Below are 60,921 nucleotides of genomic sequence, written 5' to 3' on the forward strand. Positions count from 1 at the left end.
ATTATAAGTTGAATTAAACTTCATTATGATGTCTATTCCTTTGTTTGACCCTAAGCTTAGATTTTTTTATTTTGTGTTATAATTTATGAATTTAAAAAGTACATACAATATAAGATTACCTATATCACATTATGGATATAATTTAGTGGTTCATCATGATAAACAAAAATTAACACTTTTTGAAAACATCTTATTAGCTAATTCTCAGCACTAATTTGTGAGATATAAGAGCAAAGAGAGCAGATTCTCCATTGAAATATTAGAAATAGAGCCAGCAGTATTATATTCATCATGTAATATAATATGGATTAAAAATGATTTTACTTTTAATATCATTTTTTCTTATTTCCTGTTTAGCTGGCATCTTCTGTGTGGCATAATCTTATTTAACTTTAATATTCAATGACTACTGAAAAATATATATTACTAAATCTATACATTGATTTATTTTAACTAGGAATTTTTCCTTTTTCAAGACTAAGCTGAAACAACAAAAACTTCATTTTTCCATATTTATAAACTATAATTTCCAATGCGATGTTTGAATAGCATTTGAAGATGTTGTTTTTAGTACTATGTGCTTTATTCTTTTGAGTTGGAAAAGAAGCAGGAGTTTGTGTAGAGGGAATGGGTTATGAAGAGACTTAAGCTTGCTGTTTATTTCTATTATTTGATGATCTCTTGTATCTTGTGGTCTGACAAAATATGAAATCTATGTGACTGAATTTTAAGGTATTAAGTGGGGATTCTGAATCCATGAGTAAAAGTTCTCTTAAGGGCCTCTTTTACTTCTTTGTTTCTGAGACTATAGATCAATGGATTGAGCATAGGAATGACTAGCGTGTAAAACACAGAGGCCATTTTATCAATATCAAAAGTATGGCTGGATTTGGGTTGCAGGTAAATAAACAGCAGGGTTCCATAGAATACTACTACGACTGTCAGATGAGAGCTGCATGTGGAGAAGGCCTTGGACCTCCCCTCCTTGGAGTTCATCCTGAGAATTGCCACAAAAATGAACACGTAAGATATGAGAACGATCAAGAGGGAGGAGAGTAAATTACAGCCTGAGAAAATTAAGATGATAAGTTCTAATTCATGTGTGTCAGAACAGAGCAGAGATATCAGAGGGACACAGTCACAGTAAAAATAACTGATTACGTTAGAGCCACAAAAGGACAGTGTAAATAACTTAACTGTAAGAAGTAGCGACACAAAGATGCTGTAGAGATAGGGTACCAGTACCAGTGCCCAGCGCACTTTCCCTGCCATGATGATCACGTAGAGGAGAGGTTTGCAGATGGCTACATAGCGATCATAGGCCATGGCTGAGAGGATAAATAGTTCAGTGATGATGAAAATCTCAAAGAATGTCAGCTGTACAGCACACCCAGTGTATGAAATAGTATTTTGCTGCATAACAAAGTTTACCATCATTTTTGGACCAATAACTGTGGAGTAACCAAGATCAGTGATTGATAAATGTCTCAGGAAAAAGTACATAGGGGTATGTAGTTTAGAGTCCAAATGAGTCAGAATAACCATGCCCAAATTGCCCATCAGTGTGACCAAATATATGATTAAAAATATTCCAAAGAGTGGTGCTTTGAGGCCAGGACTGGTGGTGAGTCCCAAGAGAATAAACTCAGTAACCTGGATCTTTGCAGTGTGGTTGAGTTTCTCCATTGGCCTTAATAGTGGCAACCTGTGTAGGAAGTAAGTTTAACATAAGTTATTTTTGCAATGATGTATATCAGAGAAATTATAGCATGACATATAAGATACGGTTTCTTCAATTGGAATTGCCAGTTCTGCTCCATCTCTGAAGTATAGAAGACAATATGTATATTCCCCACAACTATGACACAGTGAGCTTTAAAAGGGTAGAATACGAGAAGTATTAGAATGGTCTTGATTTTATTCCCTTGTTTTGGTGTCTGTTCTGAGACTGGGTCTTGCTATGCAGCCCAGGGCCACCTAAAACTTGTGTTCATATTGTCTCTGCATCAACAGAATCTTCTGCAGCTCTGTCTAGCTTCAAATTCATTGCATAGCTGAAGATGACCTAGAACTTCTGATCTTGCTCCTTCTACCCTCTGAGAGCTTGGATTACAGGCATATGCCATCACACCCAGCAATAAAGTAGTCATTTTGATGAAAGAATTAATTGCTCCTTCATTTGTTGCTAAGTTTTTTTTTAATTATGCAAAGACTTTCTTATTTATTTCTTCATTTAAAATTTTCAAGTTTTAAAGTACACACACTCACACATAAGTGTGTGTATGTGTGTGTGAGAGAGAGAAAGAAAGAGAGAGAGAGAGAGAGAGAGAGAGAGAGAGAGAGAGAGAGAGAGAGAGAGAGAGAGATTTGGAAATTTTCCTTTGTTTCTTATCAAGTAAAGCATATGCTTAAAGAAGCAATAAGAACTACTTACACACTACATTTTACACACTATTACATACATCTTTGACTAAGGATGAATGTTTCAGTACATCTCAGCTTGTTTACTAATGTTCAAAACCTAATTCTAGAGACTCTTCAGAATCTAACATCTCATTCTGATTTCCTGTCACTCGTTTAGTCTTCTTGATGAATCACTGTTTCTAACAATCTCTGAACCTTGCATCTCTCCTCTGTGAAAACAAGGTCCTGACTGAATATCCTGACTGTCCTTAAATTGTGGAGAATTGTGGATAGAGGCCCAGTGGAAAGAAGATCGATGCCAAGAGAAGGAGGGAAAGTGCTGTGTGCTGCATATACTTCTAAGCTCTTTATCAACCTGAACTCATGTGATCCTCACAGTACACAGAAGTAGGTAGTTATGTCTTCTCTACTACTATAGGATGCAAATAAACTGAGGCTCAGAGGGCTGTAATACTTAATAAAGGTTTACTCAAATATAAGTGGTAAAATCAGGATTCAAATGCTTCATCTAACATATGAATATAGTCTCATAAACACTACATTCTGTCTCTCCTGGAAAGACATCCTGAGTAAACATGAGATATAATACAGAGATGATACCAGATGGGCAATGATAGAAAAAGTTCTGGTTAAAACAGATGGCTGAGCAGCAAGACAGTAGGTTTAAAGTGAGCATTGTGAATAATGTACACAGACTATTAGTGACTGCAAAAAAGTTCTGCTCTAGTTATTAATACTAGTAATATTTATATTTGGGGTAATAGTTGAGTTTAAGTATGTCTCTTAAAACCTATCAAAGCCCACTGTTCCTTCTTACCTGTGTGGAGACCCTGCTTAGGAATCCAACTGTTTTGATCTTCTTAGTTTGTAACTGAATGGATTTAATGTATTTTCCTTTATATAACTTTTCATTTCTAGTCTCATGAGACTCACTGTATTGAAGCTTAAATGCAAATAGGTAAACAAATTGTACATGATTTCCTGGGGGATTTAGAGTGTCTTGTACATCTATTAGTTGTTCTTTGAATATTTTATTAGCAAAGTAAAATACTTCTTGCCTTAGTCTAATGGAATATATGAACCATACAATATCATTAAACATTAAAAATCACAAACAGAACTTTATCAGCATCTTAGACCCCTAGCATGATAGAATTAACACTACCCTTTCACAACCTACAAATAAAAGGAACAATGCATTCATATATTATAGATACATAAATATGACAAGATATGGAAAAATGTCTTATGAGATATATTGTTTCTAATAAGAAATACATAGTGAATAATACTGAATCATGACATAGGTTTATAAAATACTTAATATGTGTTTGATTACCAGAAAAACTGGCTTGGATGGACCTCTATGTATTTTCATTCATAAAACATTTATTGAAGTTATTTTAGTTTTGTTGGTCCATAGGATTATATTTCTTTTAAAAAAATACGTTGGAAAAAAGAGAACTCTAGCCAACATTTCTTCTCACATTTTCCTATCTGATATGATATCTTCTTTTCACTAGGATGGATCTATAAATTAACCCGTGTTAGGGAGATTGCTTTGTTCTTCAGATTACTAGGAATATTTCCATGGCTTTAACTACTGAATTTCACCAAATTTTTAATGAAGAAGTCACAATAATTCTCCTCTATTTTTTCAAAATGGAGATGGAGGACATTCTTTCAGCATTAGTATAACTGTCAATGTTACTTTTATAATGCAATCAGTCAGGGATATAACAATGATAACACATCTATAGACTCATATCCCTTTAACACAGATATAAAACTTGACAACAAAATTCTAATAAGGCCTGGGAAACAGTTCAGTGGGTGAAGGTGATTGCTGTGCAAGTGCAGCAACCTGAATTTAAGGTCAAGAAACCAAGTTAAAGTAAGTACTGCTCTGAATTAAATTTCCAGAACCCACACAGTCAGAGCCTGAGATTCTGTAATGTCTATGCTGCTTCTGAACGGCAGAGAAAGAACACCCAGACATTCCCAGGCTAGCTAACTTGGCATATGCAGCAGCAACCATCAAAGAGACCCTTTATCAAACAAAGTGGAAGGCAAGGAGAGACACAGAGGTTGTTTTGTGACCTTCCATGTACTTTGTGATAATCACATGCATGCTATGTTTCATTTACACCTGCATTTATGCAGACACACACACACACACACACACACACACACACACACACACACACACACACACACTCACACACACATACAGTGCTAACAAATTAATCCAAAATGTTATCCATTAATTGAAAAATTTTTATTACTATATACCTAGTATATAGTGTGACATTTCAATTAATGGTCATCAAATCCACAGACTTTTTATTCAAAAGATATGTTAACTTTAATATCATACACAGTGTAGAATCATGGGCAGTAATTTGTAATTTGGAAAGTCATTGTTTTGTATTTTATTTTCTTTGTTTCATTTTACTGATGAAAAAGCAACTTTTGTATTGGGCTTATTACAAGAATTCACTTTGAATTACAATAATAAATTATTTTAAAAACATTACTGATTAGTTTCTCAGTGTCTGCTATTGAAGATAAGAACAACTCACTTGATTTTTAACAGTACATATCACACATATAGTCATAACAGATTCTGTTATATTTCATTTTGTATTAGTCAACAATTTCAAAACTTAATAATATTTTGTTATGAATGCAATTTTGCAGTTAAGGCTAATTAGACAGTGATTTTGATCAAGCATGGAATATTCTCATGATCTGATAATCCAGTCCTCAAGAAGTGAAAGAATGTTTTATAGCAAATAGACACCAGAATTGTGACAGTATTGGCCAATAGGTAGGGTGTTTTTTATTTTCTTATATTTGAAGAGAGATATCTATCACATTTCACATTTATGTTAGTTGATTTTTTTTTGTTCCTATCACATTTCACATTTATGTTAGTTGATTTTTTTTGTTCCAGCAAATAATTTTAATGAATAGAACGTGAGAAAAGATTAAGTGGCTCAAGTGGAGTCAATCAACTGAAAACACAACAGTTTAAATTGAAATTCAGTATGTATGTGGCAATTCTGAATTTGATTTCTGTTCCTAAGGCAGTTGATTTATGAAAAAAATGAGTGTTTTAGCTTTGTAAGGTTTGGAGAGAAATGGGTATATTGGATAATGCTGGACACTGATTTATATTTGGTATTCCCAGATGACTGGCAAAGCAACTATATTTTCCAGTATTACATTATTAAGCACCTTGATATTACATTTAAAATACACTTTCAAGGAATCAGCAGGTTGAAAAAGAAGGCAGATCAGCCAAAGATCGTAAGACTCAAAAAAAAAAAAAAAAGTGGAATGATTCTCTTTTGTTGTGTATATTTCCTGTTTCTTGAAGTTAAATAAGTCAGAACACTGATGACTACTGTAACAGACAGAAACAGTGAAAATGAGTATACACAAAACCAGATCTCAACATACAGAAAAGAGCTACTTAGCTGTGATGGAAAGCAGTTCTTCCATAACAGACAAAGACCATAGAAAAGACTTTGGATCCTTCCTAACCATAAGGGCCACAGAGAACAGGTAAGTCAGTGAGCTTGAATTTTGTGTTGTAAGATATCAAAACCAACCTAAGTTGGAATGGTAACTACTCACTAAGTACTGAGTCACTGACCATGTACACATTTCATGTATTATAGCATGTGCCATTTGGTGTTTCAGAGAATAATATGCAAAGTGTTTTATTCCTTATTAACAAGGTCTTTAGAGACACCAGGCTGGTTATAAGGTGAATGGTATTCTAAGATAGTATGGTACAGAGGTGGGTTCAACATCTCTGTAAGTACTCGACTTTTGTTTTCTCTATGTGTGCCACTTGCAGATCCTCGAAATTAAACTTCAGGTAGTTCTTTTTCCTAACTGCTACCACCTTTCTACATCAGCACCCTGGATCACTTCCCTTGGGCTTTACTAAATTGACATCACCCCCATTCCTTACTTCCCAAGTGGCCCCTTTCTTCAATTAAGAAAATATGTGCAGATGGATTTTGGCCACTGGGAATATTAAAATTATGAATAATATAATATTTTAAATCACAAAAGATATCTTATTGTGAAATGCAAACATTGTGTATGTTTCATGGAAGTGCTTTTTCTCATCTTATTCTGCTTATTCTAGAATAGCAGCATGATGCTAATCAGTCTTAATTTTCCTGTCACACCAATTAGAAATGTTTTTATTATGTATGGACTTCCTTGTACAACACATGGGGGGTCAATGAAGAAATCTTAATTTAAAAAAAGTCTAAACATGGAACCAGATGGCTGTCCATTCTTTCAGCTCCATAGTTTTACAATATCAGGAACCATTATGCTTTCATTTTGCTGTGATTACTTTGTTCTTGAATTTATTTTAAAATCTTAAAATGAACTTGTTCTTTGACGATTTCATACATTTATAAAATCTATGACTCCTGGCCCCCTTTAATCTCCTTCCCACTCCTATTACCATCTCTTTCTACAAGTCCCTTCCATATATCCATTTGTATTTTCTTATTTATTAAATGTTTATTTTTTTTAAAAAAAGAGGTTTTAAATTAATAGTTTTTAAGATTGTAATTGCATCATTTACCTCTTTCTTTGCTTACTCAAAATCTTTGATTGCTGTCTTTCAAATTCATTGTCTCTTATTCCCTTAATTGTTACATTCATACCTGTATGTGTACTCCTAAATACATAAATAGAAACTTCTCAGTTTGTATGATATTCCATGTACATATTATAATATTATCTACATCCTTTCATGGCTGACCATATCAAAAGCTACACCCAAAAGTCTTACCAACATGGCTGCCTAAATATTTCCTGAGCAAGAATGACAATAATAGATAACTAACATGGAAGGGGGAAGCTCACAAGGCCTAAACTTCACACAAATGCTGGAAACAAGAGAAATGATCTTTTCTAGAGAAAAGGACACTATTTTTTTTTTTTAAATCAAGGTCTACTGCGTTTTAACCAGGGTCATGAATGTGATCATGGGTTTGAAAGCATTGATTGACAGCTAGTAGATTATTCAAAGGTACACAAATGAAGAGAGGATGTAAGAGCCAGAAGAAAGGAAAAAGGGCTGTGAAATTCAGACTTATGGACCAATGAAATTGTGACCTTACAGCAACTGTGACTACTTGCAAGGGGCCTACACAGAACTGGGCTTGACAACAGTAGATCATTAGTTTGGGAGCTCATGAGTTCCTAAACCTCTCTACAGAACTATTGGCAACAGATGAATATTTTAAAGGCAGTGCTTCCCTATGTAGATCAGGCTTATGTCACCCACATTGGTCTTTAGTATGTGGCAAGTACACCCTGTAGAATCTGGTGAATGCTGTGAATGCTGTGACATTAGGTATGAGCTAGCCCTCCCAGAAATGTGTCATTGTGAATCTCACTGTTAATTTCCTGGGTGGCTTAAACTTATATAAAACTACTCAGTCCAAGCCTTAAAATATTATGAAGAAAACTTACTCTCTTATTGAGCTTTTTCTGTGTAGAGGAAATTTATCTCTTATTTTCTCCTTGTGAATTATGTATTCAAATAAATCATTAGCCACAGCTTTTATGAAAAAAATATCTTTTCATTCTTCTTTTGTACAAAGTGGCTAACCCTGAAAATACAGAAATCAATAATCAAAAAATTCTACCATTTTTCTTCTTTTCTTCTTCTATTTCTTCTTCTTCTTCTTCTTCTTCTTCTTCTTCTTCTTCTTCTTCTTCTTCTTCTTCTTCTTCTTCTTCTTCTTCTTCTTCTTCCTCTTCTCCTCCTCCTCCTCCTCCTTCTCCTCTTCTTCTTCCTCTTCTCTTCCTCCTTCTTCTTTCTTCTTCTTTTTCCCCTCCTCCTCCTTGGTACATTTTAAACTACTTAATGCTAATTTCTGCTAACACTTTCCCAGGTCCATCTGATATATGCTACTCAATAATGTTACCTGGAAGTCCTAGGTAGTTTGACTACCTTAAAGACAATGTTTAATTGCACCAATTCAACTATATGGGGTGATGCACTTTGAGTATTTTTCATTTTTTTGCAATGAAATGACTCTCAAATATTTTGCATTTTTTCAGTGCAATGACTCTTTAAACTTTTATTGAATGTATATAGAATTTTAAAATAATTATTTATTTTTTATGTGTATGTGTGTGTGACTACATGAGTTTCTGTGCACTAGATGTATTCAGCTTCTCATAGTGGACAGAAGCCCTGGAATTGCAGTTACAGACAGCTGTGATTCTTTGATGTAAATGCTGGAAACTGAACTTAGGTCCTATGCACAAGCAGTAAGTGCTCTTAACTGCTGTGCTATGTCTTCAGATCCTAAAATTATTTCTAATGAAGGCAAATGAAGAAACAATGCTCGGACGGCTTTATAAGAAATCATACCTGGTGTGACAGCTAAGGTATTTAATGAGAGTACTTGAAACATGAAAGGAGGAGAATTGCTACCCATTCTATACCAATTGGCATTACATTGAGTTTTATGCTTATCTGAGTTATAGCATGGAGTATTGTCTCAGAAATAGTTTTTAAGGTCACTGAAATAATGAATTATCAAATTTTCCAGGCCCTATAGTACCCCTTTTATTATTTCTGCTATTGCTGCTGTTCTTTGTGTCATTACACAGTTTTGAAATAATTTATTGGGTCACTTCTTTTTAGCTTGAAGAACTAACATAACTTGATATTTCTAAAAAAAAAAACTTGGTAGCAAGTTCTCAAAAATAAAACACAATGTTTTTTTATGAAAAAAAGTAGCCATACTTCCACTTGATAATGTGGAGAATGGCACTGAACATGAATGGGTAAAACACAAGCAAATCCTTATATACCAGACTCACTGTAACTTTGATGGTCTAACCCCATTGAAGAGTATTTGTATAGACCAAAAGAAAAATAAACAAAATATATACTATCATTTGACTTGCTTCTCATGAAATGAACAATACATTGATATGATCAACCAATGAGAATTTATGACAATGTATTTCCATATTGGCTAATAATGAGGCAATAACCATACTGAAAAGATACAAAAATATTTCAATGCAGTATTCATACAGAAAGATATAAACATGTATTCTTTGCCTAGGGGTTATCATATCTCTGTAGATAATTTTAAAAATCTATAATACTGGGCAGACAGTTAATAAGCAAGGACAGCAGCAGGAAGTACACTCTTCAGCACATTCATGAAGGGCTTAAGAGTACTAATCTTAAATGATAGGTCAATGATTGTCAAGAAAATTGATTAAGTAAGACAAGATCATGGTACAGTAGGGATATTTACATTACTGAGTTATAGGTAGCAGAATTATATGTTGAAATGAAAATATTGACAAAGAATGAATGTAATAACAGTGTTTGGGATAGTCATTTTTCAGGAAAGTAATGAGAATTCTACTTCATGTGAACAAACAATATGTGGTATAAATGAATAACACTATATTGAAAAAAGTGTTAAGTCTGAGAGAAAGCAATTACTAGACAAAGTGAACATGCCAGGGACAGATACTTTGGGCTCTCTCCCAGGAAGTGATAAACATACAAGAAACTTAGTAATTTTCTTTTTGAAATTCTCATTATTTCTGATGTTGCCTCTTCATGTCACTCTCCTTATTGCTCATGAGTGTGTTTGTTTGTTTGTGTGTGTGTGTGTGTGTGTGTGTGTGTGTGTGTGTGTGTGCATGTGATTAGGTGAGTGGTGTCTAGAGTGTATTCTCTCTATTTTTGTATAAAATAAACTTATTGCCAAAAAGATTTATTTACTTTTTCAAATTTTGTTTTTATTATTAATCTATTCATTGTAACACAAATTCTGAAAGGTCTTTTAATAAAAAAAAATCGTGATGCCAAATATTGGTGTAAATGCTGAAAGATCATAGAGACAAAGGAACAAGTCACACATAGCCACCACCTTTTACCTCATCAACTCCTCAGCCTGAAAAAGCCTCAGCTGAGAGGTCTCTAGCTGAAAGGGATACTTCTGCTGAAAAGTCTTTAGTTCCTGTCTCCTCCCGCCTTACATATCTTTCTCTGCCCAGTTATCACTTCCTGGGATTAAAAGCTTGTGTACTTCTCAGTACTGGAATTAAAGGTGTGTGCCACCACTGCCTGGCTCTGTTTTCTCTCCTAGACTAAGTCAATCTCATGTAGTTCAGGGTGGTTTTGAACTCACAGAGATCCAGATGGATCTCTGCCTCCAAGTGCTAGGATTAAAGGAGTGTGCCACAACTGTCTGGCCTCTATGTTTAATCTAGTGGCTTGTTCTGTTCTCTGATGTTCAGGCAAAGTTTATTAAGGCATACAATATATCATTACAATTCATAATAGTTAAAGTAATATAAAAATAATACATTGTACAAATTCATATTGAAACAATTACGTTTTTAATGTTTTCTGAATATATTTAATTGGGAAAATTTATATTTTATGAAAACCTAAAGAAAATAATTTGCACAAATTATTCAATGTTCTTTGCAGGGCATATTTTACATCTTTGTTCCTCAAGCTATAGATCAAGGGATTCAACATAGGGATAACCAGGGTATAGAATATGGATGCCACTTTATCTGTGTCAAAGGAGTGGCTAGAATTGGGCTGCACATACATAAATATCAAAGTCCCATAGAAGACAATGACCACTGTCAGGTGTGACCCACAGGTGGAGAAAGCCTTCCGCCTGCCCTCAGCAGAGTTCATCCTCAGAATAGCTATGAGGATTAGCAGGTAAGAAACAAGGACGATCATAAGAGAGGAAATCAAATCAAAGGCTGCTAAAATTAGAATTATCAGTTCAACTTCATGTGTATCTGAGCACAGCAGAGATAACAAGGGGAGACTGTCACAATAGAAATGTCTGATGACATTGTAACCACAGAAAGACAAAGTGAAAATCTTAATTGTGACCAGAAGAGAAACAAATGTGCAATAGAGATAAGGAATCGCCACTAGTACCCAACATACCCTTTGTGACATGATGACAGTATAAAGCAGAGGCTTACAGATGGCCACATAGCGGTCATAGGACATTGCAGACAAAATGAAAAGCTCACTAACAATGAACACAAGAAAGAAAGCAAGCTGTGTAGCACAAAGGTTAAATGATATTGTATTTTCATCCACAACAAAATTCACTAACATTTTGGGTCCCACAGATGTAGAATAACCAAGATCTGTGATAGCCAGATGTTTGAGAAAGAAGTACATGGGTGTTTGCAGCCTGGCGTCCACTGTGGTGAGGATGATCATGCCCAAGTTGCCCATCAGTGAGATTAGATAGATGATGAGGAAGAGTCCAAACAATGGGGCCTGAAGCTCAGTGTGGTCTGTGACGCCCATCAGAATGAATTCAGTCACCACAGTAAGGTTGTCTTTCCCCATCCTGCCTTATCGTAAACCTGTTCAGAGTAGAGACAGCAACATCAACAATAGCTATCCTGTAATACCAACTGGCAGATATTTAGTATGCAACATTAGTATAATTAACATAATTTTAACATTTTAAATAATATATAATTTATAATTATATGTTAATTATATACTAGTATAATTAACATAGAATTCACATTTTAAAAATTTGTGACATGTGAGTATAAACTCATTGTTCTTAAATAACGATATGTACCATAGAGTTAGACATGCAAAAATAGACTGGCTACTTTATTTGAGCTTAATTTCATTCAACAAACATTTTTACATTGCATATATATTTCTTATTTGTAATTTGAAGATAAGCTTCTTTTGCTACTATAGGACTGATGACAATTAAGTTGAGGACAATACATCTCACATATCAAATATCCTTTTCTCAATAATAACACATAAGAATATTTCCTTAATGCTATGAAACATGATAAATTCTATATACATATAGAGATAAATCCTTGTTAGATAGTAGATAGAAGATTTATATAGATAGAGTATATAGATAGATTTATGATAGCTGTGTGGCAGATATGACAGCTATTGAAATATAAGGCAAATATTTATAAAAGTCATAATAACACTCAACATTCAGCTGGAGAGGACACCCACTCCTGTAACTTCAGGACATGAAAAGGTGACTAAAAGTGATTGTTTATTTGAGATCAGTGTGGGCCACATTGCTGTGGAATATCTTTCTGTATATTGTGAATATGTGCTGCTTCCATTGTCTAATAAATAATGCTATTTTGGCCTATGACAAGGCAGCTTAGAGGCAGGTGGGAAATCCAAGCAGGGATACCAAGAGAAGAAAGGAGAGGTAATTTTCCTATGCTAAATTAAAACTTTCCTTTTTGATTAGATAGAAAAGGAGAAGTGCTATGGGATGTCTTTCTGCATGCTGTGAACATGTGTTGCTCATATTGGCTAATAAATAAAGCTGTTTTGGCCTATGGCAAGGTAGCTTAGAGGTAGGTGGGAAATCCAAGCAGAGATACTGAGAGAAGAAAGGAGAAGAGGGAAAGATGCCTAGCTGCCAACCAAGGAGCAGCAAGATGCTAGCAGACCAGTAACACCATGCCCACTTGGCAAAACATAGATTAATAGAAATGAGTTAATTTAAGATTAAAAAGCTATCTGGTAAACTGCTTGCCAAGGCCATACAGTTTATAAATAATATTAAGTCTCTGAGTGATTATTTTATAAGCAGCTGCAGGACTGTAGGGCCAAGCAGGACCAGAGAAACTTACCATTACACCACATAGTGTGATTTTGTCTAAGAAACTCAGAAATAAACCAAAAGAATATGAAACAAAAAATGTTCATTTTCAATATATAAAGAATAATGATCCTCCTTCAATATTTGATGAGTAATTGTAGTCTTATAGAAAATCTAATCTGGATAGAGATCATATTTAATAATAAATATTGTATTCACTGAAAAACATTACTATTTCAGTCATGCAAAAATTTATAGCTGTGTATTTTAGAAATGAGTAAAACCACCTATTTCAGTATAATCAATTAAAAAAATTATACCTCTTGTTCATACATGTCAAACTTCAACACACTGGACAGATGTTGAATATATTTATAAATAGGAGCAATAAACAATTGCTAATCATTTAATGTAGCGAAGAAAATATCAGAGGATTTTTTATGGAGATATCCTCTATATTATTCTCTCTCCCCTCTTTTATGAGACAGGATCTCATTATATACCCCAGTTGCACTCAGACTTTTAATACCTCTTACCTCAACCTCCTGAGTGCTTTGTTTGAAGACATGTGTTGTCAACACCTGACCTTATGCTGTACTTAGTGTAATGGTATATTCAAATACTATTTTTGGAAAATACCACAATGACTAAATAAAATATACTATACAAGAGACACACAAAATTCCTGAAAATGATTGAAATCCTTTCGTTACCATAGGCAATAAGAATTTCTTCACATTATGATATAGTGTGTGACAAGACAGAAAAGCCTATAGCTAATCAAATGGAACTTAGCTGAATGCCATAAAGATAAAAAGTTGGAGTTTGAAGTAGAACACATGTTGATGTTTGAGAGTTACTATCAAATTAGTAAAATGATGAGATCTGGTGCTTTAAAAGGAGAAATAAAAATGATGTCTATGATGAAAATTATAGTAAAAGTCATGTCTAAATGAGACATGAGTAAAAATTAAAATGAATAAATGAACATAAAATAATAATATGATTTGCACTTAAACTTTTTAAAATATTCCTTCTCAGTTTATATTGCTCCCCATTTTCTTACCATGCCTCTAGTATGACCCATCTATTGTGTAGACATATGCCAGGAAGCAGTATGAAATCAATATGCTCAAGGATTGCAATAAGAGCAATATGACACTTTATTTTGTTAACTTGTATCTTTTGTAGTTACTTGTGGCAAATATTTAAAAATTCACCTTTGTTAAGTCCCTGATTATTTGCAAATTCATCTTCACTAAGATTTTTAAATTAGTACATAAATTAATGTGTTTCATTAGGGAATACTCGTGCATATAAGTAACTATTCTTTGTTCCCATTTGTCATCCTTTCTAGTTATCCTTTCTTCATCTCCATTCTTCATCTCCAGCTCTGGAGGATCTCATTTTTTTCTTCAACTAGTTCTCCCTCATGATCTGAGAGCAGAGAAGGGTAATGGTTTTCTTGGTAAGTGTGAAAATAGCATTGGCTTTCCTTTCACCAGCTTTGGAGTTCTATGGGAAGAACCAGATTGCTTTTTCAGGTTTCACTATCAGTTGGGTCTCTGTCATGTTTTAGTTCTGTACCAATGTTTTATCCTGTAAGAAACTGTATCTAAGTTTGTCAGACCTCATTGAAAATCAAATGAACTTTGGATATTCTATTTTACCATGAGACTGTCTTCTTAACTATCTACTACAAATTTAAATAATGAATGAGAATTATATGATCCTTGCTTTCTAATTAAAAGCCCACATTTTTTAGTGTCACCAGAGCCTAGACACTAAGTAGCTATTTGTAGGGAAACCAACATGAGTTATCATTGCTGCCAAAAACTTCATCATGCCATTTTAACATCCATACCATTTTGCTTATCTGTTATTTACTCTCAATTTATATTTCAGTTTGAGATAAACATGTAAATTCTCATATATTTACATAAACAACAGAATGATGATATTTTAAGAATGTATTTTATTCCATAAAAGTATATAAGATATAAGAAAATGTTCATACGAATTCAGAGAAATCATATAGTATCTCAGTTACATTTGGTGGCAGGAAGCGTTGAACACTGAATAACAAATGGTGACAATTTTTTTGTCTTCACTATTTAAGTGGAACTATACATATGTCAACAAAACATTATGGATATCTATGACACATAATACTACATGAGAGTATTGTTTTTTCTTTTTCTTTTTCTTTTTTTCTTTACCTGTGATGAAGCCTCTATGTTCCCTTTCGTGTGTTTCTCACATGGAAAAAAAATGAGCGTAGCTTATATGTTTTCTCACCTTTTGAGGATGTCTCTCGGGAGATGCCAATCAATACTTTGAATAATCCCAGAGCATTTCAGGGTAAAACTAAATGTCTAGAGGATGCTAATTAACAAAGCAAACTTATGTGAACTAGTTGTAATGATTCATTACAATATATATATATATGTATATATACTTACATAATATATGTAATATATTTATATATAACATATAACTATATATGTATATATATATATATATAACAATTAAATAATTTGAAACTTCGTTTTCAGATAGTTATAGAGAATATAGCCCAGTAATCATTCTAATACTTTGGGTAAATAAAACTGCAAATGTAAAGCACTTCCATACCAGAAGCATGAGGATATCCGTGAATTCATCTTCCTATAAAGTAAACAGAAAATTATGTTAAACACTTTATTATTTATTTTAATAAAACTTATGAGGAGCCCCCAACTTGATCAGGCCCTCTGGATAAGTGAGACAGTTGATTAGCTTGAACTGCTTGGGAGGCATCCAGGCAGTAGGACCAGGACCTGTCCTTAGTGCATGAGCTGGCTGTTTGGAACCTGGGGCCTATGCAGAGATACTTTGCTCAGCCTGGGAGGAGGGGACTGGACCTGCCTGGACTGAATCTATGAGGCTGAGCTGAATTCCCAGGGGAGTCCTTGCCCTGGAGGAGATGGGAATGGGGGGTGGGCTGGGGGGAGGGCAGGGGTGGGGTGGGGTGGGAGGAAGGAGGACAGGGGAATCCGTGGCTGATATGTAAAATTAAATCAAATCATAAAATAAAAAAAAAAAACCTAAAAAAAAAAAAACTTACGAAATTACCACAGTTTAGCAACAGTCTGGAGTGCTTGTTAAAAAACCTGCAAAATCTTGTAAGAATAGTAAAATTTGTAGTAATGTTTATTTAAATTAGTCATATTTAACGACAAGATACAGTGGATTAAAGACAGATACTAGGCAGTAGCAGTGACAAAGTAGTGAACTTCGAGCAGCTGTCTGAGATAGAAGATCAACTGCTGTCAGTTTGAAGAAGTCATGTTTATGGTCCTTATCTTCACCTTACTTGACTAATTCAATGAAATAGTCTTATACCTGAAATAAAGGAAAAGAACACTATGCAAATCTTATTTAGGTTGTGTATACACACATACACACACATATGTATAGCAATAACAATTAAAGAAGAAGTCATGAATTTGAAAGAATGTCAGAGTGGCATCAGGAATTGCAGGAGAGGGAGGGTCGTGAAAATAATATAATGCCAGTGCATTCATGTGAAATTCTCAAAATATAAAAGAAAACATCATTGACAATGCTTTTAATCATAAACACTCTTTAGGACAAAAGTCTGGGTCAATAACTAAAGATGAATCTTATGAAGTTATTCAAAAGGGGATTTAAGAATTTTCTCATATTGAGGAAGGATAGTAGGCACACTTACCTTTAGGTATTAGGTTAAGATTTAGAATGTAGTGAGAGGTTAAGCTGCTGTAGGAAAGTAGCATAGACGGTTGCTTTCTAAGATTCATGACATCACTAGCCCTGAGAAGCTATGTTTCCAGTACAAGACTAGTTTACTTCTTGCTGAATGTGCCTTAAATCCAATTCGACAGCTATTGGTTGCCACCAACATGTGGGTGGCATCAATGTTAAATTTTAAAACTAAGCACATGATTTTTTTGTGCTAGAGAGTTGGGTCCATTCTCTTACTGAGGCTGGCTGGAATAGCCAGAAAACTAGAAAGTGGAGGTTTAAACAGAAATGTCAGCCCCTAAGCATTTGTCTATGTTTCTCAGCTATAAAGAAATACCTGCCACAGGACCACTTATAAGGAACAGAAATGAAGTTCCTTATATTTGGGAGCTTTTAAACTCATGATCAAGATGTCTACATGTATGATGTCTATCCAAAGTCTACCTCTCATAGACAACTGGCTAATTGTTTTCATATTGCCTAATGTTTCCTCATGTATTATGTTAATGACCCTACTTTCACTTATATTGTGTAAATGCTCTTCCTACAGGACTTAATTAGGTCATTAAGGACCAACCTCTATATTATCACTTTGTCTATTGTCTTAGTCACTTTTATACTGCTGTAAAAAGTACCACAACAAACACCACTTATACAAAAAAGAGTTTATTGGGGGATTGCAGTTCATGACCATGATGGTAGGGAGGATGACAGCAGGCAGGCAGGAATGGTGCTAGAGCAGTAGCAGAGAGCTTACATTTTGATCCACAAGAGGTAAGGAAAGCTAACTGTGAGTCACACGAGGTTTTGCAACCTCCACGCTGACTCCTAGTCACACACCTACTTTAATAAAGTCACACCTCCTTATTCTTCCCAAATAGTTCTACCAACTGGGGACCAAGAATTCAAATATATTAGCTGATAAGGACCATTCTCATTAAAACCACTACAGTTATTAATTGGAAACACATGAATTTGGGGGACACATCAGACCACAACAGTGTTGATTGTGTGACCTATGAACAGATACCAACATAGGACAGAATACTGAATTCATGGATGGAGGAACTTGGAAAATTTCTGACTGATTACCAGCTTATGTCCAAACCAAATGCACAAATATTACTATCAAGCACATACAAGACAAAATGTAGACTTTGTGTCATAAAATTCACTAAGCAAACGAAAAAATAGCAATGGAAATAATACTAAAAGCACCAACTCTAGTGGTGGTGTTGGTGGGGATTCAACAGTGTGTGTGTGAGTATTATTTCTGTAAATTATTAAAGCTATAATCTCCTGGTAATTCTCCTAAAGATCTTAAGAATATTCAATATAGACAAACAAAACTCAGAATGCAACTACAGACTTCTGGAGATCTTTTCAAGAAAATAGGACCAGAAATTGCTGAAAATGCATGACATTCAGAAAATAAAGGGCAAAATATAATAAATGTCATCCATCATCTAGAATTACTTTAAAATAAATAAATAATATTGAAATTAAATATAAAAGTTCTGTAGGATAGAAAATAAGAAAAATTAAAATTATACAATGTTCAAAGACACAATCTCTACATGGCATTGACTTTGTTTGCAGTAATTTTAGGTTTAAAACATAAAATGAAAACAAAATTAAGCAAACAAATGTTCAAACACATAAAACAAAAGGAAACAAAAATCCCTGCAAATCTAACAACCAAACACATGTTACAGAAATATAATTAAGCATGTGTCACCACTTGTATAAGATTAGTTCAGTGGAAATGCTAAAGATATATTGAATCAAAAACTATAAATGTTGGAAGGAAAGTGACATTAATGGAGTTCTGTAACTACTTAAGAACTATTTTATTTGACTACAAGGGATACATTACAATGTTCTATATATTATCATGAGTTTTTCTTTTTTGTGAATCAAAAGGAATATACTGCTATAGATACTGGTATTGACTTATGCTTTCTTTACCACATTTTATTAAAACACTCCATGTTATATATTAAGTACAAAGTTTACTTAGGTCCTTAAAGACTCTTAGAAAGGCATTTTTCACTTCTTTGTTTCTAAAGCTGTAGATCAAGGGATTAAGCATGGGGATCACTAAAGTATAAAACACGGATGCTATTTTATCAGTTTCAAATGAGTGAGTGGATTTGGGCTGTAAGTACATGAAGAGTAGAGTCCCGTAAAATACTACCACCACTGTCAGATGAGAACCACAAGTTGAGAAGGCCTTTTTCCTACCCTCTGCAGAATGCATTCCATATATGGCTAGTAGAATCAGAAAGTAAGATACTAAGACTACAGAGAGAGAGGAGATCAAATTAAGTGCTGAAAATAATATGATCAATAATTCTATATCCCGTGGATTTGAACACAGTAAAAGTAACATGGGGACGTTGTCACAGTAGAAGTGGCTGATGACATTAGAGCCACAGAAAGTCAATGTAAAAATCTTACTAGTTATCAGCACAGCCTGGAAGATACTGTAGAGGTATGGAATGACCACCAGCACATGGCAACGTCTCTGAGACATGATCGCACTGTAGAGCAAAGGGTTGCAGATAGCCACATAGCGATCATAGGCCATGGCAGACAAGATGAAAAGTTCACTGATAATGAAAGTGATGTAGAATGCCATCTGTATGGCACAAGCATAGTAAGAAATGACATTTTGATCCACCACAAAATTCACCATCATCTTTGGGTAAATGACAGTACAATTGCCGAGATCAATGAAAGCCAGATGTCTGATAAAATAATACATAGGTGTGTGAAGGTGAGAATCCAACTCTGTCAAAATGATCATGCTCAGGTTGCCTATCACGGCGATTCCATAGGTGACTAGGAAGATCCCCAAAAGAGGAAGCTGCAGCTCAGGCCTGTGTGTGATTTGTGTCAGAATGAATTCAGCTGGCACTGTTGAGTTCCTGTGGCTCATTTCAACCTTCTGAAAAGATACACAAGTGCCATCAACTTTTGCATAGAATCATTCAAGCAAATTCAAAGACAAGATAAAAAGCTGCAGTTAATGGCTCAGAGAAAAATGATTTTAGTATCTGATTCTAAATGTTAAATAAAGTTTGGAAGGTCTACTTCCTAAAAGGGGAGGTCCTTGTGAGATACACTCAGAGTTATCATTTATATTCTTACTAGAATCAGTAAAATAAAATTTGCATTCTAATGACTGTGAGAAAAATGATTTTATTATTTGCTCAGATACTGGGAATGCAATCATTAGATTCTTGTGTAGAAATATTGAATATATTTTATTCATCTAGAAGACTACAATTTTTCTAAATAAACTTTCTCTTATGTATGATAATTCTCATGGACTTTAAATAAGCTTAAATATAATGGTGGATACAACATGAAACTAATGACATTTCAATTTAGTTTTGTGTTTGGACATTTAAGGTGCTATGTAGGGCTTGTAATAATTGGCATAAAAAAGGTATCACTATGTCAAACTTCTAAAGCAAGCTATGTTTTTCTAATATCAAATGGTTGGTCCTGAAAACGTACATAAAATTTATATGGAACAAACAGGATATATCTAAGAATACATATACACATATATTATTGTCATAGACATAGTTATTGCATATATATGCATCATATACATATATGTATATGCATATATTCATTTAATAAATATTACTGAAAAGGAAACCATGAATTTGAAGGAGAGTGGGGAGGTTTATATGGGAGGATTTGGAGGGAGGAAAGGAAAAGGATAAATGTAATTATATTATAGTCTAAAAAATAAGAGTCAATTAAAATCACTTCCTCTTTCCATTCTGAATTTTGTCCATTGTATTTTTGCTAAAATCATGAACCATCTCTACAAACATTTGTGGGGTCAAATTAAATGGTCAATAGTTGATGAGGCTGTTTTGTGATAACTACTGGGAACATTTAAAAGCTTGAAAATTACTAGATATACCATGAAACAAAGTCATATTCCAATGGAGAACTGATGTTAAAAATACTTGTTTTTCGGTATGTGAATGTGAATCTGAAATTTCATTAATAAAATTAGTATAATATAATGTGTTGTTTGTACTAGTCACTTACTAAAACTGAATTACAAATTTTCTACTCTGAATAAATATTCTTTATTTCTTCAGTGGTATGTATAACTTCTGTGTTTATTCCATTCATGATATATATATATACATATATATATGTATATATATATACACACACACATATATATATATCAACAAAATTTAAAAAAAGGAAAAGAAACAAAAACACAATAAGACAAAAAGTACTAATTTAAAAAGAAAGTAGTAGAGGATTTAAGACACACAAAAGGGGAATATTTTCTTTATAGTATATGTGGTTTATGTTGTTATACATGGATCATTAATATTTAATTGTATATACTTTATTAATACATAACACTATTAAGACAGACATCATGATGAACCACTTTAACACAGTTTTAAGCATTCATTAAGCTTCATATTAATAATTAATTTATTTTTAGAATTTTACAACAGAGTATTTAGAATATATGATTCCTAATATTTCCATATCAAGTACCATTAACATGGAAAACTGGTAAAAAAAATCAAATGCTCTAATTAGTGACAGGAAAACTAATTCAGTCTAATGTTTTGAATGTACCTTCTGTCAAACTCCGAGTTGCCACCAGGAGATATAGACACAGGCAGCTGCAATTTTCAAAGAAAGAGGAAACTGGGTATTAAAAGTCTCATATAAAATACACAATAGAGTAGTAGAAATATATTGCCTAGGTATCAGGTAGAAACTTCAGGAAGGCTACATTAAGACCTCAAATTACAATTTGGAACAGTAGCAATGTAGTATAATCTATGGTGGTTAGGAGCAATCACAGGAATCAACTTAATCGGTGTTGGGTTTGGCTTTCTGATAAAGAGGTCTGGGGAAGAGGGTGACTATCTATTGCTGGGATACCTTCCTAGCTGAAGTTGTCTGCTGCTGTTGAGTGCTACTCTTATTTAAAGACCCTTCTTTGCTCATAAATAACAACAAAAAAACCCCTACTTCTAATTGAAAATTTTGATTTTAATTATCAGGACACAGAGACTGCTATATTATTGTGGTATGAGATGAGTTGGACTGAGTAAAATAATTCAGAACTGGGACAGCAATTTTCTTTCTCTTTGATGTGTCTAACTTGTTCCAGCAATTCCTCAAGCTCATTCCTTAAGACTGCTTTCATTTTCAGTTTCAGCAATTATATCCTGAAGATGTCTAGGTTTCATTACTGGTCTAGTCTTTCTCCTTGACAAAGAGAATCCCTGGTTTCCTTTGAGTATCTTAAGATACACAAGCAAAACAGCCTCACACAGCGTTAACCTTAAGGCTCATAGAACACAAAAGCTATGAAGAGGAGGCACTGAGTTTTCAATCGTATGTGTGCTGATAACAATTAAGAATTAATTAGTGCTCACAGTTTTCTCAGAAGCTTCACAACTATTTAAAATCACTATATTTTTCTTCATTTGTTCAGTGTTTACAATGTCTGATACTAGAAAAAAATCAGATGTTAAGCAGTTTTGTGGGACATTAAAACAAATGCTAAAAGCCTGTGAATGTTTGTGCAGGTGATATACAAAATTAAAATGATTTTCACTTTATGAAATTGCATGAAATACCTTAAATACTTCATTTTAAAGTGGTGGTTTATATAGTAACACTGAAATTACATGTTATTTATAAAAACTGGGTAAAACATACTGATTATCCCTTTTCATTTATTTGAAAATCAAATGAAACCACACATCTTATTTTTTACTTGGAAACATGTTATTAATGATTTTAACTGGTGAGATCAATGATATTCTTATTTTTTAATTGTATTTTCCACTTGCAATATCTAAATCTCATATTCACCTCTCAAAGAGCATGCAGCAGCTGTTCAATTCATAGAATTTCATATATTCTCCAAAGAAATACTAATGTGGGTGATAACAACTATCAAAGCAGATATTTACCTTCTGTAATATACCTGAGAGGCACAGCTCTTGCAGACAGTGAAAGAATCAGTAGGCTCTAAGAGTCAATGAAGACTATGAGGCTCCAGTTGCCCTAAGACCTGTGACACTTCCTACTCACAAAGATCCTGATTTCCTTCTCCAAAATTATTCTTCCTTTTGCTCCAGAGAAGGAAATTTAAGGTTCTCCTCATTATTTGTGATGTTCCCAGAGGTGATAGCATATAATTTGTTCAGTTTATTATGCTTAAATTATCTAAGAGATTTTTAAACAAAATTGCATTGATGTCATTCAAGCTTTTCCCTAGTGAAAAATCATAGTCAGCTCATAAAAAGAATCAAAGCAACAAACTGATCTGAAGATTTCCAGGGAGACCTGAAGGATTTATGGGCACTGACTGACTAGGTTACAAAGTCAAGTATTGAGGCGTTAATGGAAAACACTGTAGCACCAGTTTATTTGTATTAAATGGAGAAGTATCATGCTGGTCATGGCTTTTTAAGTGAGGTTGTTATCACACAAAAGATTTTGAATGTGTTTTTCTTTTTTTTTTCCTTTTTTAAATTTTTTATTTTATTTTATAATTTAATTTAATTTTACATATCAGCCACGGATTCCCCTGTCCTCCCTCCTTCCACTCTCCCTGCCCCCGCCCTACCCCCAGCCCACCCCCCATTCCCATCTCCTCCAGGGCAAAGACTCCCCTGGGGATTCAGCTCAGCCTCATAGATTCAGTCCAGGCAGGTCCAGTCCCCTCCTCCCTTCACCCAGGCTGAGCAAAGTGTCCCTGCATAGGCCCCAGGTTCCAAACAGCCAGCTCATGCACTAAGGACAGGTCCTGGTCCCACTGCCTGAGTGCCTCCCAAACAGTTCAAGCTAATCAACTGTCTCACTTATCCAGAGGCCCTGATCCAGTTGGGGGCTCCTCAGCTATTGGTTCATAGTTCATGTGTTTCTACTAGTTTGGCTATTTGTCCCTCTGCTTTTTCTAATCGTGGACTCAACAATTCTTGCTCATATAATCCCTCCTCTTTCTCGCCTATTGGACTCCCGGGGCTCCACCTGGGGCCTGGCTGTGGGTCTCTGCATCTGTTCCAACAGTCATTGGATGAGAGTTCTAGCACGACAGTTAGGGTGTTTGGCCATCCGATCACCAGAGTAGGTCATGCATAGTAAGTTGTCACTGGTTTTGGAAGGAGACAAGAGAAATGGATGCTCTCACAGCAGAGCTGAAATACATTATATGCATGTGATTCATCCTAAGCTTCTTTATACTTATAGACTTTTTCTTCTCATGAGTAACTAAACCAAAATTGATAACTGTCAGCATGGCACAGCTTTGTGTTTCCAGGTGCTCACCGACACAGAAGGATTATTGCTGTTAATGATGACCAGTGTTGCTCACTGTTAACTCTTAATTTCATAATATGGTCATGAGAAAATGTAAAGTTCTGATCATTGTGTTGTGTGTAGGGAAATGACCATCTCACTGAAACACACTATTGTATATTCAGCATATTCAAGAAGAGTTGCTCACAATGTAGGAGATAGATCTACATGAACATATTCATAACTGATTGCTTCACATCAGCAAAGTACTTCACAAGCAGGAAGCACAAAGTATGCCTGTGAAATATATCAGCCTAATGTGTAAAAGCTGACATAGCCACAAATGTGCTCAGATGCAAGACAGTCCCAATTGCTGCAAATTTAATTCAGTCTTTGATCCCTACACCAGATCCCTTAACTCATCCCTTTGTAACTTGTACTGTCCCTTACTCTTACTTAGCATATTCATTTTCCATACTCATCGTTTATTCATCAATACAAATAAAATACATTCTGCAAAACTGAATCATGTCAATTTTGCAAGTAAAATATGGATTTCTCTGAAGGAAGACTGATATTAACTCATTCATTCATTGACGTGTTTAATCTCAAGTAGAAAATGGGCATGTTTAAGACTGAATGTAAGTATATGTAGAACTCCTTCATGGTTAGTACTTATCCAAGAGACATTCAGAATACAGTTGATGCTGCCAATCACATTAAATATAACTTTACCAAATTATACTTTACCATAATATTTAACACCTCAGGAACATATGTCATATCATTTTCTGAAGTTGTAGATAAAAATGACAATATAAAATAATAAGGATATAAAACATAGAAGCCAATTTTTCAGTGTCAAAAGAATTACTGGACATGAGATGCAAAACCTCAATACCAAGAAATTTTGCAGTGTAATATAGGAGTAGAGTTTATTTTGATAAGCACCTACACTTATTGACATTTTGAATCACGGAGTTAGGTCATAACTTCAATCAGTGAATGATATTGGTCTGCAATAAACAATAAATGGGTGTTTGCCCTGGAGAAGATGAAAAATCATATTCATGCTGATCAGAATTGAAACTACAAAGATGGTGAGAAAAAAAGATAACAAAGCCAGCAAATGTGACTGATGTAAATGCTCATTCGAATAAGGTTGTTCACCGCAAGCACATTGTCTTATTAAATACTGGCTTAGAAAAACTCTGTGACTCAAAATTCTGGTTTGCTGAAACCAAACTCACAGAGATCCTCCTGCCTCTGCCTCCCGAGTGCTGGGATTAAAGGTGTGTGCCACCACTGCTGACTGTACAGTTACTTTTAAGGGTTTCTCTGCCAATAGAGCCAGTAGGTTACAGCTCTCAATGTAACTGTCGCTACAGAGTTGTGCAGGGCTGAGAAACAGAGTGCATTATTTATTTCAGAATTGTTGTTGCTAAATAACTACTCTCTATTTATTTAACACAACAGTTGAATGCCTGAAGAAGTTTCAGTGGCTTTATTATATGTGAATGCATCTGTTTCTCCTCACAAATTGCTTTACTGCTGCATTTTTTTTTGTTCGTTTGCTTTAAAAATTAAACTGCAGTGTTTCCTGGAATGGATATTCAGCTTTGCTTAGCAGTAAAAATGTGAGACATCTTGAACACTCTAATTTCGTGCTACATATAATTTCATAGGAACATTGGCTAATATAGTAGTTGAGAGATTGGCAGCACAGTGTGTGTAAAAAGCTTGCAATGTGAGAATAGATTCAAACAAGTGAATATCAGACATTTTTGGATTCTTACATTAGACACCAATAAATTAAAAACCAAGTTATTTATTTTTACCTATTCCTCATTTTAGAAATGTCTACTGCATATTCGTATACTACTTCCCTTGGTTAACTCTTTTAACCATAGAAGTCATTCAAACAGGAAATGCCTTGCTGCTGTTTGTTTTAAGCACATTTCTTTTTATTAGATGATAATTCATTTTGAGGAACAGTTTCCTTCATTTGGAAGCTGTGTCTGTCAATAACATTCACTTGGAATCAGCTGAAAGCTGTACTATGTATTTTAAATGAGCCATGATAAATTAGAAATGAGAAATAAGAACCCAGAGGACTGCTTTAAAGCATTGTGGGTATTGTCAGCTCATCAGACACTAACTAGAGTAACTTGAATTATGCATCTCTTTGAACATCACAGACACTTTGGTGTGGGTAACAGTGTTTTAGGCATTTGTGCTCATTTTTAATGACTGTTACTTAGTGTATCCTACAACTATAAATCTTAATTGAGATATTTTGAAACGGTCGTGTGCATGTTTGCCTTATATCATAAAAATAGTTATAACTTGATTTTTGTCCTGCCATTCACTGTAAACTTTCAGGGTCCTTTCATTTCTGTTCAGGAAATCCTGTAGTTTATTGTTGTTATTTAACAGTATTAAGTGAGTTTTTGTATATTTCATTTTAACTTTATTTGTGAATAGTGATTGTGGCATGTTTGGGATGTTATTTTAATATTTCATAATACAGAAATTTTAATTTTTAAAAAAAAGTTCTGGAAGAAACAGATTCACATATAATGGTGAATATCAGATCACTAGTGCTTTTCACATTTGTCAACTGGTTTTATGTTAAACTTTGTAGCCTAACTGCTGTTACTTATAACTGACAGACATATGTATTAACATTGTACTTTGAAGGTTATAAATATTATGTGAAATTTCCTTCATTCTGGTTTGAAATTTATAATAACTAAATCTCTGGGTTATATAAAATGTGTAAAAAAAAAAGAAAAACTCTGTTGATCGAAATACCACTGGGTGAAATGGATTTCATGTGCTATCATCTGGGGAATATTAAATAAAGAAAAATAAGATGGATGTAACATTTTTGACATTTGATTTTTGAAAATACCACTGTTATTTACAAAATATATTAAATACTGTCAAAGATAGAGGTAAAAATTGAACATAGGTTACAAAGAAGATTGACTTTATTAGGACTTAAGGTGTTACTAAAAACAGAAAAATAAAAAGGATTTGAAATTTGGAGGGCATGTTAGGGAAAAGTTGGTGGAAATGGGGTGAACCATTTGATCACATTTCATTGTATACATGAATAACAATTTCAAAGAATAATCTAAACATCAATAAATAAGTTATTAAGCTAAGAAAGCAAAATTTTCAAATATTTTAAGAAGCTAAATTCCTCGTATGTAACTGGGAAGACCACATGTAAAATCATGTGTCCTGCTACTTTCAACATTCAGAGGAAGATATCTATCCAAAAAAAAAATCAATAACACTAAAATTAGGTAACCTTGAAGAAGTTAGTGATAGACAGATGAGTACTTTTAAATACATAATGCCAAAATAAGAAAATACTTGTAACAATACTGGATTTATAGTTAAAACAGAAAAAGTTAAGTATAAAACCTTAACATTTGCTTTTTTCATATATAAAATAAACTATACACTGGCACTTCAATATCAGCTGTTTTCTTTTTTGTTTGTTTTTGTAACGGCTTGAGAAATATTATGGTGATGCAATCACACTTCAGCATTAATAATGTGTTGTATTTGAGTGAAAGAAGAAGAGACAAACCTGCTGTCACATACAAAAAAGAGTGAGTAGGGCCTCAGAGACAGCTCAGCGGGAAGAGGCTCGCTGCTTCAATATCTCTATTGATTAGTTCATAATTTGCCATAGCTCCAACAACTGTGGGATCCAACATCTCTTGCCTTCATGAGGGAATCTACACTTATGTACACACACACAAACACACACAATTGATCACATACACAAAATTAAAATGTTATAAAATACATCTTTGAAAAAGTAACAGCAGCATAGATGGATATTTATAATAAAATAACCAGAAAAACACTTTTACTAAAAGTGAATGTTTTCAGAATGAGTCTTTAACATTTATTAGTTTATATCTGTGTGGCAGACATGTTCTCTGAAAGTGTCAAAGACACCATTTTTTATCATATTGCTTTATTTATTAATACTACAAAACAGTGAAGATAGATGTGCCCCTCCCCCCAAAAAACACTAGCAAAAGAAAATATAAGATGTTGATATAGAGTTTACCATTTATCACCTTTGGTAACATATAAGCTTGTATCACTAAATGAAATATTTATTCTGAAGCAAAAAATAATAGTAAGGATTCAATATTAAATTGTGATTTAAACTATTACAGGGAGCTTGAGTACATATAAGTGAAGAAATATCTGTCAACATGAACTATAATACATTTTACGTGGGGTTAAATTATGCAACTATTTTAGAAATGTTATCACAGGACAGTCACAGTTATCAAAGATTACTATAGGATTATTTAATACTGGACAATACCAAGTCTTTATAGATTCTTAAAGACTCTATGAAAAGCATTTTTTACCTCTTTGTTCCTTAAACTGTAAATCAAGGGGTTAAGCATGGGGATCACTAAAGTATAGAACACAGAAGCCATTTTGTCAGTTTCAAATGAGTGAGTTGATTTAGGCTGCACATACATGAAGATTAGAGACCCATAGAACACCACCACCACTGTCAGATGGGAACCACATGTGGAGAAAGCCTTTTTTCTACCTTCTGCAGAACGCATTCGGAATATTGTTAACAAAATCAGTATGTAGGACAAAAGAACGACAAAAAGAGAAGAGATTAAATTAAAGGCTGAAAACAATATAGTCAACAATTCTGTCTCTTGGACTTGTGAACAGATCAAAGGTAGCAAGGGGACAACATCACAATAGAAATGGCTGATGACATTAGTGCCACAGAAAGTCAAAGTGAAATACTTAATAGGGAACAGCAGAGCCTGGAAGGTGCTGTAGAGGTATGGAATGGCAACAAGTGTGTGGCAGCGTCTCTGAGACATGATTGCACTGTAGAGCAGAGGGTTGCAGATGGCCACATAGCGGTCATAGGCCATGGAAGACAAGATTGAAAGTTCGCTGACAATGAACATAATGAAGCATGCCATCTGTGTGGCACAAGCATAATAGGTGATGGTATTTTGATCCACAACAAAATTCACCAGCATCTTGGGGCAGATGGCAGTGGAATTTCCAAGATCAATGAAAGCCAGGTGTCTGATAAAAAAGTACATCGGGGTGTGTAGGTGAGAGTCGACCTTGGTCAAAATGATCATGCCCAGGTTTCCCACCACGGTGATTGCGTAGATGGTGAGGAAGACTGCAAACAGAGGGAGTTTCAACTCAGCACTCTGTGTGACTCCCATTAAGATGAACTCAGTAGGCATTGTTGCATTTTGTTGGCCCATTTTGTTGATCCAGAATTAACTCTTCTTGAAGAAACTATGCAAAGATTTATTAGATCTTTTTCATTGTCATATAAACACTGTAGTAGTTATAATTAGAACAGACAATTTATTCACAAAATAGAAAACACATGTAATTTTTACATATTTTTGAATAAAATAAAATTTTGCTTTCCTGAAATAGAGAAAATGTATGAAGTACATAAAGGAATAGGAATGGTTAAACTCAAGACTCAGCAAGAGTTGATATAAATACATAGAAAACAAAGCCATGTAAGTAATAAAAATCCATTGTTGTAAGAGGCACATGGTCTGTCGTAGCAGATTTCCATTCATTCTGAAAATTCATACACAATCTTTATTTTCTCTGGGCTATGGAACTGTCCAATGCAATCACACAATCATGTAATCATTTAACTACTGTATAATAAGGATTTAGCAGTTTGTCTTTTAACTATAACTGTCATATGGAAGCATTAGCCCATCCCACTAAAGTGATTATTGTGTATTTGGTATTTAGTGAGTACATTAGGGTGGTCTGAGTCAATGACTTTTACTAATTAACAAAAATGGCTTCAAAGAACATTCCTACTACCAGTGTCTGAAATGTGTCTGCTATTTTGTTAATAAAATAATCATATTTATATATTGGGTTATATTTTGGTAATAGTATTTTTATAATAGGACACATATGTTCTATAATCTAGACAGTCACATTTATGTCTTAACTTACTCATCTATTTCATTTTTAACAAAGAAAACCTCAAAATTAGCATGAGTCACATGATTAGAATCTATTCCTGAAAATATGTATGATTTAAGTCAACATCCAAAGAGGTCAAATGCTTAATTCAATATTCTTTATTTCCTTCCTCACTGTTGAAATAAATTCTATAAAGTAGTTAATCAATTATTTGAAATTTTATTTAGTTAATAATTTCTATTAAATTTTGAAGTTTTATATCACATTTATGATGTGTAATGTTATTTTAAAAGGTTTCAATGATAATAACTTCATTTGTATAATAAATTTAAATAATTAGAAAAGCTGTCATGAATAAAGAGTATAGTTGATTTACCCTAATACATTTGGTAATGATACATTACCATTATATTCTGTTTGATCTCAACAGAAACCAGTGACTTTGTAAGCATGATTTTAATAAGAGTAATAACTGAGTATCAAAATATTCTATGATGATGGGTGACATAATGTAAAGCCAGTTGTAACTGGAAAATCTAGGGTTTCACTACAAGAAGCAAGCTTCAGTTTGAAGCAGGAACAGACTGCAGCTACCTTCTTGAAGTTTTGGAATCAATCTAAAAATCTGTAATTGGTATTTATTTTACCTTTCTGATTCTTGAGATAGGATCTGAGGAAAGGTGGTACATAAAACTGCTGGCTATTTCTCTACACTCTTCTGAGATTTGAAGTTATACTTAGCTTCTTTACTTGTGTGTGGAGGTCATGTAAATATCATGGATGAAGTCAGTGTGTAGGGCAGAGACAATTCGCAGGATTCTGATCTATCTTTCCACCATATGTATTTAGGGAGTAAACTCGGGTTGTCCCCACGGATATCTAGTTTCATTACTTTGAAACATCTTGTCAGCACTATTTCCTCTTCTGAACTGAGATTTTCTGCTGTTTATTCTCTGATTTCAAATATTGTTTCAGATCCCCCTTTCCCACAAATAAAAATCACAGTCTCTTGTCTTTTGAAAATGATCTTGTGAAGTATTGTTATCATAGTGTTTTATGATGGAAAGATGAGGAGTACCAGGTGAAGAAAGGGACTTAGAATTTTCAAATTTTTAATGGTTTCTACCACAGACTCTCTAGTTTGTTGACTGTCTCTCTTGTATCCATCTTAGTAGTTAACTTTCTTGAATATAAGTGAATTTTCTAACTCTCACCATTCTTCTTGTGTGGAAAGTAATTGATGTTTCAATTTTTTTAAATTGACCTAATAGGTATTTTAAGAGGTAAATGTAGAAGTCTATTTATATTACACAACTTTTAACATTTTTCTATACTTGTCATTATTTACTGACTATTCATTATAAATTATCCCATTAGTGAGCAACCTGCTCAGAAAGTTAACTAGGCAAGAAAATATTCTACAAATACATGCAATGTCATTATATAAAAACCACTGAACTTTTTAAATATTGCATGAGAAAAACCCCAAATATTTAATCTTCAAACACTGCACAGCAAGCATTTATTCTAAAACAATATATTAGAGATTGCATAGGATATATGCTACAATTTACTGATGTTTATCTGAGAATCTAGTATGATTGAGCACCCCATATATTATCTGGAAATCTAATTAATGATAAAATTTTTAAAAGTAAGGTTTTGGTAAAAACATTTAGCTATTCCTAACTTCAGCTTTACTGAAAAATTTTAAAGATCGCCATCATTTCTCACAAATAAAAGTGAAGCAGCAATCTGTCTATTTTATGACTTTGAACCGCAAAATACCATACTGCTCTAGGGAACCTTAATTAACAATGGAGAAGCTGTGTGGCCCATTTGAGGAATTCATCTCTTTACTTGTTTGTGTAATGTTTATGTTCAGACATAATAGTAAGTTTCCCACACCTAGTAATCAAATCTGAAATAGTACATATCTACTTACCTTTAATAAACAATCAGATTTTCCTTTATAACATTATACATATTATCTTTGTGGAAGGAGATTTTATAGCTTTCTTCTCTCTTGGTAAATCTCCCTAAGGAAATTTCATCTAATTCATTTACCTCATTGCAACTAAATCATTTGAGCAACTTAAAAACAATGCTTGATATTTGGTGCTAATTACCTAGGATATCCTACATGTTCCCCTGTGAGAAAATGTAAGGAACAATTCAAAGAGAGAAACAAAATATTGTAAATGATTAGTGCAGTCCCAAAGAGATCTAGAATGTAAAGGCACTCTCACATTCACTTCTATGGAAATTATGATTAAAGTACAATTGTCTAGCACAGAGACTATTACAACTGGAGAGAAATTTCAATGTACTAAAAGTAGACTCATTATTATGTATATGTAATATAATTCTTACACTGTTAGGTACTATTCACTATGACTTATCAGAAACAAAATCTACTGTTAGGTGTAATAACTCAAGTCCCATAACATTGCATATATTTTCTCTTTGTGACTTCAAAGTGGAGAAAAATTGAGAAAGAAATTGGAGTGTAACATAAATATATCCTTAAAATAAGTATTTAATTTTGATCTATTTACCAATCTTTAAAATAAGACAAAGGACATATTAACAAAAAAATCTGCAACCATGCTTTAAATTGTCCTACCAAACATCCAAGAGAATTAGGAATTTTTTTATTTTATTTTATTTTATTTTTTTTACAATACAATTCAGTTCTACATATCAGTCACAGATTCCCTTGTTCTCCCCCCTCCCGCCCCCTCACCTTCCCCCCAGCCCATCCCCCATTCCCACCTCCTCCAGGGCAAACCCTCCCCCAAGGACTGAGATCAACCTGGTAGACTCAGTCCAGGCAGGTCCAGTCCCCTCCTCCCAGGCCGAGGCAAGCGACCCTGCATAAGCCCCAGGTTTCAAACAGCCAACTCATGCAATGAGTACAGGACCCAGTCCCACTGCCTGGATGCCTCCAAAACAGATCAAACCAATCAACTGTCTCACCCATTCAGAGGGCCTGATCCAGTTGGGGGCCCGTCAGTCATTGGTTCATAGATCATGTGTTTCCATTCGTTTGGGTATTTGTCCCTGTGCTTTATCCAACCTTGGTCTCAACAATTCTCGCTCATATAAACCCTCCTCTTTCTTGCTAATTGGACTCCTGGAGCTCCACCCGGGGCCTGGCCATGGGTCTCTGCATCCAGATTCCCTGAGTCATTGGATGGGGTTTCTAGCACAACAATTAGGGTGTTTGGCCATCCCATTACCAGAGTAGGTCAGTTCGGGCTGTCTCTCCATCATTGCCAGCAGTCTATTGTGGGGGTATCTTTGTGGATTTCTGTGGGCCTCTCTAGCACTTTGCTTCTTCCTATTCTCATGTGGTCTTCCTTTACCATGGTCTCCTATTCCTTGTTCTCCCTCTCTGTTGTTGATCCAGCTGGGATCTCCTGCTCCCCCAAGCTCTCTTTCCCTCAACCCTTGCCCTTCATTTCCCCCACTCATGTTCAGGCTGTTCATGAAGATTTCATCCATTTCTCTGTCATTGGGCGATCCCCGTGTCTTTCTTGGGGTCCTGTTTTCCAGGTAGCCTCCCTGGTGAAGTGAGTAGCAGTCCAGTCATCCTTGTTCCACATCTAGTATCCTCCTATGAGTGAGTACATACCATGTTTGCTTGCGGAGCTAGTCATAGGACTATGTGGCTGCAGTGCCAACAGTAATCTACACAGTGAGTTCCCAGTCATCCTGAGATGTACAAGATTGTCTAAGAAAAAGAGACGACAGAAGTAGAAATACACAAGGAAATTATTTCCTGCTTTTAGCCCTGAACAACAGTTTCCCAGTGTAAGAAAAGAGATAATAGAAGTAGAAATACACAAAGAAATTATTTCCTGCTTTTATCCCTGAACAATAGTTTCCCAGTGCCAAGCATCTGAATGTCATTCATAGATTTTTTTTTCTGTTACTAAGTTTCACATTAATGGAAACACCAAATACATACTCCTTATTTTCTTTTATCAATGTTCAGATTACTAGTGAAAATCACCCAGGCCTTGATTGTTTTGTTGTATCAAGATCTGTGGTATAAAGTCTCCTACTGATGGAGATTGTAGTACTAGATTCTTTTGGAAACCTGATACAAATGTTCCTGTATATTTGTTGATGTCTGATTCAAACTTTCTTAGCTATAATTCTTAGAGCAGAATCCTGGATAATGAGATCTTCAATGGAAATTTTTTTAGACTTATATCACTTTCTATTACTGATTCAAAGTATAGCGGTCTCATTTCCCTATTATTTTTTTTTCACACCCAGGCAACTTTATTTATTAACATACAGTTAAAACCACATTTCAGTACAAATAAAATACCACCATATTTCCCCTTTTCTATTTTAATAAAAAGAAAAAGGTTATAACTAACAAAAGAAAAACTATATACAAAAGTACATTAACTATATACAATATATACAAGTAATAAATACCTAAACAATGTCTAGTCCATTTGTATTTGACAAATTCAGAGAAAATAATTTCATTATCTATCCTATTTTGGTAAGTCCAAAATGTATCTAATTCACTTTCTATCCTAATTAATCTTCAACTATAACTAACTAACCTTCAACTATAACTAACTAATCTTCAACTCCCTCAGAGACCCAAGAAGGAAATAATATTAGCTAACAAAAATAAAAACAGGAAGTGCATGCAAGCAATTTCCAAAAAATTTGTGAGTTGACAGAAACAGCCAACTGCCTGGACAGTCACCTGAGGTTTCTCTGCAGTGCTGGGGCATCATCTTCAGTCTATGGGCTTAGCATATCTGACAGACTCATTTGTAAAGTAGGATGTACACAAGGTCTACAGTTCAACCTCACATTGGGTGAGAGCAGTCCATGTACCAGAAACACCTGAATTCCACTAGTGTCATGTCATGATTCAGGATTTTAAATTCTGGAAATTGTTGATGGTTATTTAATTCAGCTGTCAATTCTTCTTGGCTGTGTATATATGACTTCATCTCAGCATCCCGTTCTTCTCCACATCCCTCTATCAAATGCCAGTCTACTATTGAGAGGCGTGAGCTTAGTTACTCTTCAAGAATAACTGTTTCAGCTGCTGTTCCATTGCACATCAGAAGCCATCGGCCCACTGCCTAGTCAGCTGCCTTCAAAGAAAAGAACACTGTACTCTTTCCGAATTGCAAAGGCCACTTCAGGGATGATACCATATTGTCCTGGCCTCAGAAGATGCCTTTTGATAAAGCCATACTAAATGTGCATTTGATTTAATTTATTATTTTAACACAGAAATTAGAAGCATAAAATATTTTCTTACTTTTTAAATGTTCACTTACATGTAATGGTAAAAGCTTTTTAATGTAGAGTTTTTCATTTTCATAAAGTGTCTAAAATTTTGCCAATTTTTGGTGAAAATTTATTTCTGTTTTTTTCATGGTATTATAAATTGACTCTTTTTCTTGCATACTATATCCTGATTCTGGTTTCGATCCCTCTGCTCTTCCCATTTACTCCCCACTTGCCTTTCCATCCAGACCCACCAGTTTTCTGTCTCTCATCAGAAAAGAACTGGCTCCTAAGGAATAATAATAAAATATAACAAAATAAAATAGAAGATAAAACAAAAACATCACATCAGCGTTGGACAAAGCAAACAAAAAGAAGAAAAAGAGCCCCCCAAAAGGGACAAGAATCAGAGACCCAATCATTTGTATGCTCAGGAATCCCATAAAAATACTTAACTATGTTGTGGAGATCCTGTAGCTTTGAGTCTGTGGGTCAGGTCCCTTCACATGCTCCAGCAGATCATAGATTGGGTGATTGTTGGGGTGAGCCAAGTCATAACCTGGGATCTGGGCCTGGGCAGCTGAAGGGTTGGTCTGCCACACAGTCCTCTCCTGGTGGTGAGCACTCTAGCATTGCTCCAGCTAATTTCCCTCTTTACAGCAGTGAGCAAGGGGTGGTAACAGTTCATAGGGCCACAACAGGATATCCAGGAAGAGTCCTAGTGAGGACCAGCATCAATAGTGTGGTAGAAAACAGAGGCATCCAACCAGATCAATGATTCTTTGCAATGAACACTTAAAAGTAAAGATACATGGACAAAGTATTTACTGTGTGATTCACTGTGGCACACTACAGCTTCCATGATGAGATTTTACATTTTTCCCCTTTTAAATTTTTTTCTTTTTTATCTTAAATTTTGTTTTATTGGGGGTGGGGATGCAGGGGCAGAGGGCAGATGTGAAGGAACAGGGAAATAAATGGGACCAAGATATATGATGTAAAAGACACACAGAATAAATAAAAAGAAAAAAATCAAAACCCCTCACTAAACTAGAAGCCATTATATATATGCAGAGGACCTGTTGTAGACCTATGCAGGCCATGTGCTTGCTCTCTCAGTCTCTGTGAGTTCATGTGAGTTTTGCTCATGTTGATTCATAGGACTTTGTTTTCTTGGTGTATTTCATCCCCTCTGGGTCTTACACTCTTTCTGCCTCTGCTTCAGCCAACTTGCCTGAGCCCTGAGGCAGGGGATTTGATGGAGACATCCTGTTTAGTGATGAATGTTCCAATGTTCCTAACTCTTGGCATAATGACTGGTTGTGAGTCTCTGCATTTTGTTCTAATCTACTATAGGGGAATGTGCCTTTGATGATGGTTGAGCAAGGCAAAGATCAATGAATGCTAGTAGAATGTTGTGAGGGGTCATTTTATTGGTAAGTTAGTTCAACAGAACAATGGTTTTTTTGGTTTTCCCCGAGGTCTCTGAGCTATCTAGTCTCAGGTTCTTGGTCACCCAAGCAGTGTCCAGTATGGGTTCCATCTTGGAAAGTGTGCCTTAAGTCAAATCAGATATTGGTTGCTTACTCCCACAGCTTTGTGCCACCATTTTACTAGCATATCTTACAGGCAGAAAACCAAAGCTGAAGAAAAAATGGAAATGAAAAATTTAGAAACTCAACTCAGAGGCATGCCTCACCAACAAGAGATGGAAGAGAAAATCTCAGACATTGAAGATATGATAGAAGAAATGTATTCCTTGGTTAAAAAAAGTTAAATCTAAAATGAAAAAGAATCCAGGCACAAAACATCCAGAAAATCTGGGACACTGAAAGAACCTAAGCTAAAAATAATAGGAATACAGGAAGAAGAAGAATCACAAGTTAATGACTCAGAAAATGTTTGCAAGAAAATCTTAGAAGAAACAAGATACACACAGACACCAAATAGATTGGACTAGAAAAGAAATTCACCTTGGCACATAATTATCAAAACACTAACCATACTAAACAAAAATTATTAAAAGTTGAAAGGGAAAAAAGAATGAGTAACATAAAGCCAGACTTATTAGAACTAGGCCCTCTGCATAGGCAAGTTGTTCAGCTTTGCTTGTTTAAGGGGCCCCTGGCAGTGGGATCAGGATCTGACCCTGGTGCATGAGTGGGCTTTTTGAAGTGGGACACCTTACACTCTCAAATATTATTAAAGGACCAGCCTTAATAATATTCTTCCCAGGGGCCCAGAAGAGAAGCTACAAATGGGAAGAATTATTTTCAGGAAAAGAATCTAAGTACACTGAGCTCTTTTGTCCATCTACTTTATTCCTCTGGGATAAAATTCTGTCTACATAGATTCAGTAGTGTTCTCATGCCTAGCTCCTTTCTTGCCCACTTTCTCTCTACATTTATCTGCTGTCCTTTCCATGTTCTATCTTAATTCTCTCATCTCAGTTCTGCCCCATCTTGGTCTTTCTCATCTTGTTCTTTCCCATCTGGCTCTTCCTCATCTTCCATCTCATTCTTCTAGTTCTCCAATGAAAATCCTCTCCCAGTCTTTGAGGTTTACAGTTCTATACCCATGCAATAGTAGTGCTCTAGCCAAAGCAAGGTCACCAGGTTTGAATTCTTACAGGGTCATAAAGGCAGACAAGAGTTTTCCTCAGGGGGTGACTGTCAGGCTTTTTTCTACAACACCAAAAGGGAGAGGTAAAGGAAGAGGTCAACTAAGAGCTAAAATTGGTTAATATATCAGAAAGAGGGAATTTGTGTGCTCAAACTATATTCCTAGGGGTGGTTCAGTAAATGTTAGGAGTCTATAATGTTAATATAAAAATACCACTAAGGCTGTATAAGAAAGTAGGGTCTCAATTTAAATTGCATAAGTTAAAATTGCAATTTAGCAGATAATGGTATCTGCCTGACTTAGGATACAGGTGTTGTTTGCATAAGGGTGTTATGTAGTTCAGGAGATTGTTTGGCCTTGGGTGTTTAATAGGTATTTTAGATAAACACATTGCTAGGAGTACTTGGAAGCACACATAGCATACAAGGAAATCATTACAGGAATAGGCTAATATATATACAAAAGCTAAAATATCACCAAGGCTTCTTAAGCCATGGCTTAACCTTCAGAAAAGTCCTTGACTTTTCCAAGTAGTAACTTTTGTGATAGTAGCTGAATTCTATTACATTTTCCTTGCTGCTTGCAGCATTACACAGCCTTGGTTCAGGGTGAGGGGCTTGAGTCTGCCTCAGTTGAATGTACCAAGCTCTGCTGACTCCTCATGGGAGTCCTTGTCTTGGAGGAGGTGGGATTGGGGGTTGGTTGGGGGAAAGGCTGGGAAGAGCAGGAGGACAGAAGAAAGGGGCAACTGTGGTTGGTATGTGAAATGAACAGAAAAATTCTTAATAATAAAAAAATAAAAATAATTAAAAAAATAAAAAGTAATTTTAAAAAAAAAGAATTACACCTGACTTCTCTATGGAGAGTCTTGAATCCAGAAGGGCCTGGACAGATGTGCTGCAGATGCTAAGAGACTATAGAAGCCAGCCCAGAGTACTATACCCACCAAAACTTTCAATCACTATAGATGGAAAGATGAGCCATTCCATGATAAAACCAAATTTAGCAATGTCTATCTACAAATCTAGCCCCACAAAATGTATTTGTAGGTAAACCCCAAGCTAAAGTGGTTAAATACACACAAGAAAAAACACAGAATAAATAATTCCATGCCAGCAAAATCAAGAGAGAGAGAGAGAGAACAACAATGACAACAAAAACAAAATAACATGAAACAGCAATGATTGGTCATTGATTTATCTCAATATCAATGATCTCAATTCCCCGATAAAAGCTACAGACTAACAGAAATGGATTCAAAAACAGGATTCATCCTTCTGTTGCATCCAAGAAACACACCTTGATATCAAGGATAGAGATCATCTCAAGGTAAGAGGATGGAAAAGACATTCCAAGGAAATAGACCTAAGGAGCAGGCAGGTGTAGTCATTTTTAATATCTGACAAAATAGACTTCTAACCAAAGCTAATTAAAAGAGATAGGGAAAGGAAAGGGCACTACATACTTATTAAAGAAAGGAAAACTCCAAGAGAACATTGCAATTCTTACCTTTTGCCAAATTTTAATTGCATTTTTTTATTTTAGGGGGGTCCTAAATTAAACTGACTTCTCAGATTTTAATACAGAATTTATTATGATATTTTTATTTCTGTAGGCAAATTTTCTTTAGTAATATAAAACCATGTTTATTCATTTGAGGGGACAAAAATCTTCCCTTCATTCTAGATTTACTCATATAGAAAATTAATTGTAATTCAAGGAATAAATTAAACACTACAAACGTTAGTGAAATTTTTTTTTTTTTTTTTTTTTGGTTTTTCGAGACAGGGTTTCTCTGTGTAGCTTTGCGCCTTTCCTGGGACTCACTTGGTAGCCCAGGCTGGCCTCGAACTCACAGAGATCCACCTGCCTCTGCCTCCCGAGTGCTGGGATTAAAGGTGTGCGCCACCACCGCCCGGCAAACGTTAGTGAAATTTTAATTCAACATTCATATAGTTAGGACCCTCTTAAAGGTAACTAGAAGGAAAGAAGAGAGCTTGACTCAGTATCTACAATAATTTAAAGTTTTTCTGCACATTTTGACATTGAGAAATGTTGGAAAAATATATGATATAGCTATGATAAGATGAAAGGGTGAATTGTTGAACCTACTTTTAAAGAGCAATTTGTTTAAAATGTTTTACATTGGTATAGATTTTAGTTTATTGATACAAATTTAAAGTTAATTTTACTATACTGTATGTATATTTCTATTCTTGTTTAAGGTATTATGTTTGTACAGCTCATTTAAATTGTAATGGATATTTAAAAAATAAAAAACTAATAATTAGTCTCTATGATAGTCAAACTTATAGTCATATTAAGTTTTCTGGGTATACATAGATATAATTCAATTAGGTAGGTAATCTTCAAATGCTTGAAAGACCTACAAAATATGGCATTTAAAATGTTTTAAAAACTTAGACTTTCTCGACCGTGAGACACATCTGCCCCTGGCAGCACTGATTTACTTCAAAGAGAAAGATGGACATCGAAGACACTCCATGTGGAATTTATCTTCTTCTGGTCAAAAATAGCCATTTGGGCAAGAAACTGTTCTTGCCTGGACTGCTTAACAAAATGTTGTATCGATTAGACATACATGGCCCATAGAAAGGTGACCACTAAATTTTGCAAGACAACAAGGTCCTTTCAGTTCCTGCTTCATGGAAGAAACTGCAATCCACAGGACACAGAGAGAATTGACTGAGAGACTCTAGGCCTGTGGGCTAAAAATAGATACCCCAATGTTGCAAAAGAACTTTGGGTAACTGTCCAGGTAGCCAGCTGTCTCTGTCATTCTAGATTTTTGGAAGTTGCGTACAATGCTCTTCCTGTTTACTTAGGTAATATTATATCCTTCTGAGGTCTTTGATGTAGTTAAAGACTAGATATTTATAGTTGTAATTTTCCTTGGTTATAATAAAAGATAAGTTAAATATAAAACCTTAAACTCACAAATATAAGATAAATAAAATATTTTCTTTAAATTTGTGCATATAAATAGACTATATATTGTAACTATAATTCTTGCTTGATAACTGTTTTGTTATATATAATTTTACTATGTTAAGGTTAAAACTTTCTTTTTTAATTAAACAGAAAAGGGGAAATGTTGTGGGATAATGCTTTTGTAGACTGATTTAATAAAATGCTAATTGGCCAGTAGCCAGGCAGGAAGTGTAGGCAGGATAAACAGACAAGGAAAATTCTGGGAAGAGGAAGGCTGAGTCATATGATGCCAGCCTGCCATCCAGGGAGTAGCACGTAATGGCACACATGTAAAGCCACAGAACATGTGGCAACATATAGAATAACAGAAATGACCTGAGTTTAAGTGTAAGAGTTGGTCAGTAGTTAACCTGAGCTAATGGCCAAACAGTTTTAATTAATATAAGTGTCTCTGTGTTTTCTTGGGTCTGAGCGGCTGCAGAATGGGTGGGACATGAAAAAACTTCAGCTATAGAGAAACTGTGGATTTAAAGCATTTTCAAAATGTTTTTCTGAATTTCGTTCTATCTCTCCAATATCCTTCTTTTCATCATTGCTGTTATTAACATGGACTTTCTTGTTTGGTTAGTTTGCCTAAGGGTTTGTCGATCTTGTTTTACTTTTCAAACAACCAACTTCATACTTAATTGATTCTTTTTTAATTTTTATTTTTGAGATATAATACAACTACATCATCTCTCCCTTTCTTCTCCTCCCTCCAAATCCTCTCATATACTGTTCCTTTCTTTTTTCATTAATTGTTGATATATATACCATGCTCAATGTGTATAATATTACTTGTATACATGTTTTAAAGGCTGATAATTAAAACATCATAATATTTTTTTTTCTTTTTAGCATTTTTAAAATTTTCTTCTAAAGATTTAAAAAAAAATTTCCTATCTACTTATTTAGGGACTGGATTCTTTTTGCTTTTGTAAGACCTTAATGTGTACCATGAATTTATTTTTATTGAGATTTCTCTGGTTTCTCTTCACTAATTTCTACATTAATTCTTTGAGGATTTGTCTGGACCAAATTTGCTCCTGTCCACAACTCCATCCAGATACATTGCACCTTTCCCACTGACCAAATTTGTGTCTTCTTTAAAAAAAAACAGCACTAAGTCCAATATGTGCTGGCCAAATACACATACACACACACACACACACACACACACACACACACACACACACACACACACACAATTTGCATGTGTGGCCTTCCACTACAGCATGGTCAGCCTACCAAGGGCTACTGGCTATCACTCTCATAGCAGTTATTAGTTGATAATACATCCTTAGCTGTAGGTGGGACTTCACACCCAAATCCCTTCTCTTTGCTAAGATTTGCTTTGGTTTGAGGCTGCAATGTGCTTATGCATAATATTACAATTCTCATAGTTTCATATATACAACTTCCCCATTGGGTTCAGAAGACGCTCTTTCTTTGTGGTCATCTAAATCTTTTGGATTTATAAATATTTTACCACCTTCAGTCACTGGAAATTTTTATGCCTACTTCTGTGGGGTGTGTGTATGTGTGTGTGTGTGTGTGTGTGTGTGTGTGTGTGTGTGTGTGTGTGTGTGAGAGAGAGAGAGAGAGAGAGAGAGAGAGAGAGAGAGAGAGAAAGAGAGAGAGAGACAGGCAGACAGACAGACAGGCAGACAGAGACCCAGAGAGGAAAGACAGAGACAGAAACAGATACAGAGACAGAAAAAAATGTCTGTTGCTTCCAAAGAAAGTTTAAGGTAGGAATATTTGTCATGTGCCTCACCTTGTACATATCTGTAGAAACACCAGTGGTGTTTATTCCAGTAACATCTCACTTTGTGTCACTGAGGTGACACTTCATCATTACTCAATTGTTTTCAATTACTGTTTCTGTAACATTTTTAAAATTAATTTATTTTACATTCTAACCTCAATTTACCTTCCCTCCTCTCATCCCAGTCCCTCCCCCAACCTTCTCTCTGCTCTGGGCCCCTATCCACTCCTCCTTCTTTTCTATTCAGAAAAGGAAAGGCATCCCATGGATATCAACAAAACATGACATATCAAGTTGCAGTGAGTCTAAGCACCTCCCCATGTATTAAGGCTGAGCAAGGTGACCCAGTAGGAATATGGTCCCAAAAGTCAGTCAAAGAGTCAAAGACAGCTTCTGTTCCCGCTGTTAGGAGTCCCACAGAGGACCAAGCTACACAACTGTCAGATATATTCAGATTGCCTAGGTCAGTCCCATGAATGCTTGCTGGTTGTAAATTTAGTCTCTGTGAGCTCCTATAAAGCCAAGTTAGTTGATTGTGTGAGTTTTCTTGTGATGTTCTTGACCCCTCTGACTTCCACAATCTTTCCTCCCTCTCTTCAGCAGGATTCCCCGAGCTCAGCCTAATGTTTTGCTGTGGGTCTCTGTATTTGTTTCCAATAGTTTCGAGATCAAGCCTCCCTGATGACAATTGGGCTAGGCAACAATCTATAACAAAATATCATTTGGCATCATTATATTGATATCTTTTATTTTCTCTTCTTGTGTTTGGTTCTATCTTAGTTTTCTGGGGCATCCAGCCTCTGGGTTCTTACCTTCAGACAGTTTGTTTTTTGTAACGTTTTACTGAATTCAAAATGCTATATGTTTTGTTCTTTACTTGTAGTTAATTATACCCACTGGGGAATATTTGAATCATAGGAAATCATGAAGTCCCTTGAGGATACTGTTTCTTAAAGTTTCATCTGCAGCTCCACATGCTGAATAAGCTGCGAGGTCTCACCAGACATTGACAGAAATATATATATATTACTGATTCTTTTACCTAATTTGTTCTCTTAGAGGAATATGTCAAATTTTATTCATTTGTTTTTTGTGTTAGTATGTATCAACTGTTACATTTTCCTTTAAATATTATACTGTAGGCCCCCTTCAGTTACATACACTGATATATTTAATAATTTAAATGCCATATATTAAATAAAATTCATTTTTAGTAAGGTGAAGAAACCATGGAAAATGGTCCAGTGTCTTTGAAGTTGAATCTATAAATTAATTTTTTTGGTAAGTTACATTTGTATTAGAAAACTTTCTCTCTATTTACTTGGATTATTCACATTAAGTATAGTATATAGAAGTATATTTGTGTTACCCAATACTACTATATGTTAATTAGAATATTAGAAGTCATTAACTCAATGTTTAAATGCTTTCTTTTTTTACATTTTATAAGCTACCTGATACTCAAGAATAAACTACAAAATTAAATTTCCATATAATATTTGGAACTCAATTTATTCAAATGTACCTGTGAATTATAACTATTTTGAAAGAATTTCTTTCAGAAAATATCCTTTTTTTCATTACTGCTCTAAATGGTGGATCAGAGAGGTAGAAGAGAACTCTACCTATACAACATTCTGAAGTGTTTGAAAACCGACTACTGCCTATGCTGGTAGAGACTGTTCACAATCACATTGGCCTTTCCATCATTTTTTCAAGAACTAGTTCAAAACCTGGAAATTTAACTTTAGTTAAAATTGTAACTTATTTCATTCCATTTAATCATATGCTTGCAGTTATTGAGTGCTGTTTTGGAATTTTTAAATACAGTATTCTGTTAAGTTCAATTTTTAGTATTATAATGATATCTTGATGATTCTTTTATTTTTGTTACCATTATGTAGCAATTTCAAGGGAGAACATAAAAAAATCAATAAATTGTGCAGCTTAGTAATTTATCAAAGGAACATATAAACTGATGATTTTCACTTCTTTAGTTTCCATCTCAAAGAAGTTTCAGGTTGAAAATTAAGTTAATGTAATGGGTTAAATTAATACATTTTACATTGTTTATAATTATGTGACCTCTAACTTCCCTTCAAAAACACAAAAGAAGGTAAATAAATAGATACTCAGACAGGCTTTGTCTAGGTATATATTGTTGACTTATTATTGATACACATTGGACATTTAATATACACCTATTGCAGGCAGTATATCCTTGTTCCTTTTATAAAATCTTTTAGTGTAAATTTAATTTTATCAAAGCTGAGAGAACATAAACTAATCCATCAAAGAAATACAGTAAGTAATGGCAACATATTGAAATCCCAGGATGGGATAATATCAACCCATTGTCTATTTCTTACAATTGAAATATTTTAAGCAAATTAAATTTTAAAAACTGATATAGATACCACATACTTTATCATTTATTTTCTTCTTCATTCTGAGAAACATACCTTCTTCTACCTGCAAATATAATATGGATGATTGAGACAAATGTAGATAGATAAAAGCAATTTCTATTCTAATATAGGGACAAAAACTCATAAAAATAAATTTAATCAAGTACTTAATAATTGAACTTGATTATTTGTAGTGGAGACTTAATTAAACAAGAAGTATTGCAAGTAAATTGCTAATTACAATTACACACTTAAAATGATAACTTTCATGTTTGTATGTAAAAATAGCATGCATAATTAGAATTATGTACATGAAAATATTATTTATGCAAACATTTATATATCAATAGTAATCACAAATATAAATGTAAATTATGTTTACTCTAAATATCATATCTATGGAGTCTGAAGCGTTTGCTTTGAAACAAGACAAGATGAGACATCTGTCCTTATAATTGGGTGATCTACTTTTCATTATGAGAAATACTTACAATATGTAAGAAATCTGTACTTTTGAACATTTTCATGTCACTCTCTCTGTCAGCCAGTCCCCTTGACTCATAATCTTTGCTAATTATGTGGTTGTATTCATTTTCAGCTTAATTCTGTTATCAGTACAGCTAACGTTAGATTTTGCCAATAGCTCATTCTATATTCAAATTGAAGACTCAAACAAACTTTGGACTTAAATCTGTGATTGACTTCCTTTCAATCACATTCAGATTGGGCATATCATCTTCCTATAGAGACTGCCATGTCTGAGTTACACAGAAATTTTTGACAGAGAAAACTATTTCTATGTATTTTCTTACAAAACCAAATCATACCTGTATTACTGAAAAAATGATGGTCAAAATATTAAACTTCCTAGTATTTCTTTTTTATTTAACATAAGATTTTTATTTATGAGAATTAAATAGTGCTTATTATCCATAATATTACAAATATGAAATGGCAAAATTATCAAAAGAAGTTGAGTTGGAGCCTAAATACGTTAAATCTTCTCATTATAGATGGTTTATAGCTAGAGCAACTACCTACTACAAAATCTTTTTGTTATTTATTTTTACATTTTTTAATTGATATAATTAATCATTACTGAGCTTCTATTTCCTTATTCTAAGACTTTCCATGTTCCTCCTCACTCTCAAATTGATACCCTCATTTTTATTGTTACATTCTATATGTATGTGTGTGTGTGTGTGTGTGTGTGTGAGAGAGAGAGAGAGAGAGAGAGAGAGAGAGAGAGAGAGAGAGAGAGAGAGAGAGAGAGAGAGAACAAATGTAGGAATACAACTTGCTGTGTCTATTTTTGTGCATATGGTTTCAGGGTTAGCCAGTTTGTATTGGAAAACATTCAGGATGCCCTCTCCCTGGAGAGAGGGTAATTAATTCTCCTTCTCCCATCTGTCATTACTTGCCTGTGATCCTTTGGCTGAATTTGACCCTTCAAAATTTCCCCTTTCCATGTCAACATGCCCACTGATGTTGCCATTGTTCCTTATCTTGTTTATATACCATAGTAGACTTTCTGGTATTCTGGCTCTTATAATCTTTCCATGCCTTCTTCTGTGATGTTCTCTGAACCGCAGATGTGGGAACTTTGATGTAGAGTATTCAGTAGGTTTGGATTTTTCACAATCTGTTGGTCTCCACTTGCTGTATAGAGAGGCTTTTTTATGAACTATAATTATCTGTGGTTATACAATTAATATTTAGAATGTATTAAGGGATTATTCTGGTTTAGCAAAGTGGCAGTAGTGTAATATTTTATAGAATCCATGATTTCATAAGCCCAGTGAAGCTGGCTAGGTTTCTGGTATTAAGCATGATTTCCTTCTTGTTGACTTTGTCTTAAGTCTGCTTAGACTTCTGATAGTTACTACCAACATGTGCATGCCACTATTGCACATTTATGACTATCTTTGCCAGGCTGGTTATTGTTGTGTATCATAGTTGTAATAGCTATGTAAGATTATTGGTTGCTTCCCTCCCTTGTCAGCTTGCATAGAACACTCTGCTGCTATAGAAACTAGGCCAGAGGAAGGAAGCTTTCAGAATAGATACAGCTAGTCCTGTGTCCCGAGTATGCAGTGTCTTCATCAACAGTGGTTTACCTCGAATCTCTTAGAGGCAGTAAAGGGCAAAAACAAACAGCCTTTATAGTTTTGAGAATTTTTTTGGACTACCATAACCAAAAGGATTTTCCTCATGCCTAGAACTAGTATATGGTTCTTGTGGGGCCCATTGTCAGTCCAAGTGGCAGTATTATATGTATTTTTTTATAATTTTAGGTAAATATAAAGTAATATGATTTCTTGAAGCTTTATCAGAAAACCTGGGTGATATTCTTTGACCCTCATCCCTCTTTCTCACCTCCCTTTTCCTCCTCAGCCATATCCACATACCTATTTTTCTAGTTTCCTCTTGACATCACCTCCATTCTGATATTTTCAAATAGAGAAATGTTGGTCCACCAAATCCACATTTATTTATTATTGCATAGTATATGGATGTCTCTGGTTGAATTTAATAAACACCATGTTCCTCTGTAGACACACTAAACCCTTGTCTTTCCCTCCTCAGGTTTTAAGAAAGGGAATGGCTTCTGAGAACTGTACAATTGTCACTGAGTTCATTCTGTTGGGATTGACTGATCGTGCTGAGCTGAAGATGGTGCTCTTTGCCTTATTCCTGGTGATTTATGCTGTTACTTTGGTAGGGAATCTGGGCATGATTATCTTAATCCGAATCACTCCCAAGCTCCACACACCTATGTACTTTTTCCTCAGTTGTCTTTCATTAGTAGATGCCTGTTATTCATCAGTCATTGCACCTAAAATGTTGATTAGTTTCTTGGTGGTGACAGAAACCATCTCCTTCTCTGGCTGCATTGTACAACATTTGTTTTTCGGAGTGCTTGTTACCACAGAAGGCTTCTTGCTGTCAGTGATGGCTTTTGACCGTTATGTGGCCATTGTCAACCCCTTGCTATATACTGTGGCCATGTCTAAGGGAAAGTGTAACATGCTGGTCATTGGGTCTGTCATAGGTGGAACTATTAACTCTTTGACACATACCATAAGTTTGGGTAGGTTGTCTTTCTGTGGGCCTAATGTAGTGGGTCACTTCTTCTGTGATATCCCATCACTGCTGATACTCTCATGTTCTGATACCTCTATGAATGAATTTTTGCTCTTGATCTTCTCTGGAGTTATTGCCATTGGCACTCTCTTGATTGTGGTCATATCCTACTTATTCATTGCTGTGGCCATTTTGAGAATCCGTTCAGCTTCTGGACGCAAGAAAGCCTTCTCTACCTGTGCCTCTCACCTGACTGCTGTGACTATATTCTATGGCACCTTGAGCTTTAATTACATTCAACCAAGTTCCCAGTATTCAGTAGAACAAGAGAAGGTGGTGTCTGTGTTCTATACATTGGTGATTCCCATGCTAAACCCAATGATTTACAGTCTCAGGAACAAAGAAGTGAAAGAAGCTGCAAGAAGAGCCATAGAAATGAAATTCTCCTTATGCTAATTACACAGTAGCAACATTTCTGTCACATTTATCACTAGTCTTCACTCAGTAACATTTACATTAACTCAGTAAATTCTAGATTTTGTGTTTAATAATTATATTCTCAATGCTTATTTTTGACATGAAGAAATAAGTCTGAAAGTCAAATAATCTGGTGTGTAATTTCATTTAAAAAGTAACTTAAATGTATTTTGTTTTAAATACCGTTATTATTTGAATTAATTAGTAAATATAATTTTAAAATGTTTTAAAAATTGAAAATTAAATAAATACAAGAGTGCTTGATGTCTTTTGGCAATAAATAACAACTTTTCTAAAGAATAAGAAGTTCTATATTTATTATATAGATTTTGTGTTTAAAATCTACATTAATTTTTAAATACTGGTGAAATTTCTATCTAATAAGGCAATTTAAATGATGGTATTATATTACTTGACATATTTTACTTTGTATTTATTAATCTATTCTCCTTTCTCTTTAGACATGAAACAATTAGTAAGCAAATATAATAGCATAGAAATAAACAGTATGCATTATTTCTAACATCCTAATAAGAGATTTATATGCGGGATGACAACGCTCTATAGTAGGTACAATTAGGCACCTTTTTTTAAAAAAATAAAATTTGTTTATTCTATGTGTTTTTTGCATCATGTATCTTGATCCCATTCATTCCCCATCCCTTTGTATTTGCCCTCCACCCCTGCACACTCCCCTGAATAAAACAAAATTCATGAGGAAAAAAATGAAGAAAATAAAATGAGAAAAATAAAAAAGGAAAGGAATTAAAAATCTTATGGAAGGCACATTGTGACCCAACTAGTCATACCATATATCCCTTGGTTCATATATCTCTACTTGCAAGTGTTCGTTGCAAATATTCACTGATCTGATCCCTGGTCTCCACTACAGTTCGATTCTGAGCACACGCTAACACTCTTTCTGGACATCCCATTGGCACACTGTGTTGTAGAGATCTTGCAGCTTTGGATTTGTGGGTCAGGTCCCTTCACCTGCTCTAGCAGGTCATAGATGGGGTGGATATTGGGGCAGGCCAAGTCATAACCCTGGGTCTGGGCCTGGGCAGCTGTAGGGTTGGTTTGTAAAATGGAAAGTTGGGACAGCTCTCCCATGGTCACAATTTCGGTGCTGGCTCACTTACAACTCCACTAACAGGGTTGACTCTATTGTGCTTCCCCGGGTGGGGTGCAAGGCTTGCTCTCCTGAGTGTTCTAGCTGGTAGGGATCACAGATAGTTCTCCAATTCTTACAGGACCAGGTCTCCCACTTGTCTCTGGCATTGATGGAGAGGGCACTTCTCCCTTGCCCATGTCACCACAAGAAAGGTGGGTAATGGGAACAGCTTTCTCATGGTCACAGTTTCAGAGCTGTGTTGGCTCACTTGTGCTGCCCTGACAAGGTGCAGGGAATTAGATACCTTTTTAACCCTTGTTTATCTTTAGGAATTTCTTTCACAGTCTGAATATATACAGACATTCAGAAGTCGTCAAATAATTTGATAATTATAGTATGTACATGCCAATCTGGTATGAATTAATTGTTTATGTAACTAGATAATATCTACTTATGTAAGAGCACACACACATCATACTAAAAATACTATGAATAACATCACAGTGGATTCTGTATATTGAAATACATTATATTATCTACTACATTCTGCCTTTTATACCACTCATATATTTAAATGCAGATGTTTAATTAAACAAATGTTTCACATTGATAAAGCGAGTTTTCATTCCTGCCCCCTACCCTGCAGTATTTTAGACACTCCATATGCCAGAAGTCAATTTCAAAGTTAAAAGTACAATTTAATATTTCTTTTCCTTAGCTGCATCAACATATATTTATAAAAAGTAGGCCCATTGATTTTCTTAAATGAGAATAAAAGGCTGTGGAGTTCAGTGGATAGAGAGGAAGGAAGGATTTGGGATGAGTTAGGTGAGGGAAAAGAATGCTTGGAATATATGGCATAAATTCTTTTAAATACGAGAGTTAAAAGGTAGGTAATTTTGCATATAGAGTTTTTAGTATCACTCAGTGCTAGTAGGGGGTTTAAAGTAATGATGTTGTTCACTAACGTATAATGGAAGTCATGTTCTACATATAATTCCTAATATGGCTGTGGGTCTCTGCATCTGTTTCCATAAGTTGCTGGATGACACCCCTCTGATGGTTGGTGGGCTAGTCACCAATCTATGAGTATAGCAGAATATTGTTAGGAATCATTTTATGACTTTTTTTCCAGTTGTGTTTGGTTTTATCCTGGATCTCTCAGCTAGTCTGTCTCTGGTTGCACTATTAGGCATGGGCTCCCTCTAGTGGCATGGGTTTCAAGTTGGACCAGTCATTGGTTGGCCACTCCCACAAGTTCCGAGCCCTTTCACATCCTGCAGGCAGGACAGATTGTAGGTTGAAGGTTTTGTGGCTGAATTGATGCCCCAGTCCCATTGCTAGGAACCTTGCCTGCTTATAGAAGAAAGCCAGCTTGGGCTCTGTATCCCCTACTACTAGGAGACTTTGCTAGGGACTGTCCCCTGCACTGGGTTTCTACTTTGACTCACCCCCTGAAAAATCCCCAATTCTAATTGTCTCTCCCAATAGTCTACTCTCTCCCTCTGTCCCTTCCACCCCCTGCCTGATCTCTCCTATTCCCAGTCCTACCTGGCCCCAGTCCACCCACAAAACCTATTCTGTTTCCCCTTCCTGTGGAAATTCATGTCCTCCATTGATCCTTCCTTGTTATTTAGCTTCTCTGGGTCTGGATTATAGCATGATTATCCTTTACTGAACAGCTAATATACACTTATAAGTGAGTACATACCATGTTTATCTTTTGGGGTCTGGGTTACCACACTCAAGATGATCTTTTCTAGTTCCATCTATTTGCCTACAAATTTCATGATGTCATCATTTTTAATAGCTGAGTAATAATCCATTGTGTAAATGTACCACATTTTCTTTATCCATTCTGTAGTTAACTTCCTAGGGTTGGAGTTTTCCTTTTAGTGCCTTATGTTAGGCTGGATTTGTGGATAGATAATCTCTGAATTTGACATTGTCATGAAATATCTTGTTTCTCCATCTACAGTGATTAAATATTTTGCTGAATATATTAGTCTGGACTGGCATCTGTTGTCTCCTAGAGTCTGCAGTATATCTGTCAGGGTTCTTCTGGCTTTTAGAGTCTTCATTGAGAAGTCAAGTTACTTGACCTTTTTCTCTTGCAGTTTTTAATATTATTTCTTTGTCCTGTGTGTTTAGTGTTTTGATTATTATGTGGCTAGGTTTCTTTTTTCTGGTTCAGTCTATTTGGTGTACTGTATTCTTCTTGTACCTTTATAGGCATGTCCTTCTTTAGGTTAGGAAAATTTCCTTCTATGACATTGTTATATATATTTTCTTGGTTTTAGAGCTGGGAATCTTCACCTTCCTTTATTCCTATTATTCTTAGGTTTGATCGTCACTCTGTGTCCCAGATTTCCTGAATGTTTTGTTAGGATATTTTTTAGCTCTAACATTTTCTTTGGTTGATGAATTTATTTCTTCTTTCATATCTTTAATGCCTTATTCTCTCTTCCATCTCTTGAATTCTGTTGGTAATGCTTGCATTTATAGTTTCTGCTCACTTACCCAGATTTTCTCCATTTTCTGAATTCCCTCAGTTTGTGTCTTCTTTATTGCTTCTATTTTGATTTTCATGTCTTGAATAGTTTCCTCCACCTGTTTTTTTTCTTCTTGGCTTTATGTCACTCTTTAGGGGATTTGTTGATTTCCTCCAGTTTTTTTTGTTTGTTTTCTCTTCATTGATTTCATTAAGGGAATTTTTATCTGCTCTTTAAGAACCTCTATCACCATCATAAAATTGGTTTTAAGATTTTTTTCTTGTGCTTCTGCTGTATTAGAATATTCTTGGCCCTCCATAGAGCTATGGCTGGGCTCTGGTAGTGATATAAAGTGCTGATTGTTGTTATTTGTATTTTTACACTTAAGTTTAGGCATCTGGATTTGGAGTGATTATAGGTCTAGATGCCAGTTTCTAGATTTGGCTTTTTTAAATGCCTGTTTTCTTTTTTAGTTTCTGTTTCCTCTCTGGTCTTCTCGATCCCATGGCATATGGTTGAGTAGAGGGTCTCTACCTGCATTGGAGGTTGTACTTCTGATAGCCTGGATCACCTCTGGTGCAGCAGGTGGTTGCTGCCCAAGTTTGGAGCTGAAGTTCTGGCTATGCATGCTTGTGGCTTCTAAATTGGCCGGGGATCCTTCGGGTTTCAGGATGTGGGCCTGGGCTCTGGGTAGTAGAAGGTTTCATCCAAAGGTGTGGCAATTTTATTGATTTTATAAAGTTTATAAATTTTGTAAAAACACAAAACTTGTTTTCTTTTAATTAATTAATTAAAATAATTAGTTGTAGTTTATGTGCATTAGTATCTGACTTTGTGTTTTTATGTGCATCATGTGAATATGTATGCTTGTGAAGACCAGAATAGGAGATGGGATTCCACTAAACTTGGATTTACAAATGGTTGTGAGCCACCATTAAGATGTTTTGAACCAAATCTGGATCTTAAGCAACATCAACAAATACTCTTAATAGCAAAACTAACTCTCCTGCCTCAAGAGATATTTTTAAAATGATAAATCAAACATTTTAACTCGTTTGACTTTTAAAATAAGAAGGAATATTTAAATAAACCAGAAATGAAAATTGAGACATTGTAAAGGTTATTCCAGGTGAAAGGATTATGGTGAATTAAACTGACAAAATTCAGTCAATGTTACATAAATAAGAAGCTATAAACAAAGTCATAGGAATCTGTTACCTCTAAGGATTATATAAAGCACAGCTATAGTAACAGAATATATCCATAATCATTGAGAGAATAGCATTGAAACAAGTAGAATAAAATACAAAGTCAAGATGTGGTACAAAAATCAGTAAGAAACACCCCAACAGAGAAAAGGCCAAGGACCAATTGTTATACACTTGAATGCTACCAAAATTTCCAAGAGTGAAACATTGCAATCTTTAAAAAATTCCTTCATGACTTTACAGCCTGCCATAGAGATACTTTCACATGCATGAATCATGCCAGCACTATTAACAATAGTTAGAAATAGCTCCAGGAGTCCAATTAGCAAGAGAGAGGAGGGATTATATGAGCAAGAGATATTGAGACCATGATTGGAAAAAGCAGAGGGACAAAGAGCCAAACTAGCAAAAACACATGAACTGTGAACCAATAGCTGAGGAGCCCCCATGGAACTGGACCAGGTCCTCTGAATAAGTAAGACAGTTCATTAGCTTGAACTGTTTAGGAGGCTCCCAGGCAGTGGGACCAAGACCTGTCCTTGGTGCATGAGCTGGCTTTTTGGAACCTAGGGCCTATGCTGAGACAATTTGCTCAGCCTTGGTGTAGGGAGGAGGGGACTGGACCTGCCTCAACTGAATGTACCAGGCTGGACTGACTCCCCAGGGGAGACCTTGCTGTGGAGGAGGTGGGAATGGGGGGTGGATTGGGGGGGAAGGCTGGGGATGGGAGGAGGGAGGACAGGGGAATCTGTGGCTGATATGTAAAATTAAATTAATTATAAAATAAAAATATATATAAAAAAGAAATAGAACCAGTCTAGAAGCTAATCAGATGAATGATAATGACAAATATACATAATGAAATTTTATTCATCCAAAAAGAAAAATGAAATTATTAAAGTTTGAGGGAAATTAACAGACTAATTACTATTATATTATTGAAGTGTCTCTGACTTAGTAAGAAAAGCATTGCATTTTCTATCTTATATAAAATTGTGGTTATGCATGCTTATATGCATGTATTTATATAAGTGTGAGTAGGCCTAGAAACTAGAAAGTAGAACCCGAGATGGGAACAGAGTGATTTATGGAAAGGAGGTAAGGAGAATAATATCATCTCCAAGACATTAACAAAGAAATTACACCACTAGAGGTGAGAGGTTCACACTGGAGGGAGGTAGGGATATGGAGGAGAGTAACTAGGGAAGAAGATAAAGCCAAACAAATTGTATATAAGCATGCCATGGTAAAACCCGTTATCTGTGTGCTAATTAAAACATACCTAAAACAATACTAATTTATTTCAGGAACCACAAATAAGAGAATACTTACATCATGTTTTATGAAGACAGAATCACCCTAATACTAACAAATATTCTGCAAGAAAATATAGATGCCAGCCAATATTTTTGATGATTATATAAAGTTGATGATCCTACACATATGTATATACTAGCAGCACTCAGTAGATTCATTGGGTTAGAAAAACACATGTGAGTTTCCAAAGAAAAGGGGCAAATAAGAAAGGAGTTGGCCAATCAACCGTCTCACCCATTCAGAGGGCCTGATCCAGTTGGTGACCCCTCAGCCATTGGTTCATAGTTCATGTGTTTCCATTCGTTTGGCTATTTGTCCTTGTGCTTTACCCAACCTTGGTCTCAACAATTCTCGCTCATATAAACCCTCCTCATTCTAGCTAATTGGACTCCCAGAGATCCACCCGGAGCCTAGCCATGGATCTCTGCATGCAGATCCCTCAGTAGTTGGATGGGGTTTCTAGCACGACAATTAGGGTGTTTGGCCATCCCATTACCAGAGTAGGTCAGTTCGGGCTATATCTTGATTGGCTTGATCTGTTTGGGAGGCATCCAGGCAGTGGGACTGGGTCCTATGCTCATTGCATGAGTTGGCTGTTTGAAACCTGGGGCCTATGGAGGATCGCTTCGCTCGGCCTGGGAGGAGGGTACTGGAACTACCTGGACTGAGTCTACCAGGTTGATCTCAGTCCGCGGGGGAGGCTTTGCCCTGGAGGAGGTGGGAATGGGGGGTGGGCTGGGGGGAAGGTGAGGGGGGCTGAAGGGGGGAGAACAAGGGAATCCGTGGCTGATATGTAGAACTGAATTGTATTGCAAAATAAAATTAAAAATTAAAAAAAAAGAAAGGAGTTGGAAGGAAGTGAGTGGTAGTACATTTGATCTTAAAATAATATATGCATATATTAAAATAAACATACAGGTAGCATTATACATATTGAATAGTTTGTATTTAGGGATATACATTTATGTATATTTACACGTATCCTTGTGGTAACAATCAATGAAGAAAAAAGAGGTAATGAATTTCAAGGAGAGTATAAAGACTTATGGGAGGATGTAGAGGGAAGAAAGAAGGGAGAAATGTTGTAATTAAATTATAATCTCCAAAATAAAGAAAAGAAATTCTCAAACAATAAATGTTAGAAAAGAAAATGTCAATAAAACATTAACACAAAAGTTTTAAGAACATTTTAAACAAGATCACAAGGCATAATAAACATAGGGGTATTCTGTTAGTGGGATATAAAGATATTCCCACTGAAATGAAAAGACAAGAAGTATCACCAAATATATAATAAAAAGAAACTGTTTTGGACTCATAGAAGATGTGCAGATTGCTGCAACCACTGTGGACAAACAAAATAGAGAATATTAAATATTTTATTTAAAAAGCATAACATAATCTTGCATTCCTCCTCTGAGTACACAGCTATGAAGTCACTGTCTCATAATCTGATAAAAATAGCTCACTCCATATTAATTTCAGCAATGCACATCTATGTACATGCATAGTAAATTATTATTCAACTTTAACATAGAAAGTAGAAACATCAATTTGTGATAACAAAGGTTAGCCTATAGAAGATCTTGCTAATGAAGATAAGACTCTGAACAAAACATACTACATGATCCACATGTGCATGTGGAAATTCAAAAGAATAGTGAACAAATTACTAAAAATGGAAGCAGACAGTAAAAAATATGTATGGCAGAGTACAGAGTGTCAGGTTCAATGGATATTCTAGAGAGCTAAGATATAGCTTGAGTATTATAGATAATAGAATACTAAAATTTCACAAAAAGATTTCACACACAATTATACAATTAACACTGTATGAACTGAATGAGCTATATTTATGAATATATGTGTATATACATACACATAAATATATGCATGCAAAAACAGTTAAAAACAGACAATGAATTTGAAGGATAGTGGGGAGGGGTAAATGGGAGGGTTTAGAGGAGGGAATGGGAAATCTCACAAAAAATTAAAAATCTTCTAAAAAATAGATAGAATAAAAAATAAATGAAAAACTATGCTGATATGAAAGATAAAGAATGTGATAAAATACAAGTTTTCTTAGTGACAAAAGAATATTGCAAAATAGAATTTGCCTTTTTATAATTTATTGTAATGACATATAATACTGAATATTAAGTGTTAATTTTAAATTGATTCTTTAATACCCTGTAGAAGGCATTTTTTACCTCCTTGTTCCTTAAACTGTAGATCAAGGGGTTAAGCATGGGGATTACTAAGGTATAAAATACAGAGGCTATTTTATCATTCTCTAAGGAGTGAGTGGATTTAGGCTGCAAGTACATAAAGAGTAGAGTTCCATAGAACACCACAACCACTGTCAGATGAGACCCACAGGTAGAAAAAGCTTTTTTCCTGCCTTCTGCAGAATGCATTCGACATATGGCTAGCAGAATCAGAATGTAAGATCCAAGGACTACCAGAAGAGAGGTGATCAAATTCAATGCTGAAAATAATATGATCAACAATTGTATTTCTTGAGCATTTGAGCACAGCATAGGTAACAAGAAAACATCATCACAGTAGAAATGGCTGATGATGTTAGAGCCACAAAAAGTTAGTGTGAAAATCTTACTAGTGAACAGCAGAGCCTGGAAGGTGCTGTAGAGGTATGGAATGCCCACAAGCACATGGCAAAGTCTTTGAGACATGATCACATTGTAGAGCAAAGGGCTGCAGATGGCTACATAGCGATCATAGGCCATTGCGGACAAGATAAAGAGTTCACTGATAATGAACATGAGGAAGAATGACAACTGTATGGCACATGCATAGAAAGAAATGGTTTTTTGATCCTCAAGAAAACCAGCCAGCATTTTGGGACAGATGACAGTGGAATTCCCAAGATCAATGAAAGCCAAGTGTCTGATGAAGAAGTACATGGGTGTGCATAGCTGAGAGTCCAGCTTGGTCAAAATGATCATGCCCAGGTTGCTCACCACGGTGACAGCGTAGATGATGAAGAAGACTCCAAACAAAGGGAGCTGAAGCTCAGTGCTCTGTGTGATTCCCATCAGGATGAACTCAGGCAGTGAGGTTGTATTCTTTTGACCCATTTTATACAATTATGTCCTCTAGAAGAAGCAAACATTGTTTTCAATTTTTATTAAGTTGTATTTCTAGGACGAACAGCTGCTTTGTAAATAATAGGTCACAAACAAAATTTGTACGTGATCTTTTAAATGAATGTATACACTATTCTACTTCGCAAGCAAAGTTTTCCAGAAGACATATACTGATGTATAATAAATTTACATATCACAATTTTCAATCATACATATGTCAAACATGGATATTAATATTCAAATGTTACTTTACACAGAGCTTGGTTTGTTAGAATGAATCTTCATTTTGTCTGAATTTTGTATGGAATGTTTGTGTTCTTGAAGAATAAGACTATGATAGAATGAAACAATCTTCTTGACTATTATAGTTCCTTAAATATTTCTAAGTTTTGGGAGACATTGAAATAGAAATACATAATTGGATATCTTTATAAATATTCCTAAATAAATGTATTTTGCCTAGAGTCAAGTGTGTTCATTTTAATATTCTATGACAATTCCCCCCCTATTTTGCTCATGCTATTATGGGTGCATTGATGAGTGGGACTGCACTATTTTCCGGAATTTCATAATGATGAATTGAGAGAACACTTATCATTCAATAATAATTTCTAGTCTGTTAGAGAAAAGTCATCTGAAAACAGCACAATATATGGAATTGTGCTTGATATTGTATGAATAAAATATCTTGCTAATAAATATTGTGTGTGTGCTTCAATGAGATTTAGGTATTGGTTGCTTGTATCTCAACTTGCACTTATAATTTTATTTTTATTCTTCTCAATAGATTATTCATTTATTTTAAGCTTCCAGATACAATGTTTGGATACATTTCTGCTAAAATATTAGTATTCAAATATTTTCTTTGTATATTTTTGCACAATGATTTTATAGCACAATATAGAAATGGCAGGGACTTAGGAAATATTTACTTAGCATATTTTTACAATATGTACTACTTTTTACTCACTAATACAACTGAATGAAGGACTATTTATAAAGTTAGACATCGTGATTGAATATATTTCAGTGGTATTTCCTCTTCATTTAATAAATTTGCACAATAAGCTGAGAAGCATAATATTTCTTTGAGAGAAGTTAGTGAAAGTACATTAGCCCATTCCACCCCATTACTTCCCTGTATTGGTTCAGTCCCTGGTCAGTGAGAACCTTCACCATTGTCAGCATGATTTCCCATTGTAGGAGTAATCAAGAGTTTCATGCTCAGTCCAGTAAAATGCAGAGTAGGCTTGTCAACACGGGCAGCACTAGTGTTAGCCTCCTAGCTGCCATCCAAGCATCATTGCTAAATACTCAATAAAAATGTTTAGTACATAAAATATTTTATGGAAATGTTCATGCTAAAAACTTCTTTTGCAAATGTATCCTTTTCAGTAGGAAATTTTATCAAGTATATATTTCTTGTTTGTATTGTTTGTGTTGTAAATTTATATCTACTCTTAAGCAAAGTCAGTTTATTTTAAATGTAAAAATAGCATTTTGTTGTTTATCATTATATAGGATTCACACCAGAACTTATTTTTTCTTTATATTTAAACCAAATAGAAGCCATTCTATTTGCTTCTGAAAGTAATTATTTTACTATTTTCTAATGTGTGAGATGATTGATGAATTGTTGATATATCTCCCACTACTCCTCATAAATACAGTGGATCTGGGAGATCTGTTCAAATGACAAAATTTAATGTCCTATGTCCGCAATGAAATTCCATAAGAAACACAAGTGAATGTACTGTTTGTCATGTGTTTCAAGGAATCAAAGTGTGCCAATAGCAAGAGGCCACGCATGTTATGAACATATTTGCATGCTGGAGTCTATACTAAATACAATAAATCACTTACCTTCCACAAAAGGATCAAATTCTCATATTCTAAATCACCTGTACTTTCTCTTTCAGTAGCAAGAATTTATGGTTTTTGTTGCTCTTTCTGATGTTCCCTGGGGAAATATCATGAATCTATTCAGATGATCACATCTGGATCATTTTAGACACTTAAAATTTTGTTGTGTCTTTCTAATTGTCTGGGACTCCCTGTGTGCTCTCCAAGGGGAATATAGAGAGAACTGTAGAGAAGGAGACAGACAATATAAACAGCCTGTGAATCCCACAGAAACCTGAATAACTTAAATAACTTATTCATTTATTTAAAGGGCATAAATTATTATTGTCACCATGGGAAATAATTTGAAATGTGCTTTAACCCTTTAAAAGTGGAACACTTTCAAAATCATAATATAATTATACATGCATTATTGCTATAGCTATTACTATTGCTGTCACATAAGAAGTCTTCCTTTTAGACTCAGGGAAACATATGGGAGACATTAGACTTATTGTTCAACCTACATTTGCGAGTTAGATGTTACAATTCCTGAAGACACCCAGCTGTGTCCTTCTGAAAGCCATATTATAACAGCTAAAATATTTGATGTGAGGTTTTCCTCTTGAGATTGAGACACATATGTCTGTCCTTTGCAACCTATTGCAATGCAATATCCTATTGCAATGAGTACCCAATTGTTGTACACCCTGAGTAAAGGCATGGGTCCTTTGGGATAATAGGCATTGCCATGATAGCAATATTAATTGCTGAGGTGACTTCAATATGCATAAGAATTGAGGTGCATATACATGTAATGGAATATAAATCATACAAATTGATGTTGTGAAAACTGTATACTGTTTGAACTTACTGTGCAAAACCTAAATCAATACACAGAATATTTTCAACACCAAAAAAATTTCCTCCATGTCCTAGATTGTATCCATGTATTGCAAATTTGTTTTATCTTTAAATTTCCAAATCTTTTCCAGATTCAAGTACTGATCAACTTTTTATATATAG

General features: G+C 34.8%; 6 protein-coding genes across 6 annotated transcripts; 1 reads left to right on the forward strand and 5 right to left on the reverse strand.

Annotated features, from left to right (window-relative positions):
- Positions 1–735: 735 nt before the first annotated feature.
- LOC128101604 (olfactory receptor 8K1) lies at positions 736–1,686 on the reverse strand. The gene has a single exon (XM_052724860.1). It carries the CDS (start codon positions 1,684–1,686, stop codon positions 736–738), a length of 951 nt encoding a protein of 316 aa, XP_052580820.1.
- Positions 1,687–10,885: 9,199 nt separating this feature from the next.
- Positions 10,886–11,845, reverse strand: LOC128101456 (olfactory receptor 8K3-like). The gene has a single exon (XM_052724570.1). It carries the CDS (start codon positions 11,843–11,845, stop codon positions 10,886–10,888), a length of 960 nt encoding a protein of 319 aa, XP_052580530.1.
- Positions 11,846–18,870: 7,025 nt separating this feature from the next.
- On the reverse strand, positions 18,871–19,827 carry LOC128101729 (olfactory receptor 8K5-like). The gene has a single exon (XM_052725057.1). The coding sequence runs from the start codon at positions 19,810–19,812 to the stop codon at positions 18,871–18,873; it is 942 nt and encodes a 313-aa protein (XP_052581017.1). The 5' UTR covers positions 19,813–19,827.
- An 8,734-nt stretch (positions 19,828–28,561) lies between these two features.
- On the reverse strand, positions 28,562–29,488 carry LOC128101600 (olfactory receptor 8K5-like). The gene has a single exon (XM_052724855.1). The coding sequence runs from the start codon at positions 29,486–29,488 to the stop codon at positions 28,562–28,564; it is 927 nt and encodes a 308-aa protein (XP_052580815.1).
- Positions 29,489–47,846: 18,358 nt separating this feature from the next.
- Positions 47,847–48,794, forward strand: LOC128102277 (olfactory receptor 1052). Its single transcript, XM_052725865.1, has one exon. It carries the CDS (start codon positions 47,856–47,858, stop codon positions 48,792–48,794), a length of 939 nt encoding a protein of 312 aa, XP_052581825.1. The 5' UTR covers positions 47,847–47,855.
- An 8,308-nt stretch (positions 48,795–57,102) lies between these two features.
- On the reverse strand, positions 57,103–58,044 carry LOC128101653 (olfactory receptor 8K5-like). The gene has a single exon (XM_052724955.1). It carries the CDS (start codon positions 58,042–58,044, stop codon positions 57,103–57,105), a length of 942 nt encoding a protein of 313 aa, XP_052580915.1.
- Positions 58,045–60,921: the final 2,877 nt, after the last annotated feature.

Source organism: Peromyscus californicus, unplaced genomic scaffold (genome assembly GCF_007827085.1).
Source record: "Peromyscus californicus insignis strain IS unplaced genomic scaffold, ASM782708v3 Scaffold_7__1_contigs__length_154581171, whole genome shotgun sequence".
Classification (NCBI taxonomy): Eukaryota; Metazoa; Chordata; class Mammalia; order Rodentia; family Cricetidae; genus Peromyscus; species Peromyscus californicus.

Excerpts from the sequence above, each read along its gene's own strand:
- LOC128102277 (XM_052725865.1), top strand. The coding sequence starts at position 47,856 with ATGGCTTCTGAGAACTGTACAATTGTCACTGAGTTCATTCTGTTGGGA.
- LOC128101456 (XM_052724570.1), bottom strand. The coding sequence starts at position 11,845 with ATGGGGAAAGACAACCTTACTGTGGTGACTGAATTCATTCTGATGGGC.
- LOC128101729 (XM_052725057.1), bottom strand. The coding sequence starts at position 19,812 with ATGAGCCACAGGAACTCAACAGTGCCAGCTGAATTCATTCTGACACAA.
- LOC128101604 (XM_052724860.1), bottom strand. The coding sequence starts at position 1,686 with ATGGAGAAACTCAACCACACTGCAAAGATCCAGGTTACTGAGTTTATT.
- LOC128101653 (XM_052724955.1), bottom strand. The coding sequence starts at position 58,044 with ATGGGTCAAAAGAATACAACCTCACTGCCTGAGTTCATCCTGATGGGA.
- LOC128101600 (XM_052724855.1), bottom strand. The coding sequence starts at position 29,488 with ATGGGCCAACAAAATGCAACAATGCCTACTGAGTTCATCTTAATGGGA.